This window comes from Hemiscyllium ocellatum, unplaced genomic scaffold (genome assembly GCF_020745735.1).
Source record: "Hemiscyllium ocellatum isolate sHemOce1 unplaced genomic scaffold, sHemOce1.pat.X.cur. scaffold_644_pat_ctg1, whole genome shotgun sequence".
In the NCBI taxonomy this organism is placed as follows: Eukaryota; Metazoa; Chordata; class Chondrichthyes; order Orectolobiformes; family Hemiscylliidae; genus Hemiscyllium; species Hemiscyllium ocellatum.
In genome coordinates this window covers 207,525-279,613 of record NW_026869149.1, presented here as the reverse complement: position 1 = coordinate 279,613, position 72,089 = coordinate 207,525, and the positions used below count along the sequence as shown (strand labels likewise).

The following is a 72,089-nucleotide window of genomic DNA, read 5'->3' as shown; positions in this document are numbered from 1 at the left end:
GTGTGCCCCTGCAGCCAATGGGAGTGAATGAGGGGTGTGGCCAGCAAGACGACACCTGTCCATGAGCTGTACAGATGCAGTGTCACTGGGTGGGGGTGGGAGAGACATCAGAGACTGGGACAGAGGCTGTAGGACCTGAATTACAAACTCCCGGTAAATTAAAACCAAAAGAACTGCGGAAGATGTAAAACAGAAACAACAACCAGGAGGATCTGGAAAAGGTCTGGCAGCATCTGTGAAGAGAAATCAGAGTTAAAGTTTAAGATCTGGTGTCCCTTCCACAGAACAGATGTTACTGAGGGAAAAAAAGTCAGTTTATTTGCAGAAGATAGTGTGGGGGGAGGATATAAGGAGTAAAGGATAGGTGGGGATAGAGTGAGAAGAACGGTTGGATAAAGGAGTGGATAACGATATGGCTGGGGGAGGGTGACTCGCTGTTAATGGAGACTGTTAGTGGCTAACCATAGGTAGTGTGTAATGACAGGCTGTGAGAACAAGGCCTGGTGTGTGGGGTAGGGGGCTTCGACATGGGGTTCTTAACCTATGGTTAGCCACTAACTCTGTCCATTATAAGCTGTTGCCCACCTATATCACTGCACGATTGTGTCCTCGGCAGCTCCAGACATTTGGAATATCCTCCCTCACCCCCACTCTGTCCGCCTTGAAGATGTATCTAAAAATTGTTCTTTAATCAACGTTTCCATCATTCGTGAAGCATTTTAGGAGATTTGTCAATGTGAAAGGCTCCATACAATGCAGGTGGTTGTTGTTATTGTCTGACATCAGGAGAAACAGGGATGAGCCCTCTCTCTCTCATACCTGATGAACAGCAGCAAAAGCAGGAAGCACTGAGCATGCTCCAGCCCACAATGGGCTTCAGATTATTGATGGGGTGGGGGAACGGGGGCTAGAGGTGCTAGTTGTTCCTTCAACCAATCGTAGTGAATGAGGGGCGGGACAATACCCAACCACGTGATAAACTTCACTGACAGCACAGTGTTGTTGTGACCAAGGCATTGGAAATGTGTGAAGGTGCAGGGCAGGGGGAAGGAAAGACATATTGACCAGGAAGAGGAAATTTTTACGGTATGGAATGAGAGGTTTTACAGAACTTAGTGTACATTGTACAACACAAATTTGAAAATCCAAATTCTGCCCCATTTTCCCTCCATTATAATGCATTTTACACTCCCTGAAATATCAACTGTGTGTTTCTCTCTCCACAGATTCCAGTGATTAATGCCAAAGCCCCATTGCCTGTGGAGAAGGTGATGTTTGACTTCCTGTCCAGCTGCAGTTCATGTGGTGAAGGTGCTCCCACAATGTGGTTGGGTAACTGCTGTTATAGATTATTCACTCAGCGACAGTGAAGAGTTGACAATGTATGTGTAAATCAACAACAGTTTGTTTTTTTATCACGTTTACAATTCCACAAAAATACTATTGAGAGCTTCTGACATAAGGCCACAGATGGGGATATAAGGTCAGGTGATCAAAAGAATTGCCAAATAAACAGGTTTTCAGGAATACCTTAAAGGAGGAAAGCAGGTCTGAGAGGGTTAGGGTGGGAATTCCAGACAGTGTTGCCTTGGCAACAGTAGAAACAGCCAGACAGGTGAAGCAATGAATAAACACATCGTTGGGAGTCTGAAAGAAATTGAGTTGTCGGGGCCTCACAGGTTGTGTGGTGCAGGGAGACAGGGATGTTCACAGCCAGGAATTACATCAAGGGTGAGTATTTTAAATTGTTGCTTGTTGGTGGATCAACAAGTTTTGGTGCAAGTGAGCACTTGGACAGTAGGGTTTTAGATACTCTTGAGATTGCATGTACGTTGAATGTGGGAGGCTGGCCAAGAGTGTGTTTTCTAACGAAGTCTGGAGATAACACAGGGATGGACGAGTATTTCAGTAAATGAGCTGAGACTAGGGTGAGTTGGGTGATGTCACTGATGTAGAAATAGTGTTTTTGGAGTTGGGCTGCACTGCCTCCTCACCACTCCCCCTCACCAATTCACAAATATTGTTCCTTGTTCTATCTGTCTGTCTTTTCTCTTTATGTCCTTCTCTCCCATTCTGCTACAAAAAAAATTTGACCCACCATTGGTGCAAACACATACTCCATCCCGACTCTCCCTTTCCTTTCTGAATTCCTTGTATGTGGTGTCCCTTAAGGATCTCTCCTTGGTCCCTCCTGTTTCTCACCTACATACAGCCAGGAGGTGACATCGTCCAAAAGCACCGTGTTCGGTTTCACATGTACACTGACAATGCCCAGCTCTCCCTCCCCATCATCCCTCTCCATTACTCAGTTATCAAACTGCTCATCACATTCCCACTAGGCGATTGGCTGCAGTTTCCTCCAATGAAACATTGTAGTGGTTAATCTCGTTGCCTTCAGTTGCTATTACAAATTCCTTTCCCTGATTGCTGAGCCCCTCCCTCTCCCTGGAAACTGTCTGAGACAGAACCACACTCTTCACAATATTGCTGTCATATCTGTAACCCCAAGGTGACCTTCTGATCAGTCGTCTACACAATCACAAACACCAGGAATTCCAATCTCTAAAACGTTGCTTGTCTCCACTTCACCCCAGCTCCATTGCTACTGAAACCCCTTACCCGTGTCGGTGTTGCCTTAATCTTGACGAATCTAAAACAGAACCCGTGATTCCGTGACTGACCCAGAATCTGGTTCCAGACTCCCTCATGATGGGAAACATCCTCTCAGTATTTACCCTGTCAAACTCCTTAAGAATCCTTCATGTTACAATGAGATCCCTTCTCATTCTTCCCAAATCCAGTGAGTGGAGTCCCAACCACTTCAGCCTTTTCTTAAAAGATAATCCCTGCAAACGATGGATCATCCCAGTCAGGTTTCTGTGAAATGCCTCTGATGAAATGATGTATTTCCTTAACTAAAGGGACCAAAACTTCTGTCATTACTCCCCGATGTGGTCTCACTTCAATTTATAAACTCCATAAAGTTCCTCTCGGGTATATACTCCAAACAACTCCCTTTAAACTTGCACAGATGTTGAAATGCTCAGCAGGTCATGCAGCATCTGTGAGGAAAACTCAGTTAAAGTTTCGGGTCTGGTCACCCTTCCTCAGATACGTTAACTCTAATTTCTTTTCACACCTGCTGCTAGACCTGCTGAGCTTTTCCAGAAACTTCTGATTCTCTTCCTGGTTTACAGCATCTGCAGTTGGTTCGGTTTTCATATCCTTTAAACTTGCCATCTCTCCTCTAGAATATGTCATTCTCACCTTGGAAAAAGATTTACATTATTCGTTTGTTCTCCACTACCCTGGGAAAAAAGAAACCATGACTAGTCACCATATCATAGCTCCTCATAATTTTATAAAGTTCGATAAAGCCACCTAAAGTGTCCAGTGCTGAAGGGAAATAGCCTCAGCCTATTCAGCCGCTCCCTATGGTTCAAATGTTCCAATACTGGCAACACCCTTGTAAATCTTTTCTGAACTCTTGCAAATTTCCCAACATCTTTCCTGTAAGAGGGAGACTGGAATTGAAAGCAGTCTGGGGATTCCAAAGGTGGCCAAGCCAATAAACTGTACAACCGAAACCTGATCTCCCAACTCCTATCCTCAATGCACTGCCCAATAACAGCTAGCATACCGCACACCACCTTCACCGACCTGTCTACCTTCAACCACATTTTCAAGGAACTATCAACCCACACTGCACGGTCTGTTTGTTTGTCAACACTTCCCAGGAACTTGCCATTAAGAGGTTGAGTCCTTTTCTGGTAACATCTTTCTGAAATCAGGGAGACTACAATTGAATGCAGTATTCTAACACTGGCCTGACCAATGCCCTACTCAGCCACAACGTGACCTCCTAACCCCTATACTCAGTGACAGAATCCCCACAGTGTGGAAGAAGGCCTTTCGGCCCATGAGACCATACCAAACATCGGGACAGCATTCCACCCTAACTCTGTAACCTACCATTACCCAAAGCTAATCCAGCTAACCTGCATGTCTTTGGATTTGTGGGAGGAAATTAAGAGCACCCAGAGGAAGCCCACCCAGACACACAGGGAGAATGTGCAAACACCACACAGACAGTGGAGTCGAACCAGAGTCCATTTATTGACCAGCGCATTCCATTAAATGTCACTCTCCCAAATGCCACATTCAGCACCTGATCTCAGTGAAACTCCACTTTCCAGGAACTATGCAGTTGTTCTGAGCCCTTCAGAGGGAAGTAAGGTGAGGAGGAGAAAACACGAACAGGGTTGAGTTGTAGATCTATAAAATAACTCTCCATCTTCCCCCTCTCTGTTTCCCCCGTCTCCCCCCACTCTGTCTGGTTCCCCCCCGCTCTCTGTCGGTCAGTCCTTTGTCGCCCCCCCCACCTCGTCGTTCGCACCCCCCCCCCCGTTGGTCTATCCCACAATCTGTTGGCCTGTCCCCCCCTGTCGGTCGCACACCTGTCTCTTTCTCCCCTCCGTCGGTCGCCCCCGCTGTACACCCCCCGTCTGTTCCCCTCCTCTCTAATCCTGCTTTCTGTCCCCATCCATTTCTGTGCCTCCCCTCTCTATCTCCCCCTCTGCCCCCACCCATTTCTGTCCCAACCCTCTCGATCCACCCACCCTCTGACCCTCCGCCCACCCCCTCTCTGTCTACCCTCCCCTCCCAGTCCCCTAGTTCTGTACTCCCCCCTCCGCAGGGAAAATATCTTGTCTATTTACCCTATCCATGCCCCGCCTGATTTTAAAAATCTCTTTCAGGTCACCGTACAGCCTCTGACGGTCCAGGGAAAACAGCCTATCCAACCCTGGCAACATCCTGGACTTCTTTTCGGACCCCTTTCAAGTTTGAGAACATCCATCTGACAGGAAGGAGACCAGAATTGCATGGAATATTACAAAAGTTGCCGAATCAATGTCCAGTACAGCCGCAATATGACCTCCCAACCCCTACACTCAATGCTCTTACCAATAAAGACAAGCAGACCAACTGCCGCCTTCACTAATCTATCTGCTTGCTTCTCTACCTTCAAGGAACTAGGAAACCTGCACTCCAAGGACTCTTTCTTTAGCAGCACTCCCTAGGAACTTATTATAAACTAAGTCCTGCTAAAGTTTGCTTTTCCAAAATGCAGCAGCTCGCATTCTTCTAACCTGAACTCCTCAGCCCATCACCCATCTGATCCAGATCCTCTTGTACTCTGAGGTAATCTTTTTCCCTGTCTACCACACCTCCCATTTTGGTGTCAGCTGCCTACTTATTTACAATACCTCTTATGTTCACATCCAATTCATGAATGTAAATGGCGAAAAGTAGTGGATCCAGCACCGATCCTTGTGACACTCCACTGGTCACAGGCCTCCAGCCTGAAAAGCACCCTCTGCCTTCTACCTTCGGGCCAGTTCTGTACTCCATGCGATCTAACCTTGCTGACCAGTCTCCCGTGAGGAACCTTGTCAAACACATTACTGAAGTCCATGTAGATCATGTCCATGCTCTGACCTCAGCAATCCTCTTTGTTACTTCTTCAAAAAAACTGAGTCAGATTCATGAGACATGATTTCCCATGCACAAATCTGTTATTAATATCCAGGATTTAACTCTGTATATCGGGTTTTGCGTTACCCAGTTATAGGTGTTAATGTTCTGGATGAAGTTCAAGTACACCAGCATTTTGTCAGTGACTGTGTATTGAGTCTTGTTAATGTCACCAACACAGGCGAGTTCCTTTTTGAAAGGCAGTCCCCGTATCCCTTGCCCACCAGAAAATAGTGGCAGTGTCCTTACCTCTGGACCAGGAGGATCGGGCTCAGAGTTGAGGAACAGCATCTTTGAAGAGGCTGATTAGAAAACCTGCCCAAGCCACCAGGCCATACTGTCTCCCAGCTGTTCCTGCCTCAGCCTCCAAACAGAACCTTCCTGTAGTTTCTCTCCTGTCAGACTCTCCCATTGCTCAGTTTGTCCAGGATCCCCTCCTGCTGCTACACTGCTCCTGTCCCTCACTGACCTGTCCATCCCCCAGTGTCCTCCACATTCATTCATTGTTTACAATCTCATTACCCCAGTTCTCCAGCCTCGCCCCTTCCCGTCCATAGAGACGGCTCAGTGATTAGCATTGCTGCCTCACAGCACCAGGTACCCGGTTTTGATTCCAGCCAAAAATGGAATTTGTGCATTCTCCCTGTGTCTGAGTGGGTTTCCTCCGGGTGCTCCGGTTTCTGCCCACAATCCCAAAGATGTGCAGGACAGGTGAATTGGCCATTTTAAATTGCCCATAATATTAGTTAAATATAGGGTAAATATAGGGTAGGGGAATGGGTCTGTGTAAGTTACTGTTTGGAGGGTCAGTATGGACTTGTTTGGCCGAAGGGCCAGTTTCCATACTGTCGGGATTCTGATATATTGGGGAGCAGCTGCTGTCAATCTCCCGGACTCCTGTATGATCGGGAGCACGTACTGTAGGAGGGGAGGCCAGTGTATGGGCACAGTGCTGGTCAATTGTGGGAATATGCACAGTGCCTGGGAAGGAGGCTGTGTTTGTGAAGGATTAATCTGTCATTGGCATCTTCCTCTCCCTTGGAGCAGGACCCAGGGGAATGGCCCGTTTCCTGGCGCCCCTGAGATGTGATCAGGCTATCAGTGGTGCAGCATTTTGTAGAAAGTTATCAGAACTCTTTTGAGAAGATTCAGGGTTTTAATGGAAAGTGACAAAGATGGGCCTGCATATCGAGTTCTAATTTGGTTCATTTTAGTAAGACAGGTTTTGGCCAGAGTGTGCAGGAAGCAATGTATGCAGGATGGTTGTCATCAGAGGATTCACCAACAACGCCCCCCACCCCCCGCCCCACCCTGCTGGACTCAGAGTCAGACTCATTGATTTGGTTCTTAGTCCGCAGACAAGAGCTAGGAAACTGAATTCAAAGAGAGGAGAGAGAGTGTGAGAACTGGGTGTGGAGGAAGGAGTGAGGAGATTGGTTTGGATTTCAGTTCACAGAAGAAAGAGAAATTGTTAGACTGAGAGTTAAAACTTTGGGAAACATGAAACTACAATTTAATACTATAATTGTCTTATAAAGATCCATCTTGTATTAATATGGTGAGTTGTTTTCTCAGTTGTAGGGTACCGAAAGGGTAGATTTGTGGATGAGAAATTCAAATTGAACCTCATTTTCAGTTTTGATAGTTACTTGATCCGTGCCGATCTGAATATTCATTGGACTCTTCATGTGGAAGGAAAGGTGTGTATTCTGTCCATGGGCGAATATTCCAAATAAGAGTGTCACCGGAAAAACTACTGAGACACAGCCAAGTCCATGTTAGGGTGGTGACTGTGGAGGGAGAGTTTGTTTGTTTTTGAAAGTCTGAAAAATCATGGCATGTTTCCCAGGAACAATTAAGCCACAGCTTTGCTTTGTAGAAGGACAAGTCTTTAATTAACCATACAACCAGAAAGACACAAGGATACCTGCACCATGGGAAATACTATGAAAGCGGGATTATTGTAAAGGAGTTCATTCTCGATCATGGATTGTAATCCATTGGCGTCGTCACGTCGGTTCCAGCGCCGTGGGGAAACACTGGAAATATGATGAATGCAGTGTAGGTTTCAGTTATTAAACCGAAAAAAGTGCACAACAATTTAAAAGAATGTTGTCAGGGCTCAGGGGCCTGAGTTATAGGGAGAGGTTGGACGAGCGAGGATATTTTTGTTTAGAGCAGAGGAAACTGAGTGGGTACTGTTCTAGAAGTGTATAAGACCATGAGGGGCATGGATAAGGTGAATGCATTCAGTCTTTTTCCCAGGGAATCAAGGACTGGAGGGCATCAGTTGAAGGTTAGAGGGGAAAGAATAAAAGGGAAGCTGAGGGGCAACTGTTTTACACAGAGGGTGGTATGTATATGGAATGAGCTGCCAGTGGAAGTGGTTGAGGTGGGTACACTCTCACAACAGGTAAAAGACATTTGGATAAATACATGGATAGGAAAGGGTCAGAAGCAGATGGGCCAAGTGCAGGGAAATGGGGTTAGTGTGGATGGACATTCTGGTCGGCATGGACCAGTTTGGGCCAAAGGCCCTGTCTCTGCTGCAGGGATGCAATGACTCTAAGTGCATCTGCTATTTCTCCCACTAACTCTTGGTATCCTGGGACGTATCCCATCAGGGCAAGGAGACTTGTCTACCTTTAGCTCCATTAGCTTGCCCAGCTCTAATGCTTTCGTGATAATGGTTGTTTCTTGGTCCTCACCTTCCTCAGTCTCCTTATCAATTACTGGCATGTCTTTCGTATCCTCCACTGTGAAGACTGACTGCGGTGTACTCATATTCCTGAACCCTGCTGGATAGGAATAACTAGGCACAGAGCTCTGAGAGGTCCTCTTAGAGTCTTTATTGATGGGACATGGCAGTTACCTGGATAGTGTACATGCAAAACACCTCCAGGCAGCATCAGGTAACTCCCCGCCTGTCCGATGTAAAGCTCCCCTTCTTATACCTTTGTGGTTTGGGACTTTCAACAGAGACTATCTCTCAGTATTATCTCCATGGCAACGGTCAGTTAGAAAGTCTAGTTCAGTTTAGCACTTTGTGGTTAAACCATATACCCCTACCCCACATCCCTGTGGCTCAATCAGGTATCTGACAGGCGCTTCAGTTTCAGTGGGGCTGTCTGTCAGGATTCTGATGTAGAAGAGCCGGTGTTAGGGTGGGGTGGACAAATTTACAAATCACACAATGCCAGGTTATAATCCAACAGAGTATAACCACAAGTTTTTGGAGTGTGCTGTGATTTGTAACTTGATCAGGATTATCTCTATGGTCACAATTAATTGCTTCAACAATTACAGAGGCCATATGTTCCCCACACAATAGGTTCCCCTCTAGCAGTGTAAGCTGCTATTCTGGCCCTGAGGACAGTTACTCATCACTTTTCGCCCCCAATCCCATCTAGCTTTCTGTTGATCTTTAAAGTTTTTCTAATCTCCTAGTTTCTCCTTGGTCTTTGCCAATTTGTATGCTTTCTATTTCAATTTGATAGACTCCCCTTATTTCCTGAGCCATTCGTGCCTTTTTCTACTGTCCTTCCTTTTCCCTGATATATATTTTTGCTGAGCATTTCGAAAAATTGCTTTGGTATTCCCACACAGTCCGTCAGCTTTCCCACGGTAAAGTCTTTGCTTCCAGTCTACATTAGCCAATTTCTGCCTCATCCTATTGTAGTCTCCTTTGTTTAAGCACTGGATCTTGGGATTGGATCTAATCTTCCAGCTTTCCAGCTGTGTTCTAAGTTCAACCAGATTTATCAGAAGTCTTTTATCAGATTACGAGGTGAGGCGAAGTTTCCTGGGTGCTTTGCGTTTCATTGTCAAAGACCTTGGCTTTGTAGTAAAGTATAGGATAGATATTCACAACAGAGTATTCTGGACGGTGTGAATGTACGACACAGTCTAAACCCATAAATCACTGTCTCCCCTCAGTTTAAAGTTGCAAAATCATTATCTCCCACATGCTTCCTCACTATCTAAGTTTGGAACGCGAATCCACCTGACTATCCTGCTTTTTCCAAAATCTCCTTTGGTGAATGTGGTGAGTTTTGGATGCAGCTTTCCAGTTATTACCGTAAGAAGATGAGCACTGGGCACAGGAGAGGCAATGCAGCCCTTCGAACCAGCCCCACCATTTAATACGGTGATGATTGAGCTCACCTTGGTCTCAGCTGGATTTTCCCACCTGCTCTCTCTCACGCTTCAACTCATTGCAAATTCAACATCTGTATCTCTTCATTAAATCTGCTCATTGTCCTGGCATCCACCGCATTTTGAATAGGGAATTCCACAGATTTGCAACACATTGAGCCAATTCATTCTTCTTCATGAGAGTAGAATAGAGACACTATATTGCAGAAACAAGGTACTTATCCATCGAGTCCACACCAGCCCTATGATGAGCATCCCATTCAGACCCACCCTGTCCCTGTAACCCTGCATTTCCCATGGTTAATGGCCTAACCAGCACATACACGGACACTGTGGGTAATTTAGCATAGGCAATCTTCCTAACCTATACATCTTTGCACTGTGGGAGGAAGCTCGAGCACCCTAGGAAACCCATGCAGACATGGTGAGAAAATGTAAACTCCACACAGTCGCCTAAGGCTGAAATCAAACCCGGGTCCCTGACGCTGTGTGGCAGCAGTGCTAACCACTGAGCTACATCTGCTTAAAATCTGCTACCCCTTATTAACCTCCCCACCCAGCAATTGGCTGAATCTATGTTCCTTACGTCAGAAATCAGGTTGTGGAAGCTGATGTCTCAGTAAAACCCAGTAACAGCCCACAAGTCCTGTGTGTCTGAATGGGGATCCTATACACAACACCCTCCAGCCCACTTTTCATTCACTATCCAGAAACTTGTCTCCAGTGGCTTCATGGGGACTAAAACTCCCACAATCCCTGAGGCAGGGAGCACGCGTGTGAGGGGAAGCCCAGAACTGCACATGTACAGAATATGGGCGGATTTTGGAGCATGTGCTTTGGAGGAATTAGCGGAAAGCATTTGACACTGTGATTGGCTGGAGGAGGAACCAATCAGCTTGTAGTATTGATGGGTTGGGGGTTCAAAGTGTCACCACACCCACATGGGCCCAAGTTCATCCCCAACTTGTCATAGTGCTGGGAATTCACCAATGGGAAACAAAGAAGGATCTGACCCATTCTCCCAGACTGAAGGTTCCTCTTCTGTCCAGGATCTGCCACCTCCCTTTCTGTTTCATTCTGCTGTTACATTATTGACTTGCAGCAACTGAAGGGAAAGGAAGTGAACCCAGAAAGGGTGCAGAGTCTAACCAGGGACGGGAAGTGGTGGCATGGATCTGTTTACCAGTAACTCCATGAGAATGGGGGTGGGTACATTAGGGACAGCAGAGTCAGAATGGTGGGAGAGAGTAAGTGGGCTGGAGGGTAACAGCTTTTGGGGAAGAAAGGGGAAAAAAGATATTATAGAGAAACTAGAATTGTCTGCTCTGAATTTCTAATCTGTACATATTCCTTTATACAGGGTGCTAGATGGTGAAGGTTTGCAGACTGAAATCTCAAAGCCATGTGCAGATTGTGATTAAGTTAACCAGCATTTGAAGAACCAAACATGGGGAATCACTTGGCCAAAATCCTGCAACCCTCTCCTCACAGCATTGTCGGTCTCTCTGCGCCAAATGGACTGTGAATGGTTTAAAACAGCAGCTCACAACCATCTTCTCAAGGGTAACTAGAGATGGGGAATAAATGCTGGCTGAGCCAGTGATGCCCATATCCTGGAAACGGTTTCTATCTCTAGTTGCTGAAACCCCGTTGATGTTACTGCAGGATGGTGAGGGACGCTGAGTGCATCCTCCAGGAGGCAGCACCATCACATCACCCCTGCCTACACCCACACAGTAACACCGCAACATCACTGGAACAAAAGGCAGTGAAGCTCAAGGAGGACTCAGATATAGTTCTTCGAGGTAGAGTCATAAAACGGGATTAGAACACAGCAGGAACAGGAGACAGCTGGATGGTCAGCTGTTACCCATTGAACGGTGGAGCAGGATTGAAAGGCCGAATAGCCTCCTGCTGCTATCTCCCAGGTATATATACAGCCATGGAGCCTGGGTAGTGAGAAGTGGGCAGGGCAGGGATTCTGCAGGCGAATGCACTTCCACATCAGTTTTCAGTGAGGGACGGTTTGATGGATTTTATTTAACATTTATCTTTAACACAAGGTTTGTGAATTTGTTTTTAAAATGTTGTAGCTGTTTATTCCACAATAAATAAAACTAAAAGAAATGAATTGAAACTATCTGAATGTAACAGTTTTTTAAAATTTCAATAGCCCTGTAAGATAAATCCTGTCTATCCCCGGACACCATCATTTTCCAGTTACTCAAACTCCAGGGAAATATTGCCTCCCTGTCTGAACCTTTGGTTTGTTTGAGCTGATTTTTAGTTCTCATTCTGTGAGCTGTGAAGCTTTCTTTTTTTTCTCCATTTCTCCTACCCAGAAATGTTATCACACATGGCTGAGCAACCTTCCCACCATCAACATCATCATTACGCCATTTGGGTTTTGGTTAACATATAATCACCAGCAGTAAACCACCCGTGTAACCAATTGAATATTTATAATCAACGCTCCTTACAGGCAAAGCAAACCATTACAAATGACAAAATGGGAAGGGACCAAATCAAAGTAGAGTTGGGGGTGAGGAGGCAGCGATGGTGATAAAGCCCCTGCGGTGCCCACCTCTATCTGAAGGCACCGAGAGCTTTGATGCACACCACATTCACCTCCAAGGGCACCCAGCTGTGTAGCCTTTATCCTCAATCATAGAATAGGATCCCTACAGTGTGGAAGGAGAGCATTGGCCCATCCAACCCCACCAACTATCCAAAGAGCATCCCACCTGGAGCCACTCCATCCCTGTAACACTGCATTTCCCATGGCTGATCCACCGAGTCTGCACAATCCTGGACACTGTGGACAATTTAGCACGACTGATCCACCTAACCCACAAATCTTTGGAGGAAACCAGACCACCTGGAGTGGACCCACACTATGCTGGGAAGAATGTGCAAACACCACACAGACTGTTGACAAAGGCTGGACTTCAACCTTGTACCTGGTGCTGTGAAGCAGCAGTGCTATAGAGCAATTTAAATCAAAATAGATGACCCCTGTTCATTGCTGTTTGTGGAGACTCCTTGCCCAGAGAGACATCCTGAGATTCAGAAAGAGACAATATGAATTCAGTCAACTCCTGCTGAGTTAATGTGATTAACAACAACATCAATACTCCAGCAGTGTCATCAGAACTCGTACCTACTCTAACATTTACGATTTTTACCCCATGGGAAGTTTGTTACCAGCTTCGCTGACAGCCATAATGCTCTGACCACTTTGACAGAGCCAGTGCTAGTCAGTTCTAATAGTTATCAATAGATTGTATCTAAACAGGATGCCACACAACAGGAAGTGCTCTGACACTCAATGCCCGTAAGGCAAGGTCATTTTCCTAAAACCACTCACATCTGGCAATTCCATTGAAGGTATTTCATACAGTAACCTTTCAGTCTCAATTGCCATTTCTAGTCCATGAAGCAGCCAGTTACATGCCCCAGTGAATTGAATTCTAGTAGCAGCATTGCCCTGGTAGGAGAGATTGAGGAGCTTGAAGCTGTCTTCTCTGGAGTATCTAAACATGAAACCCTTCAAATGAACATAAATCTTCAAGAGCTCGATAGGACAGATACAGGAAGGATGTGCTCCTAGGCTGGTGTGCCTGGAATAAAATAAGCACTAACTACAGTATCTTTACCCAGCATCCTCTTTAGCTGCATCAATGTTGAAGATTTATTTGCTGCTCTAATGCCACTCTCTCGATCACTCCCATTTTTCACTGCTGTAATGTTGATGACTGGGCAAATGTATAAAATTTAATTTAATCCATCCCAAAGCCTCTCTGTACCTGTGTCTCACTTGTGTTCACCGAGACACTCGTTCAATCTGACCTCTTTGCAAACCCTGCCCTGATGTTTCCTTAGAGGGCTCAGAATTAATTATTCACAGAATTGTTACTGTACAAAAGGAGGCTGATTTGGCTCATCAGCTCTCCAAAGGATCACCTCACTGAATGCCATTCTTCTCCCTTTACCCCATAAACCTTTCCATTCATCCTCTTCCAATAACACCATGGGATCACAGCATCACTTGCTGGGGCAGCATTTGTCATCCATTCTAACTGCCCAGGAGATGGTTCAGAGTCAACCCCATTATTCAGGGTCTGGATTGACATGTCGGCTGGACCAGGTCAGAATTAACACAGTTTCCCAGGCCCAATGACATGAAGAGTTGATTTCTGGCCTACTAGCTTATTTCTGAAATGATAATGAATAATGTTTGCCTTTGATTAAAAGTGCAAGACCAAAATGGGTTTTATTCTGATTGAGCACATCCTCCTGTTTCTCTCAGTTGTTATTGACAGTCTCATCCCCCTCACACCAGAACCTGTTCCAGAGAGTATTACAGAAAAGGCAGAATGGTCAGCTGCAGCTGGTCACCTGACCGGTCACTGGACCCAAAGGTTCACTCTCCACATGCTGCCTGGTCTGCTGACTTTTTCCAGCAATTTCTGTTTTACTTCCTGATTTCCCAGCATTTGCAGATGTTTCATTTTTGAATATTGATCTTGTCTGTTGCAGAGGAGTTTATTGATGAGTTTGGAGAGTTTCGAACATTGCAACTTAGGCCACAAATTAGCCATTATCTATTGAATGGCAGAGCAAAGTAAAGGGGCTGAATGGCCTCCTCCTGTTCCAATGAAAGTTATCCATCTGCAGCTTGTGGTAACATTTCCCCTCACTGCTCACTTCACCTCCATGTCTAACACACTGTTACTGACTGAACACACCTCCTGTGTTTGAATTAAACCTGCTAATGTTCTGTGGCTCGCTCTACTGCCACCCGGATTTAACTCTGATCATGGAATGCTGTCTCATTTAACTGCGGGAATGCCCACAAGGAATAATCTTGGAGTCTGTATCCCCGGGATCCAAAAATCCCGTTTATTTTCTTCTTCCTATTTCATTCTGGCATTGAACTCTCGGTTTCAATCCATTCTCCTGTCATGCTCTTCAACATGCCCGTGTGGGTGGACTCGAGGCAGCTGGCACCTGAGATTGTGGGGAGAGGCAGATTCAATCAGGGATTCGGGAAAACACTCAGACAATGACATATCCGTCTGATTGTTGACTCAGACAGATAGGCAGAAGGAAAGATGCACATTTAGATAGCAGCTTTGTTGACCTTGGGCAATGAAACATGCTTCCAACCCAATGATTTCAAACTCAAATCACTGAAAATACAGACACAACGCTTCCTACTTGTACCAGGTTGTCTCTGAGCCTCCTCTTTTCTTAAGAAAAGAGGTTTAAGCTGTTAAGCCTTTCCTGGTGATTATAATCTCTGTTTCTGTCAGATTTGTGAGTGAACCTTTATTGTTCTGTTCCTTGTGAGTGATGCTAGTAGCAGAAACAGTTCCTAACTTGTGAGGGGTTTCGGTTGGAGTATTTATATTTACACGTTCATTCCCACCCTCACATACAGTGTGAAATTGATGGAAAACTGAAGTAAAGGATTGAGTGAGCACCCACAGAAACACAAAAGGCAGCATGTGTACTTAAGCTGAATCAACCTGGCCTTAGGAAAATGTGACAACAATCACAACTAGTTAGAATTACAGAATCCCTTAGGCACACAAAGAGACTATTCAGTCCATCGAGTCTGCAATGACCTGCTGTCCCATCCTACCTCCATAACCCCACATTTAGCATGGCTAAACCAACCCACCTAACCTACACACTACAGGCCATGTTAGCACGGCCAATCCATCAAACCTGCACATCTGTGGGAGGGTCACAGATTATGTCTAAATGCTCAGGATTGTGGATGAAGGCTCACAAACACTTGACTCTGACGGAAATCCTCTTTTTTTTCAAAATAAAATCTGGGGGCAACTGCAGCCAGAAAGATTTCCGATTGTCTCATGAGGAAGAGAATTCAAAACTCATGCCACCGACCCAGGGGGTGCAGTGAAGTCTCAGAGGTCTGGGAACCATCAGAAATATAACAAGTTGTGTGAGCAAGGTTGGGGTGAGACAAGGACAAAAAGGCAGTCTGTCACACAGGGGAAGGCAGGAGAGATTAAATTGCAGAAATCGTAGTCCCTCAAGGCCATGAGGAATGGAGTTATGGCTGGGAAAGAAACCAGGAAACAAGGTGAGCAGCTGTCAAAGAAATACATTGAAAAAACATTATAGTAACATAGAGGGCAGAGTACGCAGTCTGAAATTGTTGCTCTCATTGGTGAGTACAGAACGCTGTAAAGCCTGGGTCATTCTATTACAGCCAAGACATGCAGGATAGGCCAAGTGGCCTCGATCTGTGCTGTAACTTTCTGATAAATTTATTCTAACATTTGGAATTCAGGTCAGATGATGTTCATAAATTCTCAAATTGGACTTGTGTTTAATATTCTGGAGAAATGTTAAATAAATCACAATGATCCCATTCTGCAGACTTTAGTCCACAGCCCTGCATGTTCCAGCATCTCAGTTACATCCATGTCCTTTTATTCTAATGTGATGCTGGTTACTGCCTCTGCCACCCCATCAGTGAGTTCCTGTTCCTCACCATCTCCGAGTGAAATGAATTCTCCCCTCCCCTTATTTCTGAGAATTAGTTTCAATCTAAATCCTCCAGTTTCTGACCTCTCTGTTAATGAATAGCTTCTTCCTATCCACTCAATCTCGATTCCTCAGCATTTTATCACTTCAATTAAATCTCAGCTCATCCTCCTCGGAATCATCCCCAACCTATCCAACCTTTCCTCACAGCAGAAATTCTCCAATTGTAGAAACATTCTGATCAATCTCCTCTGTACCCTCTCTGGTGTGAGGGATCCTAGAATGTGGGGATCAGAAGTGTGTGCAGTACTTTAACGAGTGTTCCTGACATTTCCCGTGTCACCTCTGTGTTCTTGCGGTTGTCGCTCAGACAAGAAGTGTCCTGGTTTTCCCACATGGAACTGGATGTGCACTCCATGGGGCTGGGATTCCTTACTATGTGTTTATTTGTTAACAAATCCTAAATTAACTTCAGATTAAAACACGATTATCAGCTACCCACCAACCAATTTCTTCCATTATACTCGTCACCTTACTTTTTTAAAAATCTCTTTAAAATTATTAGTTTCTAAACACAACAGACTTAAATTTGCTGATCAAGTATTCAGATGTCTCCACTGTTACAATCACTTGAAGATTGTCTTTACCTTCAGCTACATTGGTGAATTCAACATTGATTGTAAATATATGAATATCAAACGGACTTGAGTTTTATGATAATTAATCCAGTCTGATGTTCTTGTTGGTTAATATCTTGAAGAGAACTGTCCTCAGAACTTCAGCTGTGCTCTGACTTCATTCACAACAGGGTGTGGCTGGACTGCAGATCTTAGATCTGTTCCGTTGTTTACCAGATTGCTTCGCTGTATCTATCACTTGCCTCTTATGCTGTTTGGCACACAAGCAGTCCTCTTTGGTAACTTCATCAGGTTAACACCTTATTTTTAAGTGTTCATGCTGCTGTTGCTGACATGCCCTCCTGAATTCTCTCAGTTGAACAAGGATTGATCCTCTGATTCGATGGTAAGAGGTAAATTGGGGGATATGCTGGGCTATGATTCTGTAAGTTTTGTTGGAGTACAATTCTACTGCTGTTGTTGGAAGGAAAGAGCTAAACTCTTACACTGTTGGCCCCATATACTACATGCAGTATCATGAACACTGATAGGCCAAGACATGAAATACGAGCAACACTGTACAATGATGCAGGGTCACAACTGCAACAAGGGGAGTTTGAGATCCAACTTGACATAGGAGTAGGGAAAGAAGCAACTGATCAAATTGTCTCATTCATTGTCATAAAGAGGCTCTATGAGATGATTGCACTCTTGGGGGTAAGGATGGACGAGGTTGGGGAGACCGAGAGCCCTTCTAAAGAAACTAATCTGCCTGAGAGTTGTGAAATAGAATTGATTGCCATGCATTTAACAGAAAGCTAATTGAAACTCTTTTTATCCCCAAAAGATAACAAGACTGATGATGCTTCCAATCATCACCAGAAACAAACCCCAGAATACATGGTTTGGAGATGGATGTCAATTGCCAATCAACATCCAACTCCTGCAATCATTGAGCAAACTTACATGTGATTAACCTGTTCTGATGAACCAGAAAACCACTGTTCACTCTGTGCAGATGGACAGCGATGTGGGGAAGTGTTGGCCTAGTGGTATTGTCGCGAGACAGTTAATCTAAAACCCCAGATCGTGTTCTGGAGGCCTGGGTTCAAAGCCTGTTGCAGCAGATGGGGGAATTTGAATTCAATAAAAAAAAACTTGTGAATTGAGAGTCTAATGCTGACCATTAATTGATTGTCAGAAAAGCCCATCTAGTTCACTAATGCCCTTTCAGGAAGGAAGCTGCCATCCTTACCTGGTCTGGCCTACATTGTGACCTTAGACCCACAGCAATGTGGTTGGCTCTTACCTGCCCTCTGGGCAATTAGGGATGGCCAGGAAATGCTGCCAGGCCAGCGACACCCTCATCCTGTGCATGAATAAAGGAAAATAAAAGTCTGTACCTAGTGTGAATCTGTACATGTTCAACACTGCTGTGAACATTTCCAAAGCTAAGTTCTCTGTGTGCAAATCTTTATGAGCTGCCAAAACCATTGTTCATTACTTGGCGTGAGAAAGAGAAAAAAACATCCTCAAACTGTGGCTATCAGTAAATTGACTGGTGTTTCAGCAGGATGGATGCCTGAGTGACTCCCTTCCCCCCACACACGCACAGAGCAGGTGAACAGCTTCTCCCCAGTCTGACTGGTTTGGCCAGTTTCCAGGTGGGAATGGGTAAAGAATTCCCTTCTGGCATTCCTCACATTTCCAGAGTCGGTCCCTAGTGTGGCTGCACTGGTGTTTTGCCATTTCAGATAAATGCTAACAGACTGTTACACACACCGTTAGCCCCCCACCCCCCACCACAACCCCTCCACCCCCCCCTCCCAGAACCCAGTATAAAGCAGTAAATATTATCTCCTGCTGTGGAGGGACAGTCTGTATTGGACTGAGTAGGATCACTGAGCAGATTTCCCTAAATGACAACTTAATCGGTGACCAGAGCAATTTAAGCAAGTCCAAATAAAATGCATTACAGCACAGAGAGAGGCCCATCAAATCCAAGCTGGCTCTCTGTAGCCGAATCCAATATTCTCACTCCCCATACGTCCCCCAAACTCTGCAAGTTTATTTCCCTCTGATCTGATCTAATTGTTTTTATCAATCATTCATCTTCTCTGCTTGCACCACCATAATAGGCAGCATGTTCTGCATATTTCCAGCCAATACAGACAGCAGAAACACTTGCTCATCTCCGGCTGTCTCAAAACCTTACATCTGACCTTAATTCTTGTGCCATCACCTATCGAATACAGATACTTTTGTCTGCTATATCTAGGTCTGTTATAATCTTATACAGCTCTATCAAAAATATATTCAACTTGTTTACTTCAAAGAAAATCACAATTTCTTCAAATCAATCCAGTGACTGCATTGTCTTCATCAGTGAACCACTCCAGTAAGTCTGTACTCCACACCCTGAAGATCACTCATATCCTTCATTGTTGGTGCCTATTTTGTTCCACAAATCCAGACGATGCAAGTTTTCTGCACAACAGCAGTAGCTTTATTATTGGACAGCCGGCGAGAGTTTCAAAGTGTCTCTAAAGTAGCCGAGTGTCTACTTGCAGAGACTGTTCTTCACGAATCTCTGCCTTACCCACAGAGACAGTATATTTAATAGGAATTAGACAAAGGCATATCAGTCACATGGGCGGTTGCCATTACATAGTTTAAAGTAGGTAATTATGACCTTACAAAGCTTGATGAATGACGATGTCCTGTGATAACGTGTGATGGATTACAGAAACTGATTATCACATTGTTCATGATTATGTGTTGATGGGAAGAGATTAAGGCAGAAGGGTTCTTCCTTCAGTAAATGGGGGATTCACTTACCTATGCTAATATGGAGGGGAGGTAAGACAATGGGAGCGGGAGGCAGTTTAACAGGGTTTTGCCCAGGGCACTCAGTCTTGTCTGGAAAGGGCAAATTCCTCTTTCTGGGGTTACGGGGGAATCCACATGTATGGCTGCAAGAGGTTCTATTTTGAGATACTGTCAGCCTCCCCCCTTCTGAGGTGTCCTGTCTGTATTATAAGAGTACAGGCCTTCAGTTGATGCAATAAGGCCTTTGGCAAGGGAATGTTTAACCCTTGAGACCCCACGGTGTCCTGAAAGAGAAGCAAAAGGTATGGAAGTGGCCCCTCTATGGTATTTTAACTTCCCATTCTGACCCGGAATCTGTTGACCAGAATTGGATGCAATGATTGACTGTGACCTAACTAGAGCTTTGTCAAGGGTCAGCATCTTTTCCGTGAGTTTGTTATCATTCTCCCATTAATGAAGCCCAGCATCCCATTTCTTTTACTCAAGACACTATATGTTGCCTCTGTTTTAACGATTGGTGCACATTGTCCCCACTCCCGCTGTCCTGCTCTCTGTGTCTGTGCCATTCAAATATATATTCCCTTTCTGCATTGTTTCTCTCAAAATGCATCAACTTACTGTGTGTTCTAAAGAAGAGACATATTCCACTCAAAATATTATCTCTCGCTCCACATATTGTACCCCCTGGAAAACAGAACAGGACAGCACCGGAATAATCGGCCCACCGTGTCTGTGCAGACCATGATGCCATTCTAAACTACTTCCACCTGCCTGGACATGATCCATATCCCTGCCAACCCCTTGCATGCTTATGTGCCTGCCCAAATTTCTCTTAAGCATGGTGATTGTTTCTGCTTTTACCACCTCCCAGGAGAGTACATTCTAGTCATCTACCACCTTTTGCATTAGAAACTTGCCTGACATAACTCCCTTTAAACTTTCACATGTTGTTGGAAAGGTTCAGCCGGTCTTGCAGCATCTGAGAAAATAAAAATCCGTTAATGTTTCTGGTTCTTCATCTGAAACGTGAACTCTTATTTCTCTTTACAGATGCTTCCAGACTTGTTGAGCATTTCCAGAAGCTTCTGTTTTTATTTCTGATTTACAGCATCTGTTGTTCTCTCGGTTTTTATTTTCTTTAAATTTCCCCCTATCCCCTGAAATCTATGGCCTCTGGAATTTCTCATTTCTGCCTTGGAAAAAGATTCAGATTATAGAACATAGAATATAGAACAATACAGTGCAGAACAGGTCCTTCGGCCCTCAATGTTGCGCCGACCTGTGGAATTTTCTCAACTCGTCCCCCTATATATCCCAAAGTCATCCATGAATTTATCTCAGGATTATGTAAATCACCCTAATGTGGCTGAGTTGACTACCTTAGCTGATAGAGCATTCCACACAGTTCACACTCTCTGTGTGTAAAGAATTTGCCTCTGACATCTGTCTTATATCTATCACCCTTCAATTTGTAGTTGTACCCTCTTGTACAAGCTATCGTCATCATCCTAAGAAAAAGACTTTCACTGTCTACCATATCTAATCCTCTGATCATCTTGCAAGTTTCTTTCAAATCCCCCCCTTAGCCGCCTTCTTTCCAATGAGAACAGATCCAAGTCTCTCAGCCTTTCCTTATAAGACCTTCCCTCCAGACCAGGCACCATCCTGATAAATCTCCTCTGCACCTTTTCCAATGTTCCACATGTTTTTTTGTAATGGGGCGACCAGAACTGTACACAATATTAAACTGTGGCTGCACCAGCATTTTGTATGGTTGCAGCATGATATTGCGGTTCCAGAACTCAATCCCTCTACCAATGAAACCTAACACACCGTATGCCGCCTTAACAGCACTATCCACCTGGGTGGCAACTTTCAGGGATCTATGTACGTGGACTCCAAGATCGCTCTTCACATCCATACTACCAAGAATCTTTCCATTGACCCAGTACTCTGCCTTCCTGTTATTCTTCCCAAAGTGCATCACTTCACATTTAGCTACATTGGACTCCACTTGCACCTCTCAGCCCAATTCTGCAGGTTATCGAAATCCCCCTGCAACTTGTAACATCCTTCCAAACTGTCTACTACTCCACAGACTTTAGTGTCGTCTGCAAATTTCCTAATCCATCCACCTATGCCTGCGTCTAAGTCATTTATAAAAATGACAAACAGCAGTGGTCCCAAAACAGATCCTTGTGGAACACCACTAGTAACTGGGTTCCAGACTGAATATTTTCCATCAACCACCACTCGCTGCCTTCTTTCAGAAAGCCAGGTTCTAATCCAAACTGCTAAATCACCCTCAACTCCATGCCTCTGCATTTTCTCCATCAACCTACCATGTGGAACCTTATTGAAGGCTTTACTGAAGTCCATGTATACCATGTCAACTGCCCTAGTCTCATCTAAATGCTTCGTCACCTTCTCAAAAAACTCAATGAAGTTTATGAGACACGACCTGCCCTTGACCAAACTATATTGACTATCTGAAATCAAATTGTTGCTTGTTAGATGATTATAACTGTTATCTCTTATAATCCTTTCCAAAACCTTTCCTACAATGGAAGGAAGGCTCACTGGTCTATAGTTACCTGGGTCATCTCTGCCGCCCTTCTTGAACAAGGCCACAACATTTGCAATCCTCCAGTCCTCGGGTACTAAACCCATAGACAATGTGACTCAAATATCAAAGCCAAAGGCTCTGCTATCTCCTCCCGAGCTTCCCTGAGAATCCTCGGATAAACCCCATGGGGACTTGTCTACTTTCACTCCTTCTAGAATTGATAACACCTGTGCGTAACTAACCTCAATCCTTTCTCGTCTAATATCTCGTACCAAGTTTTGTCCTCTACAGTATTCCCCTTTTCCTGTGTAAACACCATTGAGAAATGTTCATTTAGCACTTCTCCGATCTCTGCAGGGTGCACACTCGACTTCCCACTTCTGTCTTTGATTAGCCCTATTCCTACCCTAATCATCCTTTTATTCTTCACATACCTATAGAAAATTTCAGGGTTACCCTTTATTCTGTTTGCTAAAGACTGCTCGTGTCCTCCCTTTGTTTATTTTTAACTCTCTCTTTAAATCCTTCCTAGCTGATCTGTAAGTCTCTATTGCTTCATCTGTACCATTTTGCCTCATCAACACATAAGCCTCTTTCTTCTTCTTAACAAGAGATGCAATTTCTGTAGTAAACCATGGTTTACAAACTCTGTCTATGCCAGTTGGGTCACCCCACAGCCATTGATTTTCCAAAGACAACAATCCAAGATTTTCCAACCTATCCCAATCCAGGCAACATTCTGGTAAACCTGTTTCCACCTTCCCAAAAGCCTTCACATTCTACCTATAATGTGGTGATCAAAACGGCACACAATACCCCAAAGGTGGCCTGATTCTAGGTTTATATTCACTCCCCTGACAGAAGAAGGCAAGCCCTGCCATTCACCTCCTTCACCACTTTCAGGGATCTTTCAGCTTGCAACTGAAGATCCATCTGTATACCAATGCTGCTCAGGGCCCTTCCGTTTAGTGTATACATTCCTCTTGCTATGTGTCTTCCAAAACTCATCACCTCACACTTGTCTGAATTAAAATATATCTGCAATTTCTCCACAAAACTTTCTGACTCATCTCTTTCTTGCTGTATCCTTTGACATCATTCTTCATGATTCACAACTTCAACAGTTTGTGCCATCTACAAACTTGCTAATTAAATCATTTACGTTTTCAAACTTTTCATTTATATACATTACAAGCAACAGATGGCCCAGGTCTGATCCTTGTGGAACAGCACTAGCCATAGACCTCCAGCCAGCAACATGCCCCTGCACAATTGTTGCTGGGAGAAATATCAAAGAGGAGCCTTGAGTTCTGTGATGAGCAGCATGACCAACGTTTATTCAGAGCTCCTTACTAATACAAGATGGGAGAGGTCCCTCTCTGGCTCCCCCAGATAACTCCAGCATTTTGATGTGTTTACTTCATATGTTCCAGTAATATTTTCCCCCTGACCTGAACTCCAGGATTTGGAATGTCACTCGGATATTTCCGTGTTCCCTTCCACAGTCTCTGATTCTCTCAGCTCATGCAGCTGCTTTGCCAGTTCTTTCACAAATGGTTTAACCCTATCGTTGTCATTGCACATCTCCAGCCCTCCCACTACCACACATCTCCGGCCCTCCCACTACCACACATCTCCGGCCCTCCCACCACCACACATCTCCGGCCCTCCCACCACCACACATCTCCGGCTCTCCCACTACCACACACCTCCGGCTCTCCCACTACCACACATCTCCGGCCCTCCCACTACCACACACCTCCGGCCCTCCCACTACCACACATCTCCGGCCCTCCCACTACCACACATCTCCGGCCCTCCCACTACCACACACCTCCGGCTGTCCCACTACCACACATCTCCGGCCCTCCCACTACCACACATCTCCGGCCCTCCCACTACCATACCCTGTGGCATCTGCATAGTCCATCCAGTCACTAATTCAAGAGGGGACAGTCCCGTCCCCTTTTGCTGGGGTTGTCCTCAGTTTCATTAGGCTGGTGTGGAGTACTCTAACCCATCGCTGCCTGTCTCTGAGAGAGCCTTAGTCAGATTAGCTTTCAGTGTCTGCGTCATTCCTTCTACTGTCCCAGAGCTCTGGGGGTGGTATGGGGGATGGGATTTCTGTTCAGTACCAAACAGGGCACATAGCTAAAGAGCTATGTTCCCTGTAACATTTGACCCTTGGTCATAATCTGCAGGGGAATGCTTCCACCCACTGAGTAAACCTATTTATTAAAACCCAGTAGGACGTCCTTTCCTGGGATTGGGATGGGTGTGTGTGTGTAAAATCCGTCTGTAATTGTTCCCATGGGCCCCTGGGCTGCCTCCATTTTATCCTGATTGCTTTCCCTGGCTCACACTGTGAACACATTACACACCTTCGACAAAACCTTGCTGTATTTCTCCCTGTTCCAGGCAAGGATTGTAGTGGATCATCTGATATTGCATTTTATCCTGCCCAATATGGACCAGTCCATGATATGATTTTAATACTGTTTGTCTTATACAGTGTGGTGACACTGCTGGATCATCCAGACTTTGTCTTGTCCTATTATTGTCCCACCCTTTTCCCATTCCTGTTTCTCCTGTTGTGGGACTGTTTCTGGGAATATCTTTAAACCTTCCTCTCTCACTTCTGTAGCTACACCCATTGCCATCTCCTCAAATGTCTTCACTGTTTCAGTCAGTATTTCACGTGTAAGATTATTAAAGGATTGGACATTCTAGAGACAGGAAGCATGTTTCCGCTGATGGGTGAGTCCCGAACTAGAGGACACAGTTTAAAAATAAGGAGTAGGCCACTTAGAACAGAGTTGAGGAGAAACTACTTCACCCAGAGAGTAGTGGATGTATGGAATGCTCTGCCCCAGAGGGCTGTGGAGGCCAAATCTCTGGATACTTTCAAGAAAGAGTTGGATAGAGCTGTTAAGGATAGTGGGATAAAGGGTTAAGGGGATGAGGCAGGAGCAGGATACTGATTGAGGATGATCATCCATCATCATAATGAAAGATGGTGCTATCTCGAAGGGCAGAACAGCCTACTCCTGCACCTATTGTCTATTCACCTGCCTTCCCCACATACTCACTGCCCTGTTGGTGTGGGGTTTCTACTTCCCTGTGAGCTCTATTCTTCATTATTGCTGCTTCTCTGGGAAAGGTAGCTGCTTCCACAAACTCTCTGATCTGTCCTTCATGCTCTATATGCCCCCAGACAGGGTGATGTACCCTCACCGAGCCCAGGCCAACACTTGGTCATGAACTATACCAAAGGAATGCTGTCTGTCTGTGTATATGCTGACTCCCTGACCCCTGGCTAATGTCCGTGCTTCTGTCAGGGCTCGTGATGGTTCTGCCATTTCTGGGTAATTCTCCACAAAAGTCCTCCAATAATTAAACAATCCTAAAGTTTGCCTTATCCCCTTCACGGTGTGTGGGTGTATAGTTTTGAAATCATGATCTTTCGTTACACTGGGATTGTCCCCCTCCCTTCCTGATTTGATCTCCCTGATGTGATGTCCCAGGTACATCTCCCCCTACCTTCCCACGTTCTGTGGGTTAATTTTAAGCTCGGCCTGCCTGACCTGACACAATACTCTTGTGATATCTGGATATGTTCTTTCTCTTCAACTGAGGTGATGAGATGTTGGTAAGATTAAATTGACTAACTCCATCAGCCATATATCAGTGGGATATACTGGAATATTACGGGATCCCTGAGGTAACTGGATCCAGGTCTACTGCTTTCCTCAGACAGTAAATATTAGCTTATTCTGCCATTCCAGGTCCACAGGAACCCATTCACAATATCAAGGGCTGAGACTGTATCCTGTTGCAATTTTAATCCATTAACTGAAGTGGTGTGGTTCGCTACTGTAGGATACTGTTTAGTGGCGGATTTACTGAGGGAGGTATAATCAATAGTGAGGTGGGATGAGCCGTTCGGCTTCTGTGAGTTCGTCTGTGATACTGTTGGTCTGACTATTTCCTGCTTCTCTCAATCTGTTACTGTCTCAATTACTGCCTCCTCAGCCCCGGCTTTAATGGGATCCTGTTTATGTGGGGAGTGAGAGGACCCTCGATCTTTACAGGATCTGCAGATAATAACCCACATTCCTGTTTGAGTTCCCCACACTGCTGTTTGGGTCCTAGCTATAACTCCCCAGATTCTCTGACTGCTCCAGTCTCCCTGCAAGGTAACTACTCTGGAGATGTCGCCTCTCCTTTGCTTCCTGTCCCGGGCCTAGCCAGGTTGTTCCCATATTACAGTTTGTGTCTCTACGTCAATAGTTCTTCGGAACTGTTCTAAAATGGCAACTCCCAGAATGGTCCTTTCCTCAGTTTCACACTCCCATATCTGAATATATTTTTCCATATCCATGATCTGCATTGGGACAGGTTTATTTCATCCAGTTTCCTCGATTCCCTCTCCAACTGCTCTCATTTTAGTAATTGAGGGGTAAGGGGCAAATCCGTATCAGTAATTGATACAGGTGTTCCTGTATTAATAATATGTTCTACTAGTTCCCAAACACAGCATCAATGAATATTCATGTGCCTACGTGAACTCATGCACACACACAATGTGAACATCTATCTCCCTCTCTCTGCCTACGTTCCTTGGCTGTGTGCCCTTTCCTGCTTCACTTGTAACATTGTGGGTCTGGTTACCCTCCCTGCACTTCAGCTATTCCCCTTTGTTTCGGAGTTTGCCTCAGCTGTCATGGCCCAATTCAGAATGTGGTTAAAATTATCTCCCACTGGGAGTCCCATATTTATGATTACAGTTAAATGGGGTCCCATGTCATCTTTAAAATACATCAAACCTATTTCATCATCACAGGTTGGGGTTTGGTAAACCCCCATGGTCCTTACACACCTCAGGCTTCCTTTAGGCCTCACGTCTGAGAGGCACCACCTTCACTTGTTCCTGTTTCCCACAATAATGTAACTCATCCTGTCATTCCTGGAATAAAACAGAACAAAATGTAAATTTGGTTTGACTTGAAATATTAGTAATTCGACATTCACTTTACATATCTATAGAGGTGAAAATTCTCCTGTGTTTATTTAAGTAAATTTAATGTGATCATCCAGTGAAAATAACCCTGATAATCAACGACAGTGAATGAACTGAATAATATGTGAATCTTTGCACAAGTTCTTGCAATGAAAATTCAATTTTATTTAATGCTTGTCACCCATTACACCATGGGCATTGTTATTAGGGAATAAAGTAATGGAAGGATATCAGAGAAAATCAATAGACTTTATGTTTAGCTTCACTGCAATAATGAACCAAAACAATATTTGGAAATATGGTTAAACTACATAACAATGTTTCCAGTGTCATTATTAACATGAAAACTATTTTAGTTTGCAAGTTGTTTTATACTAAGAATAATTGGAAATGAATTGAGATTATTAATTGACCATTTAAAATATATTGTGAAGAGAATAATCATATATATTTTTTGGAGGAAATTAGGAAAGTAAATAAATACATATACATTGGTATTAATAGTTTTAAAATGTTTGGAAGTCGACTAGGATTATTTGATTGAGAGATGCTGCATGATTTTAAAGACTATTTCACCTTTTTCATTGCATTGTTGGTTTCACTAGAATCTGTTGTGGTCTAAGCTCTTGTTGTGTGCAATGGGCTGTCACTAATAGCTTCATTAACCTGCGAGTCTCAGATCAGGTTTCCTTTGTCTGTAAGTCAGTCTGTAAGTGCGCGACACACCTGCTTTTCTGAGGGGAAACATATTCTTTTCACTGAGAATGGTTTTTACCGCACACCATAAGCAGGGAAGTGTTTTTCCAAAGAATTCCAATCTTTATCTATAAATCTGATGGTATCTGTGTTTGTCAGTTTGTGGAGGATTCAGCCCCTTTGTTCCAAGCTGTTTTTATACAAGCAGTTGGTTCATTAAGTCTTTGCCAAGAATGTTGTTTACTTTCCCCTTTTACTGTGATTCTGCAGATTAGAATATTCTGAGAGTCAGTAATGGTCAATAACTGAACATTGAATGATTTTGACTCTAACAGAGCAGTTGCCTTGTTTTCAGCTAATTATTCGTTTTTTTATTTCCTGGTTGTGTAGAATGTTACAGAAACAGGCTCTGAGCAATGTTTCCATTCACTTGTGTTGGAGTCACTGACAGCCACGTGGTCAGTCAGTTTGAGGCTGATGGATCAATTTCTCTGACCTTTTACATGACGACACTGTTGGAGTATTGATGTTGTTAACCACATTAACTGGGCTGGAGTTGACTGATCTTACATTGCCACTTTCTGAACCTCAGGCTGTGTCTCTGGGCAGTAAGTCTCTAAAAACAGTAATGTGACAATGCGCAAGGATCATCTGTTTTGATTTAAATTGTGATTGTAGCACTGCTGCTTCACAGCATCAGGTACAAGGTTGGAGTCCAGCCTTGGTCAACGGCCTGTGTGGAGTCCCCACATTCTCCCCATGATAGTGTGGGTCCCCTCCAGGTGCTCTGGTTTCCTCCCACAGTCCAAAGATGTGCAGGTGGATCAGTCATGCTAAATTGTCCACAGTATCCAGGATTGTGCAGACGAGGTGGATCAGCCATGGGTCATGCAGTGTTACAGTGATAGCGTGCTCTGGGTGTGATGTTCTTTGGATGGTCGGCGCGATTTGATGGGCCAGTGCTCTACTTCCACACTGTAGGGACTCTATTCTATGATTGAGGATAAAGGCTACACAGCCGGGTGTCCTTGGAGAAGGACCATGTGGTGTGTATCAATTCTCTCGATGCCTTTAGATAGAGGTGGGCACCGCAGGGGATACAGTGCTTTATCCCCACTGCTGCCCCCTCCCCACAACTCTACTTTGATTTAGTCCCTTCTCACTCTGTCACTTGTAATGGTTTGCTTGGCCCGTAATGGGCTTACTTTGGAAATACTCAATTGGTTACACAAATGGTTTACTGTTGGTGGTGATATGTCTAGATTAGAGTGGTGCTGGAAAAGCACAGCAGGTCAGGCAGGATCCGGGAGCCGGAAAATCAACGTTTTGGCAAAAGCCCTTTTCCAGCACCACTCTAATCTCGGCTCTGGTTTCCAGCATCTGCAGTCCTCACTTTTGCACTGCTGGTGATTATATGTTAACCAAAAGCAAAATGGCATAATGATGATTTTGATGGTGGGAAGGTTGCTGTGATAACATTTCTGTGTCAGGGAAATGGGGAAAAAGAACGCTTCGCAGCTCACAGAAGGAGACCTGAAAAGCAACTACATCAAACCAAAGGTTCAGACAGGGAGGGAATATTTCCCTGGAGCTTGAGTAACTGGAAAGTGATGGTGTCCGTGACAAAAGGGATTTTGTTTTACAGTGGTTGAAAGTTTTAAAACTGTTATATTCAGACAGTTTAATTTATTTTCTTTAATTTTATTTGCTGTGCAAAAAACTTTTACAACATTTTAAAACCAAAATTTACAAACTTTGTGTTAAAGATAAATGTTAAATAAAATCCATCAAACCTTCCCTCACTGAAACCTGTTGTGGAAGTGCAATCTCCTGGAGAATCCCTGCCCACTCCTTCCTACCCGGGCTCCATGGCTATATACATACCTGGGAGATAGCAGCAGGAGGAGACCATTCAGCCTTTCAATCCTGCTCCAACATTCAATGGGGAATAGCTGACCACCCAGCTCAGTCTCCTGTTCCTGCTGTGTTCCAATCCCCTTTCATGACTTTACCCCGAAGAACTATATCTAAGTCCTCCTTTGGTTTCACTGCCTTTTGTTCCAGTGACGTTGCGGTGTTACTGTGTGGGTGTAGGCAGGGGTAATGTGATGGTGCTGCCTCCTGGAGGATGCACTCAGCATCCCTCATCATCCTGCAGTAACATCAACTGGGTTTCAGCAACTAGAGATAGAAACCATTTCCAGGATATGGGCATCACTGGCTCAGCCAGCATTTATTCCCCATCTCTAGTTACCCTTGAGAAGATGGGAGTGAGCTGCTGTCTTGAACCATTCACAGTCCATTTGGTGCAGATAGACCGACAATGCTGTGAGGGAGTGTTGCAGGATTTTGGCCGAGTGATTCTCTATCTTTGGTTCTTCAAATGCTGGTTAACATAATCACAATCTGCACATGATTTTGAGATTTCAGTCTGCAAATCTTCACCATCTAGCACCCTGTATAAAGGAATATGTACAGATTAGAAATTCAGAGCAGACAATTCTAGCTTCTTTGGAATATCTTTTTCCCCTTTCTTCCCCCGAAGCTGTTACCCTCCAGCCCACTTACTCTCTCCCACCATTCTGACTCTGCTACCCCCTAATGTACACCCTCCCCATTGTCATGGAGTTACTGATAAACAGATCCATGCCACCACTTCCCGTCCCTGGTTAGACTCTGCACCCTTTCTGGGTTCACTTCCTTTCCCTTCAGTTGCTGCAAGTCAATAATGTAACAGCAGAATGAAACAAAAGGAAACAGAAAGGGAGGTGGCAGATGCTGGACAGAAGAGGAACCTTCAGTCTGGGAGAATGGGTCAGATCCTTCTTTGTTTCCCATTTGTTGATTCCCCAGCGTTACAATGAATTGGGGATGGAGAGTGGTCCTACATGGGTGTGGTGACCCCCTAACAGATCAATACCAGAAGCAGATGCATCCCTTCCCCAGCCAATCACAGTGTGAAATACTTTCTGCAAAGTATACTTACCTAAAGCACATGCTCCAAAACCCGCCCACATTCTGTACATGTACAGTGCGGGGTTTCCCCGCACACGTGTGGTCCCTGCCACAGGGATTGTGGGTGTTGTAGTCCCCAAGAAGCCACTGGAGCCCTGTCTCTGGAAAGTGTATGAAAAATGTGGACTGGAGGGTGTTGTGTATAGGATCCCCATTCAGACACACAGGACATATGGGCTGTCACTGGGTTTTACTGAGACACCTGCTTCCACAACCTGATTTTCTGATGTAAGGAATATAGATTCAGCCAACTGGGGCGTGGGAAGTGAATAGGAGGAGCAGATTTTAAGCAGAGGTGGCTCAATGGTTAGCACTGCTGACTCACAGTGTCAGGGACCTGGATTTGATTTTAGCCTTAGGTGACTGTGTTGAGTTTACACGTTCTCCCCGTGTCTGAGCGGGTTTCCTCTGGGTGCTCCCGTTTCATCCCACAGTCCAAAGATGTGCAGGTTAGGAGGATTGGATATGCTAAATTGCCCACAGTGTCCATGCCTGTGCAGGTTAAGCCATTAACCATGGGAAATACAGGGAATGGGTGAGTCTGAATGGGATGCTCATTATAGGGTTGGTGTGGACTCCATGGACGAATACCCTGTTTCTGCACTGTAGGGGTTCTATTCTAATTTCATGAAGAAGAATGTACCTATCTCAATGTGCTGTGAATCTGTGGAATTCCCTCTTCAAAATGCAGTGGATGCCAGGACAATGAGCAGATTTAATGAAGAGATACAGATGTTGAATTTGCAATGAGATGAAGGGTGAGAGAGAGCAGGCAGGAAAACCCAGCTGAGACCGAGGTGAGCTCAATCATCACCGTATTAAATGGTGGGGCTGGTTCGAAGGGCTGCATTGCCTCTCCTGTGCCCAGTACTCATCTTCTTATGGTAATAACTGGAAAGCTGAATCCAAAACTCACCACCCTCCCCAAAGGAGTCATGATTTGGAGATGCTGGTGTTGGACTGGGGTGTACAAAGTTAAAAATCACACAACACCAGGCTGTAGTCCAACAGGTTTAATTGGAAGCACACTAGCTTTCGGAGCGACGCTCCTTCATCAGGTGATTGTGGAGGGCTCGATCATAACCCAGAGTTTATAGCAAAAATTTGCAGTGTGATGTAACTGAAATTATACATTGAAAAATTAATTGTCTGTTAAGCCTTTCATCTGTGAGAATACAGTGATAGTTTGACTTCTTTCATGTGTAAATCACAAAACCCTTCTTTTTAAAGTTGCATTCTCAGGTTAGCTGCTAACAATGGTTTATAGTGAGACGATATGTTGAAGGTGTTAGTTCCCTTTGTTCTCTGCCTATGACCTGATGTTTAGATTGATCCTCTCTCCACAGTCACCACGCTAACATGGACTTGGCTGTACCTCAGTAATTTTTCCAGACACACTGACATTTGAAATATTCACCCACGGACAGAATACACACCTTCCCTTCCACATGAAAAAGGCCAATGATATTCAGATTGGCACGGATCAAGTAACTATCAAAACTGAAAATGAAGTTCAATTTAAATTTCTCATCTGCAAATCTGCCCTTTCAGTTCTCTACAACAGAGAAAACAAGTCACCACCGTTAACACAGGATGGAAATTCATAAGACAATTATAGTATTAAATTGCAGTTTCTTTGTTCCCCCAAAGCTTTAAATCTCAGTCTCACAATTTCTCTCTTCTGTGAACTGAAATCCAAAATAATCTCCTCACTCCTTCCCTCCACACCTAGTTCTAACACTCTCCTCTCTTTGAATTCAGCTTCCTAGCTCCTGCCTACAGACTAAAAACCAAAAAAAGGGGTGGCACGATGGCACGGCAGCCCCACAGCACCAGGGTCACAGGTTCGATTCCAGCAATCCAAAGATGCGCAGGTCAGGTGAATCGGCCAGGCTAAATTGCCCATAATATTAGATGCATTAATCAGAGGGAAATGGGTCTGGGTGGGTAACCCGAGGGTCGGTGTAGACTGTTTGGGCCGAAGGGCCTGTTTCCACACTGTAGGAAATCTAATCTAATCAAATCAATGAGTCTGACTCGGAGCCTCCTGGGTGTTGGTGAATCCTCCCCACACCTCCCAGGGCTTCCTTCTGGGACAGAACGGACTGACGTTTTCCCCCCCAATCTGGAACCTCTTATTTATTCCCCTACTCCGATCCTCTGATGAGAACCATCCTGCACACACTGGCCAAATCATATCTGGTTGAATAAAAATGAACTAAAATGAATGTTCCTCTCCGTAACATCCCTGAATCTTCACCCGAGTTCTGATAACTTTCTGCAAAATACTCCCCCACTGATACGCCGACCACTTGTCCCGATACCAGGGGAGGGGCCATTCCCCTGGGACCTGTTCCCAGAGGGAGGAAGGGAGTGAGCTGCCAATGAAAGATCAATCCCACACACCCACAGCCGCTCTCCCTGGCACTGACCCACCTTGCACATACACCAACAATTGCCCAGCACTGCGCCCATGCACCCATGCACTGGTCTCCCCTCCTGCAGAGCATGCTCCAGATCACACAGGAGCCTGAGTGATTGACAGCAGCCACTGCCCAATAGGGTGGAGGGGGCCGGGCTGGAGGACTGGGACAATGGGATTGTAAACAATGAATGAATGTGGAGGACACTGGGGGATGGACAGGTCAGTGAGGGACATGAGCAGTGCAGCAGCAGGAGGGGATCCTGGACAAACTGAGCAACGGGAGAGTCTAACAGGAGAGAAACTACAGGAAGGTTTTGTTTAGAGGCTCAGGCAGGGACAGCTGGGAGACAGTATGGCCTGGTGGCTTGGGCAGGTTTTCCAATCAGCCACTTCAAAGATGCTGTCACTCAACTTTGAACCTGATCCTCCTGGTCCAGAGGTAAGGACACTACCACCATTTCTTGGTGGACTAGAGGAAAGAAGGGAAGATGTTCTCCGTCTCACTCACATGGAAACTCCATGAGCTCCTACCACTTACTGTCTCTGGTGGGGATGGAGGAGACAGAGCAGATGGGAGCAGGGTTAGGGATATAGGGACTGCCTTTGAAAAGGAACTCACTGTGTTGGTGATATTAATAAGACTCGATACACAGTCACTAACACAAAGCTGGTGTACGTGAACTTTATCCAGAATATGAACACCCATAACTGAGTGGCGCAGACTCCAATATACAGAGTTAAGTCCTGTATACTATTAACAGCTGTGTGTGTGAGAAATCACGTCTCATGAACTTAAGTCAGGGCAAAGGGTGGAAATCATCTACATGGTCTTCAGTAAGGCGTTCAAGAAGGTTCCCCATGGGAGATTAGTTAGCAAGGTTAGATCTCACGGAATACAGAGAGAGAACGAGCCGTTTGGATACAAAACTGGCTCAGAGGTAGAAGACAGAGGGTGGTGCCAGAAGGTTACTTTTCAGATTGGAGACCTGTGACCAGTGGGGTGTCACAAAGGATCGGTGCTGGATCCACTAATTTTCATAATTTATATAAATGATTTGGAAGTGAATATAGAAAGTATTGTTAGTAAGATGACATCAAAATTGGAGGTGTAGTGGACAGTGAATAAGATTATCTCAGATTACAACGGGATCTTGGTCAGATGGTTGAGGATTGGCAAATGGAGTTTAATTCAGATAAATGTGAGGTGCTACATTTTGGAAAAGCAAATATTAGCAGGATGTATACACTTAATGGTAAGGTCCTCGGGAGCGCTGCTGAACAAAGAGACCTTGGAGTGCAGGTTCACAGCTCATTGAAAGCAGAATCGTAGGTAGATAGGATAGTGAAGAAGGTGTTTAATATGCTTTCCTTTATTGGTCAGAGCACTGAGTATAGGAGTTGGGAGGTCATGTTGCGGCTATACAGACATTGGTTAGGTCATGCTTGGAATATTGCGTGCAATTCGGGTCTCCTTCCTCTCAAAACAATATTGTGAAACATGAAAGGGGTCAGAAAAGTATTACAAGCATGTTGCCAGGGTTGGAGGATTTGAGCTATAGGGAGAGGATGAATACACCGTTTTCCCTGGAGCGTCAGAGGCTGATGGGTGACCTTATAGAGGTTTATAAAATCAGTAGGGGCATGGATAGGGTAAATACACAAGGTCTTTTCCCTGCGGTGGGGAGGAGGTACGATGGGGGGTGGGAGACAGAGGGGGGAGACTGAGAGGGGAGGGTGACGGTTAGCTTGTAGATCTACAACACAATCCTGTTCCTGTTTTCTCCCCATCCCCTTCAATCCCTATGAAGGGCTCAGAGTAAGTGCACAGACCCTGGAAAATAGAGCTTTAGGGTGACCAAGTGCTGAAGGTTGCATTTGGGACGTTGACCTTTATTAGTCTGTGCACTTTATCAATAAATGGACCTGGGTTCAATTCCACTGTCCTGGATTCATGTCAGTGGCCACAGACACGCCTGTCTCTGACCCTGACTACTGGATCCCCTGTCACTATAGCTCTGCCATTCTCCTTCCTCCCGTTCTGTGCAGCGGAGCTCTCTGTGGGGTCATGAACCTGGCTGTTGCTGATTTCCCCTGAGAGGCAACCCCATCTGTTCCCTCCCTTATAGAATCCCAAGCGGTGCACAATATCTGTATGAGAAGCGGAATGATCATGGGGAGTCCTGCACTCCCTTCCTGAGCCTTTTGCTTGATCTGATGGTCACCCATTCCCTTTCTGCCTGTGTAACCCTCACCTGCAGTGTGACTAACTCACTAAACGTGCCGTCCATAACATTCTCAGTATTGCTCCACAGTGAGTCCACTCTCAGCTCCAGGTCTGAAAAGCAGTTTCCCAGTAGCTGCAGATGGACACCCTTCCTGCACACACAGCCGTCAGGGACACTGGAAGTGTCCCTTATTTCCCACATTGTACAAGAGGAGCGCCCCACGGGTCTGAGGGCTCCTGTAACAATGTGTCTCTAGTTTCAGCTAGTTACTCCCATTAGGAGAATTTAAGTGAGCAAAAACCTTCCTTCTCTTCCAACATTTCCATTATCATCAAAAGCCCCGATCTTTACTTAAGCTGACATTTTACACTTTAAAAACTGTTTTAAAGAAAACACTCAGCAGGTATCGCTTACAACTTGGCTGTTCCCTTTGGGAACATGTGAATTGCTGAATGGCCTGGACTAAAACTGAAGCTGTGGTTCACCTTCTCCCTGTCTCCCCTCGCTCTATTTACACCCAACTCCAAAACACTCTCATTGAACCAAGCAGCCCTCACGGTGCAGCCCTGTCATTTTCATTGTCTGCTCACACCTACACTGCCCTCAGCCTCCTGTCCTGTTCCAATGCATCTCAATGGGAGCTGAAGAACTGCATCTCATCTTTCAGTTCAGCCCTTTGTAACCCCAGAGTCAATACGGACCTCAGCAGTTTCTGAATGAACAGACAGTTGTCAAAACCTGGAACATTCCACCCGAAATGGTGCTGGAATTTGAGTCCATAAGGAATTTTAATCAGAAGCTTGCAGGGAATTGAAAATGAGGAGTTTACAGGTTAACATCAGAAAGTGGGTGATTGGGTCTAAATCTGACAGTTCCTATGTAGAGACGAGGTGTAATTTGGACAAATCTGCGTTCCCTCTCAGGGCCCAGAATTGAGCACAAACCCAAAGGGTGATCCCTTGGAACATCTTTCTGCTTTTTGCTTGAAAAAAAAAAGATACTTTCCCACAGACAGAACAGACACACCTTTCTCCTTCCCCAGTTAAATGTCAATGGTATTCCGATCCTGATGACCCTGCTGACGATAGAAAGTTGATTTTGAGATCCCTGTCTCAATTATTAAATAAAATCCTATAAAATGAATTCACAAAATAAAACTCACAGTCAGTGCAGGCTGAACAGTAAAGACAAATACTTCTCTTGGTATGTGTTTGATGTGTAAATGCTCCTCTTCAAATCACCCCGACCCCACCCAGGAAGAGGATATGCCCATGCGCCTCACTGTACCTTGTCCCCAATAAAGATGGTGGCCATAACCCAGAACCCATCACCGCCTGAGGCCCACAGCCGTTTTCCCATTTGCTGTAAACGTGGGACCAAGAGTTTCTAATTCAGGCCTAACTACCTGTACAGAGTGTAATTAAACCCTTCCAGTCTAAACTGATCCAACTCCCCTTTCCCGTTTCCTCCTTCTGCACACACTAAGGGTCATTCTAGGTCCAGTGACCCTCACTCAGAACTGACTGCAGCTGGGAAAATTAGAATCCCTACAGTGTGGAAACAGGCCATTCGGCCCAACAAGTCCACACTCACCCTCTGAAGAGTTTCTCAACCAAACCCATTCCCCGACCCTATTATTTTACATTTACCCTGACTAATGTACCTAACCTATACATCCCTGAACACTACGGGAAATTTAGCTTGGCCAATTCACCTTACTGCACATCTTTGGACTGCAGGAGATAGGGGGTAAAGAGTAAATAATAGGTGGGGACAGAGCCCAAAAGAAAAAATAACATTTGGAAAGAAAGGAGTAGATAACAATCTGCTGGGAGGGTGAATAGCTGTGAATGGAGGGGACAGGAACCTGTGTCTGGCAGCAGCTCAGTGGAGGTGCTGGAAATGGCAGTTGATGATCTACGTTCTGCTGCAAAACAGACCCTGAGCTTCCAGCTGCCTGCTACTTTAACACACGAACCTGTTCCCTGGCCAACATCTCTGTCTCATGCTTACTGCAGTGTTCCAGTGAAGCTTGATGCAAGCTGGCAGAACATTCCAGAACATTCCAAAACACACCATATTTCAAGGACTGCAATTTCCCCTCCTACGTGGTCAACAATACCCTCCAGTGTATCTCCACCACTTCCCGCACCTCTGCCATTGAACCACACCTCTCCAACTGCAACAAGGATAGAACCCCCCAGTCCTCACCTTCCACCCAGATACAACGCATCATCCTCCGCCATTTTCACCACCTACAATCAGATCCCACCGGAGATATATTTCCCTCTCCATTCCTTTCAGCATTCCACAGAGACCATTCCCTGTGAATCCTAGTCAGATCCATGCTCCCCAACAACCCACCTTCCACTCACAGCACCTTCACTTGTCAATACAAGAGGTGCAAAACCTGTGCCCACACCTCCCCCTCACCTCCAACGGACCATTCCCCATCCAGCAGAGATTTTCCTGCACATCCAAACACCTCACCTATTATGGCCTTTGCTTTCGCTGTTGTCTCCTGGGACACCAACTTGCGGAATGTTTCAGGGAGCATTTCTGGGACACATGCACCAACCAACCCCACCATCCTGTGGCTGACCACTTCAACTTCCCTACCCAATCCTCCAAGGACATGCAAGTCATGGGCCACCTCCACCACCAAATCCCAGCTACCCGACGCCTGGAGGAAGTAATTGGGACCCTTTAACCACAGAATCAAGGTTTCCTCATCTCCCCTCCCCTGCCTTATCCCAGATCCAACCCTCCAACTCGACACCACGCCCTTAAACTGTCCCACCTGTCCACTTTCCTTTCCAATTATCCACTCCACCCTATCTCCATTACCCTCTAACTACATCTACCCATTGCCTTCCTAGCCCACTTCCCACCAACACCACACATCCCTCTTATTTATCTCTCAGCCCTCTTACTTCCCACCCCACTCCCAATCCCGGCATTCCTGATGAATGGAATATGCCCAAAACGTCGATTATCCTTCTCCTGGGATGCTGCCTGACCTGCTGTGCTTTTCCAGCGCCACATGTTAACGCAAGTTGGAAGAACAACACCTTATCTTCTACTTGGGGTCCCTGCACCCCTCTAGCCCCAGTATCAAAATCAATAATTTAGGTCCTGAACTCTCCAGTGTCCTAGCGCCATAGCCTCTTAACCCACACACCAGGCCTTGTTAGTACATAACCTACCATGACACATTAGCTATAGTTAGCCACTAACAGTCCCCATAAACAGCTATTCACCCTCCCCCAGCCAGATCGTTATCCACTCCTTTGTCCAACTGCTCCCATCTCTTTGGACTCTATCACCACCTATCATTTACTCCTTAACCCCGATCTTCTGCATATATACCAACATTTTTTTTCAGTAGCATCAGTTCTGAGGAAGGGTCAGCAGATCCAAAATGTTAACTCTGATTTCTCTTCACAGATGCTGCCAGACCTGCTGAGCTTTTCCAGTATCTTTTGGCTGTTGAGTGAGATTTACAGCATCCGCAGTTCTTTTGGTTCTAATTTACCAGGAATTTCTAATTCAGGTCTAGCAGCCTAAAACTGTGCGTTTATAAACCCTCCGAGTCCACAATAACTCAATTTCTTCCCCAGACTTTGCAGTCTCTCCCACTCCCTTCACACTCACTAGGTCCCCCCCCCCCCTCACCGTGACACTGCGCCTGCACAGCTCATGGCCATGTGTTGGCCTGCTGGACCCACCCCAATTCACTCCCATTGGCCGAAGGATCACGCCAGTTCTCCTATTGGTCTGAAGCTGCTGTCAATCACCTGGGCCCCATTGTGACATGAGTGGGCTCCTCCCAAGAGCATCGGATGATGAGGGGTGACCTCATAGAGCTTTCTAAAATCATGAGGAGTATGGATGGGAAAAATAGACAAGGGCTTTTCCCTGGGGTGGGGGAGTCTAGAACGAGAGGGTGTAGGTTTAAGGTGAGAGGGGAAAGATTTAAAAGGGACCCAAGAGGCAACTTTTTTCACACTGAGATGGGTGCCTGTATGGAATCTTCTGTTTGGGGAAGTGGTGGAGGCTGGTACAGTTACACCATTCGGCATCTGGATGGGCATGTGAATAGGAAGGGTGTAGAGGGATATGTGCCAAATGTTGGGATATCTGGTCGGCATGGACCAGTTCGACCAAAGGGTCTAATTCCATGCTGTATGTCTCTATGACTCTGCCCTGGGATAAGCTTCATCATTCACAGTGAATGGGGCAGTAACACAGAGGACAAGGGTTTGGGGCTATTCAGCTGTACTGGCCGCTCTGGAGATGGTGCCAGTCTATCCCAACTCACCTCCCATTTGTCTGTAGACCTCCAAATCCTTCCTTAAAAAAGTTACATTCTAAATTCGTTTTCTCAATAACTACTGGATCTGCATCCAGCTGGCGGACAAACTGTTCCAGATGCTCAGAACTTAGTGAGTACAATAATCTTCACATTTTTAACCTGTTTTATTAGCCATTTACCTGAAGGTAGTTACTCAAAATTGTGACGTTAATAATTTCTCCCTCTGTCTCTCTGTAAATTAAATATCCTGGAAAGAAATCTGCTCCTGGTCGAAATTCCTGCCTAACCTTCTCAGCTCCAAGAAGAATTAGTTGATCTTCTGCTAACTCTCCATAAAATAGAAACCCATCTTAATTTTAGTAGTGCCATAAAGATGTACAGCAGAGAAACAGACCCTTCGATCCAAAACTTGTCCATGCTGACCAGATATCCTAAATTAATCTCATCCCATCCACCAGCTCTTGGCGTATATCCTTCTAAACTTTTGCTAATCACATACAACATCTCAAAGGCATAATTGGGTAATTGTACCAGCCTCCACACTTTCTCTGGCAGCTCCTTCCACACACGTACCATGTTCAGCTGGAAACATTGCCCCTTAGATCTCTTTTCAATCTTTTCCCTCACACCTGAAGCCTGTGCCCTAAGCTTTGGACTCACATATCCTGGGAATAAGACCCTGGGATTTCACCCTATCCTTGCCCCTCACAACTGTATCCGATGCTCCAGGGGAAACAGCCCCAGCCTATTCACCCTCTACCTATATAGCTCAAACCTGGCAACATCTTTGCACATCTTTTCCGAACCCTTGCAAGTTTCACAATATCATTCCGATAGCAGGGAGACCAGGACTGAAAGCAGAATTCCAGAAATGGCTGAATCAATGTGCTGTGCAGCCGCAAAATGACATCCCAACTCCACTACTCAATGTAGTGACCAGTAAAGGCAAGTACACTAAACACCTTCTTCACTACCCTGCCTATGATTCCACTTTCAAGGAACTATGAACCTGCATTCCAAGGTCTCTTTGTTCAGCAACACTCCCCAGGACCTTCCCATTAAGTGTATAATTCCTGCCCTCATTTGCTTTTCCAAAATGGAGTATCTCACATTTATCTGAAATAAACTCGACCTGACAATCCTCAGCCCATTTGATTGAAGTCCCATTGTACTCCGAGGTAACCTTCTTTACTGTCCAGTGCACTTCCAATTTTGATGCCTACTGTAAACCTACTAACTATACCTCATATAGTCACATCAAAATAATTGATATAAATGATGAAAAGCAGTGGACCCAGCACTGATCCTTACACCATATTGCTCATCACAGGGCTCCAGTCCAAAAAGCACTACCCTCCATTTCCAACCTTCCCGCCAATTTGTATCCAAATAGCTGGTTCTCTCTGTATCCCATGGTGTCTAACTTGCTAACCAGTCTGTTATGTGGAACCTTTTTGAATGTCTTTCTGAAGTCCAAGTTAGTGATGTATGTACAAAGCCATGCTGACTATCCCTAATCACTTCTTGCCTTTCAAATTACATATAAACCTGTCCTTCAGAACTCCTTCCAACACCTTGTCTGCCACTAACTTCAGCTCACCTGTGTATTGTTCCCTGGCCTTTCCTCATCACCTTTCTCAAATAATGATCAGGTCCCATAGATTTACTCGGCTTTATGTATAAGACATCGAGTACAACCTCCTCTGTAATATGGATATTTGTCAAGTCATCGCTATTTATTTCTCCAAAGTCTCTAGCTTGAATTTTCTCTTTCAGTAAAAGCTGACATGAAATCCTCGGGTAGTATCTCTCCCACCTTCTGTGGTTCCACAGACAGCCTTGTTGATCTTTGAGGGTCCCTATTCTCTGCCTGGTTACTCTTTTGTCCTTAGTGTTTTGTAGAATCTCTTTGGATTGTCCTTAAACCTCCTTCCCCCCAAAGCTCTCTCACGTATCCTTTTTGCCTTCCTGTTTTCCCTCACGTGCACTCCTACTGCCCCTATACTCCGAGGGATTCACTCAAACCCAGCTGTCTGTACCTGCCCTATCCCACCTTCATCTTTTTGACCAGACTCTCAATTTCTCTAGACACACAGCATTCTCTACACCTACCAGACTTGGCTTTAACAGGAACATACTGTCCATGTACTCTTGTTGCCTCATTTTCACAGGCCTATGGAGGCAATCGCAGATGAGGACATGGAAACAGTCATTCTCAGTAAATAGGTAGTGTTGGGAAAGATAACAGCCCAAAAGTACATGGGTCTCCTGGCCGTGATGGAATGCATCCCAGGGGACTAAGAGAGATTGTGAAGGGTCTATTGTCCTTCCTTGCTAGAGGGATGGTTATGCTGCAGCTATACAGGATGCTCGAGAGCATAGCGTCAAAGTAAGGTGGTATCAGATTTAGGACAGAGATCAGGCCTGCTCCTGCTCTTATTCCTTCTGTTCTTCTCTTCCCACTTTCCAGCCGTCCCTTTATCTGGGGGTTGCAAAGAAATATTGAAAGTTCTCGTCTTGTACTGTCAAAATTCACCTTTGTCCAATTTTGAACACTAACTTTTAGATCTGATCTATTATTTTCTGGAACTATTTTAAAACTAGTAGAATTATCGTCAGAGAATCCCAAGTGTGGAAGCAGGCTATTCGACCCATCACATCCACACTGACCCTCAGAGTCTCCTACGTTACCCCTGGAACGCTGCATTTCCCAAGGCCAATCCACATAGCCTGCACATCCCTGAACAATATGGGCAATTCAGCCTGGATTATCCACCAAACCTGCAAATCTTTGGACTGCGGGGGGAAACCAGAGCACCCGGACGAAACCCAGACAACCTGAATAAGGTGATCATCCTGTTCTTATTTCCCAGTTCCACCCAAGTAATTTCAATGGGCGAACCCCCATGAATATCCTCCCTAAGTACAACAATGATGTTATCCTGAATCAAACACACCATTCCACCTTCTCTCTTATCCCCCTTTCTATCTTTCCTTTTACATCTATTCCCTGGAACATGAAGCTACCTATCCTTTCCAACCTAAGCCATGTTTCTGTAATACCCACTATATCACAGTACCATGTTCAAAATCCTATCTTAAGCTCAACTGCTTTCCCTGTAAAACCTCTTGCATTGAAATAAATGCAGTGCAGTGCTATCAAAATGACAGACTGATGGGCAGAGGGGGTGGGATGGCCCTATTGGTGAAGGATGACGTTCAGTCCCTTGCGAAGGGGGAGACACGAATCAGGGGATGTAGAGTCAGATTGGAGGGTGACTAATGTTATCCCACATTTCAAAAAAAGTTGGGAGAGATAAAACAAGGAATTATAGACTGGTTAGCTTGATGTCAGTGGTGAGAAAGATGCTGGAGTCAATTATAAAAGATTAAATTATGGCTCATTTGGACAGCAGTAATAGGATTCGTCAGAGTTAGCATGGATTTACAAAGGGGAATATACTGATTGGATTGAAAATTGGCTGGCTGACAGGAAGCAAAGAGCAGTGATAAACGCTTCCTTTCGGAATGGCAGGCAGTGACTAGTGGGGTACCACAAGGTTCGGTGCTGGGACCGCAGCTGATTACAATATACATTAATAATATAGATGAACATACTAAAAGTAATATTAGCAAATTTGCTGATGACACAAAGCTGGGTGGCAGGGTGAAATGTGAGGAGGATGTTATGAGAATACAGGTTAACTTGGACAGGCTAAGTCAGTGGGCAGATGCATAGTAGACTCAGTTTAATGTGGATAAATGTGTGGTTATCCACTTTGGAAGCAAGAACAGGAAGGCAGATTACTATCTAAAAGGAGTCAAGTTTGGTAAAGGTCAAGTACAACGAGATCTAGGTATTCTTGTACATCAGTCAATGAAAGCAAGCATGCAGGTACAGCAGGTAGTGAAGATAGCTCACTGCATGCTGGCCCTCATAACAAGAGGAATTGAGTATAGGAGCAAAGAGGTCCTTTTGCAGCTATTCAGGGCCCTGGTAAGACCGCACCTGGAGTATTGTGTGCAGTTTTGGGCTCCACATTTGAGGAAGAGCATTGTGGCTATTGAGGGAGTGTTGGATAGGGTCACGAGGATAATTCCTGGAATGGCGGAATGATCATATGTTGAAAGATTGGAACGACTGAGCTTGTATACCCTTGAGTTGAGAAGAATGAGGGGGGATCTGATTGAGACCTACAAGATTATTAAAGGGTTGGACACTCTGGAGGCAGGAAGCATGTTTCCATGATGGGTGAGTCCAGAACCAGAGGACACAGGTTAAAAATAAGGGAGAGACCATTTAGAACAGAGGTGAGGAGAAACGTCTTCACCCAGAGAGTAGTGGACACATGGAATGCACTGCCCCAGTAGGCAGTGGAGGCCAAGTCTCTGGATACTTTCATGATTCCACTGATTGTGGATGGTCAGCCATGATCATAATGAATGGTGGTGCTGGCTCAAAGGGCAGAAACGCCTATTCCTGCACCTATTGTCTATTGTACCTTGTCAGTCCGACCTCATTCTGTGCCTTGCCCTTGCCTGTCTAACTTCTCAACTGTACCAGCCTCAGGGTTACCTCCTTTCTCACTATCTCTTTAGGTTTACCCCCACGCCCTCACTGGTTTAATGCCTCCCGAGTAGCACTAGCAAATCTCCCTGCTTGGATATTAGACACCTTCCAATTCAGGTGTAATCCATCCTTCTTATGCACGTCAATTCTACCCCAGCAGAGATTCCAATGATCCAAAAATGGGAATCCTTCTCCCCTGTATCAGATCCTCGGCCACGCATTCATCTGCTCTACCCTGCTATTCCTACTCTCACTAGCATGTGGCACAGAGAGTAATCCAGATATTACTACCCACAAGGACCTGCTTATTATCCTCCAGGCTAGTTTGCAATATTCTCTCATCAGGACTTCATCCTTTTCTCTGATGTCATTGGTATCAATGCACAGCGACCTCCCACTGATCATTCTCCCCTTTCAGAATATTCTGCACTCTCGGAGCCATTCTTCACCCAGGCAGTAGGGAGGCACCACCCCATTCTGATGTCTCACTGTCAGCTACAAAAACTGCAGTCTGTGCTGCAGACTAGACAGCCCCCTATCACCATCGATCGCATGAAAACAGATATACCTCACATTACACTAGATTCATTACACTAGTAACTTGGCTGTCAGTGTGATATTCCCCTGAGAGTGTGACCCCCGACGCTTTCCAAAACAGTATACTTGTTTGAGGTGGAAATAACCACAAGACTCCTGCACTACTTTGCCCTCCACTCCTCCCTTTCCGAGAGGAAACCCATCTACCTGACTGGATCGGCAGTTTTCCTACCTTTCTGAAACTGACACCTATCACACCCCCCGGCTCCTGTAAATTCTTCATTACCTTTAACTATCGCTCCATCTGATCCATGAAACCCTACAGGATTTGCATCCTCACTTCCTGCAGACAATCAGGATCATTGAAACTTTCCTTAATCTCCTACATCCAACAGGAAGAGCACATCACTGTACGAATGGCCATCTCTGCGCCTTAACACAGAAAAAGGTGCACAGTCTTACAGCTTTATAAAACTCTACTCTAGAATAAATTAGTACCAATATTTTATGATACATTGACTAAGTTTTTAAATATAAGATGTGTATTTAAAGAAGTAAACCGTCACCAAACTGAATGTTGTAGCTTTACCTAAATAAAACAAACTAAGATTTATCTTTGAAGAGACCAAAACCTTGTGAGTCACAGATGAACAGCACTAAACAGAACCTTTGGTCAAATTTGTCCATGCCGACCAGATATCTGAACCTAATCTTATCCCTCTTGCCAGCACCTGGGTCATATCCCTCTAAATCATTCCTATTCATGTGAAGTATCCAAATGCCTTTAAAATGCTATAATTGTCAGCCTCCACCACTTCATCTGGCAGCTTATTCCATACACGCACCACACTCTGCGTGAAAAAGTTGCTCCTTAGTTCCCTTTTATATCTTTCCCCTCTCACCCTCAACCTATGCTCTCTATTTCTGGACTCTCCTACTCAGGGAAAAGACCTTGTCTGTTTACCCTATCCATGCTCCCAATGATTTTACAAACCTCTATGAAGGTCACCCCTCACTCTCTGATGCTCCAGGGAAAGAAAGCCCCAGCCTTTTTGCTCTCTTCCTGCAGCACAAACCCTCCAACCCTGGCAGTATCGTTGTAAATCGTTGTTGAACGCTTTCAAGTTTCACAACATCCTTCCGATTGACGGACAACAGAATTGCACACAATATTCCAAAAGAGGCCTAACCAATGTCCTGTACATGACCTTCCAACTTCTATACTCAATGCTCTGATCAATAAAGGAATGTATCCCAAACACTTTCTTCAGTATCCTATCTACCTGCAACTCTACATTCAAGGAAACATGAACCTGCACTGCAAGATATCTTTGTTCATCAACACTATCTAGGAATTTGCCACTAAGTGTATCAGTCCTGTTAAGAATTGCTTTTTTTTTAAAATGCAGCACGTCACATTTATCTGAATTAAACTCTATTTGCCACTTCTCACCCATCTGAACAGCATCCTGTTATAATCTGAGGTAAACCTCTTTGCTGTCCACTATACCTCCAATTTTGGTGTCATCTGCAAACTTACTAACTATACCTCCTATGCACATATCTAAATCATATGTATAAACGACGAAAAGTAGTGGACCCTTATGATCCTTATGGCACTCCACTGGTCACATGCTTCCAATCTGAAAAACAACCCTCCACCACAACCTTGCCTTCTACATTTGAGGCAGTTCTGTATCCAAATGGCTAATTCTCCCTGTATTCCATGAGATCTAACCTTGCTCAACAGTCTTCCATGGGAACCTTGTCGAGTGCCTTACTGAATTCCATAGATCATGTCCACCTCTCTGCCCTCATCAATCCTCTTTGATACATCTTCAAATAACTCAATCAAGTTTGAGAGACATGCACAAATTCTTGCTGACTATCACTAATCAGTCCTTGCTTTTCAGAATACATGCGCATCTTGTTCCTCAGGATTCCCCCCAACAACTTGCCCAGCATCAATGTCAGGCTCACGGGTCAATAGTTCCCTGGCTTGTCCTTACCACCTTTCTTAAATAACGGCACCACATTAACCAACCTCCAGTCTTTCGGCATCTCACCTGTGACAATCGATGATACAAGATATCTCAGCAAGAGGCCCAGCAATCACATTCCCAGCTTCCCAGAGCTCTAGGGTACATCTGATCAGGTGCTGGGGATTAACCAAGCTGTACGGGTTACAAGACACCCAGCACGTCCTCCTCTGTAAGATGGACATACTCAACATCTATTTCCCCACATTCTATATTGCCCATGTCCTTCTCCACAGTAAACACTGATGCAAAATATTCAGTTAGTATCTCTCCCATCTCCTGCGGCTCCACGTGTGGGCTACCTTGCTGATCTTTGAGGAGCCCTATTCTCTCTCGAGTTACCCTTTTGTTCTTAATGTATTTATAAACACCCTTGGGATTATTCATAACTATTTGCCAAAGCTATCTCATGTCCCCTTTTTGCCCTCCTGATTTCCCTCTTAAGTATACTCACACTGTCTTTAATGCTCAGGGTTTTTTTTTGGTATTTTTGGATTGGAATAAATGCAAAATATTACATCTTGATAAAACAAACGAGGGCAGACTTACACTAATTAAAAACAGAGCCTCGAGTAGCGATATGGAACAAAGAGGCTGAGGACTTCGGGTCTTTCAAGTCTGTGCCACATGTAGACAGGGTGGTTAAGAAGGTGCTTAGCACGCTTACCATCATTGCTCAGATCTTTGAGTACAAGAGTTGGGACGTTATTTTGGATATTGGGAAGGCCTTTTCGGGAATTCTGTGTCCAGTTCTGGTCATGCTGATATCGGGAGGACATTATGTAGTTGGAACGGATTCAGAAGCGATTTACCAGGATGTTGATGGGAATGAATAATTTGAATTCTAAGCAGAGGCTGGATAGGCTGCGACTTCTTTCACTGGCGCGCAGGAGGCTGAGGAGTGACCTTATTAGATGTTTCTGAAATCACGGAGGGGTGGTTTCAGTAATGTGAACAGAAGGTGTCCTTTCCAGGAAGGGACACGATTCAAGACTGGGTACATACCTTTGAAGGTGACAGCAGAACGGCTTTAAAAAGTCGTTTGGGATTTTTTTTTTGTTCAGGTAATGGTTTATGTGTGGAATGAACTATCAGAGGAAGTGGTAGCTGTGAATCAAATTACAACTTTAGGGTGGCACGGTGGCTCAGTGATTAGCCCTGCTGCCAGGGCCCCAGGTTCGGTTGCAGCTTTGGACAACTGTCTCTGTGGGAGTTGCACATTCTCCCAGTGTCTGCATGGGTTTCTTCCAGGGGCTCCAGTTTCCTCCCTAATGAGAGAGCAGCCCTATGGTCTGGGAGGACAATGCTGCCTTTACCTTTTACACAGTGATGCCACTGTGTCTCTGGGGTGGGGAGAGGGAATGCTGAAGGTGGGGGATGGGACACCACTCAGGCACAGTGCTTTGTCCTGGAGGATGTTCACTTTCTTTAATATTGTTGGGGGCTGCACTGATGGAGGCAAGTGGAGAATGTTCCAACACAATCCTGATGTGTACCTTATAGAGAGCAAACAGACATTGGGGAATCAGGGGTTTGGGGAAACTGAGGTCGTTCTCCTTGTAGCAAAGGCAATTGAGAGGAGCTGTGACAGAGGGGTTTAGAAAAGTTACACGTTATAATAATCAACCTTACACCCATCAGCTCATTATACAAGGCTTACAAGACACACATTAAATGTTTGGGAAGTTTCAAAGGAGAACTTTTATGTAGCAAATGGGATTCAGATGGAATACAATACTCACACACAATGCGAATATCCAGGTCCTGATGAACTGACTAATTCAATCAGAGTTTGGTGTTACAATGACTGAGATTACCATCTGAATGTCCACCTGTAGTATCCTGTAATACACGTTTATAAAAGCCATCACTGTCAGTTCAGGTTAGAAACTCGCACCATCCCCTCCTCCTGGCCCAGGATGACTGGACACATTACTCCTTGTGGAGGTCAGCAGTCAGTTCAGGTGGAAATCTATGTTGGTTTCTCGGAGTTTCCACCTTGGAATTTCATGTGACTGAACAGGGCAGATCTTTGACACATGGGACCGAATATTCCAAGAATCAGTGAGATGTGGAGAGCAGGATTTGCTTGTTTTATTTCCTTCCGTGCTGCCGCTGTGCCTCATCAATAAGACATGGGGTGTGAAAGGCTCATGCAGTTCGATGGGCAAGTTGTCTCCATTCTGACCAATGGGCAGCAAGCTCCTCCCATAGAGTATCTCTAAAAACAGAGCAACTCTGCATGCTTCACACTGCCCAGTGTTCCCAGTAAATTCTTCGAAGAATGGGGGTAGGGGGGAACTCCTGGAAAAGGCATAACTGTAAAGTTCTAAGAGGATTGTGAAGAGAGAGAGATACATAGGAGAAGGGGGCAACAAGTTGCCAGATGGAGTATAATTTAGGAAAATGCAAAGTCGGTCATTTGGGAGGGGATAATAAGAGAACAGAGTGCTATTTACATGGTGGAAACTGTAGAAAGCTGCACCAAAAAGGGACCGGGGGGTCATTGTGCAGGAAACACTGAAAGGTAGCAGATTCTGGGTCAGTCACGAAATCAAGGGTTCTGTTTCAGATTCACCAAGTTTAAGGCAACGCCGACACGAGTAAGGGGTTTCAGTAGCAATGGAGCTGGGGTGAGGTGGAGACAAGCAACATTTTAGAGATTGGAATTCCTGGTGTTTTTGATTGTGCAGATGTCTGCTCAGAAGGTCACCTTGGGGTTCCAGATATGACAAGAATGTTGTGAAGAGTCTCGTTCTACCTCAGACTGCACCCAGCGAGAGGGAGGGGCTCAGCTGGAAGGGAAAGAAATTTGTATTAGCATCTGAAGGTAATGTGTTTACCCATTACAATGTTTCATTGTAGGAAATTGCAGTTAATCGAGTAGTGGGAATGTGATAAGCAGTTTGGTAACTGAGCAACAGTGGAGCAATGGAGAGGGATGATGGGGAGGGAGAGCTGGGCATCGTCAGTGTACATGTGAAACCTCACACTGTGCTTTTGGACAATTTCACCTCCTGACAGTATGTCGGTGAGATACAGGAGGGACCAAGGATAGATCCTTGAGGGACACCAAATACAAGGAATTCAGAAAGGAAAGGGATTGTGGAGATGGAGCAGAATTTACAAATGATGGTGAGGTCAAATGTTAGTTTTTTTGCAGAATGGATGAGAAGGACATAACCAGGAAAGACAGACAGACAGAACAAGGAACAATACCTGTGATTTGGCGAGGGGGAGTGATGAGGAGGAAACAGAGTTGGAATGTCTGTAGTTTAGTGAGACTAGTAAAAAATCAAGATGAGCTCCGATAAGGCTTGACAAAGAGACTGGAGAAAGATGTAAGTTTGGGACAAAAATCAGGAACACCATGTGAGGCAGTTTGTCTCAGTGGGCTAGTGGGAGGGAGGGAAGCAGCAGAGGCAGCTGGTCGGATTGTCTCAGTCTTAGTGACAGAGAAACTCAGTGTGCTCCTGTTGTTGGAGAGAAGGATGAAGGAGACAGGATGATGGGCAGTGTTTTACAGAGAAACAAAACCGGGGTTAGTGATATTTAAAATGAATGAACAAAACTAATATATTTAACTTTTATCCAGAATATTAAAATGTACAACTGAAGTCATCGTTCGAATCCCAGCTCGGCAGATGGTGGAATCTGAATTCAAGGAAAACATAACTGGAATTAGGAATCTCCTGATCTCCATGGAACCATTGTCAATAGCGAAAAAAATCCTGCCATCCCGACAGTGGCCCAGCCAACTACTCACTGTATTAATCACTGCAAAGTCTCAACAAAGGAATGAAACTGGATGGACCACTTGGCATCGAACAGGGCATTAGGAAATACAACCACAGAATCAGCCCTCTCGACTCTGCAACATCTTGCTCACTAACATCTGTTTTTTTGTGCCAAAACGTGGCGAGCTGTCTCACAGACTAGTCAAGGAACAGCCTGACACAGTCATACTCACAGAGTAATCCCTTACAGATAATGGCCAGACACCAACATCACCATCCCTAGATATCGAGAGTGTGGTGATAGAAAAGCACAACAGGTCAGGCAGCATCCGAGGAGCAAAAGAATCGACATTTCAAGCCTAAGCCTTTCATCAGCCTGACCTGCTGTGCTTTTCCAGCACCACACTCTCGACTCTGATCTCCATCTGCAGTCTTCACTTTCTCCTGAAATTTCTGGATATGTCCTGTCCCACCAGCAGGACAGACCAGGCAGAGGTGATGGCACAGTAGTGTACACACAGGAACCATTTGCCCTGGGAGTACTCAGCATTGACTTTGGACACCAGGAAGTCTCATGGCTCCTGCTGATTACCACGTACCGTGCTCCCACGGCTGATGAATCAGTTCTCCTCCATGTTGAATAACACTTGGAGGAAGCACTGAGACAATAACATAGTGACAAGCCTACTCTGGGTACAGGATTTCAATTTCCTCTACCAAGAGTAGCTCAGCAGCAGGATTACTGACTGAGCTGGTCGGGTCCTCAAGGACATAGCTGCTCAACTGGGTTTGCAGCAGGCGGTAACCGAACCAGCAAGAGGGAAAAACATACTAGATCTTATCAGAATGAATCTACCAGCTGCAAATGTATCTGTCCATGACAGTGTCGGTATGAGCGATAACTGTTGTTATCCCACAGTCTTTTTGGAGACAAAGCTTCACCTTAAAGTTGAGAAAAACCTCCGTTGTGTTGAGTTCTTCTATCATCATGCTAAATGGGACAGATGTAGGAACTCAAGTTGGACATCTCTGAGGCACTGTGGGATTACAACAACAGCAGAACTGTACTCCAGCACAATCTGTAATCTCATGGATTTGTAAATCCCGCACACCCATCACAATGGACAGGTAAGGAGGGCATGCCATGAGCAGCACCAGGCATACCTTAAAATGAAGTGCCAACCTGGTGAAGCTACCAAACAGGACCATCTGCATAATCAAACAGCATCAGCAGCAAGCAACACAGCTAAGTGATCCCACAATCAATGGATCAGATCAGAGCTCTGCAATTGTGCCACACCCAGTTGTGAATGGTAATGGACAATTAAACAACTTGTTGCAGGAAGCACCACAGATATCCCCACCCTTATTGATGGAGGGGTTTCACACATCCATGCAAAAGATAAGATGACAGCATATGCAGCAATCTTCAGCCAGATGTAAAGGGGATGAAACATCTCAGCCTTTTCCAGTGGTTCCTAACATCACAGATGTGAGCTATAAGCCAGTTCAATTTAGTTCGAACAATATCCAGAAATGGTTAAGTAGTGTAAAGGCTATGGGTCCTGCTAACATTCTCGGCAATAATACTGACAGCTTGTGCTCCAGAACTTGCCACCCATCAAGCCACATACTGCTCCAGCACTGGCATCTACCGACAATGTGGAACATTGCCCAGGAATGTTCAACACAAAAACACAGGGCAATCCAACCCCGGCAATTTCCCTCTGTCAGTCCACACTCAATCAGAAGTAAAGTGATGGAAGACGTCATCAACAGGGCTATCCATCAGCAGCTGCTCAGCGACAGCCAGCTGAGTGACACTCATTTTAGGCTCCACCAGGGCCACTCAGCTCCCGATTGTGTTACTGCCTGATTCACAACCTGACCTCCAGCTGAATCCCAGTGGAGCCCAGTCCCACTCCAACACAACTATTTCTAGCTGATTCCAACCTCATCTCAGCTCATATACTGAAACTCTCATTCATCATGTGTTATCTCCAGACTTAATTGTCCAAACACACTCCTGGCCAGCCTCCCAAATTCAACCACCCTGTAATCTCAAGAAAAATTGAAAGCTGTGTTGCCCACGTGCTCACTTCTCCCCAAACATGTTCATCTGTCAATAGGATCCTATTCATAAGGAACAACAATTTAAAATTCTCATTCTGGATTTGATTCCTGGCTGTGATCATCCCTAGCTCCCTGCACCATACATCCTTTGAGGCCTCAACAACCATTTTCTTTGAGACTCCCAACGACTTGTTAATTCATTACTTCAACTATGTGGCTGATTCTACAGTTGCGACAGCACTATGGTCTGGAATTTGCAGAGAAAACCTCACAGGTCTGCTTTCCACCGTTAAGACCTGCTTTTTGGCAATGCTTTTGATCACCTGACCTAATATCTCCATCTCTGGCCTTATATCTAAAGTTCTCAACAGTATTTTTGTGAAATTATAAGCATGATAATAAAATTACAAACTGTTCTTGATTTGGACATTATCTTCAAATCATCACTGTTGCTGTAATGAATAATCTGTAATGTCTCTTACCCAACCACATTGTGGGAGCACCTTCACCACACAAACTGCAGCTGTACAAGAAAGTCAAACATCACCCTCTCCCCAGGCAACAGGGCTTTGGCATTAATCACTGGGATCTGTGGGAGGAGAAACACAGTTGATGTCTCAGGGAGTGCAAAACGGATTACAAGGAATGAAAATGGTTCAGAATTTGATAGTCAGAAATGGAAGGAAAATACACTTGCTTATTGGAAAAAAGAATTCTTGACAGTCAAAAATATTCAAGATAAAAGTAATCTGATAATAGAGCAGCACATGGTCAGGGGCTGGGCCACAGTGAAAAACTCGTTTACAAAGGGTCTATAAAAGTAATAATACAGTATTAAACAGACCAAAAATACCCCCATGGTTGGAGACTGAGGAAGCTAGACATTGACAAAGTGGTCCTGAGGGAGCCCAGAGGTGAATCAGAGCAGGATTGGCTGCTGTCGTCACAATGACACTATACCAGAGAGAGGCTGCACATGCGCCTGGCTGCACCTTGCCCCCTACAAAGATGGCGGCTCCGCACGTGTCCAGGGAATCGTTGTCCCAAATAAAGATGGCGGCCTCACTCAGGCCTGCAGCCGCTGAGGCAATTCCCCATTTACTGCAAATACGGGACTGAGACGTTCACATTTGAGTTTTCCGACATGCACAGTTTGTTTCTAAAACCTCTCCGCTCATAGCAACACAGTTTTTGTCCCGTTTCCCAGTTTATTTCTTGCCTTACCGTCTCCTTTCTCTCCATAACTTCCCGAGCATTCATTACAGCGACTCTGTCGGGCGCGAGGGTGATCACATGGTTTACTTTAGCTCCGCCCTTCATTCCCTGTGATTGGTTGAAGGACTAACCTCCCGCTAGGTCCTCCAGCTCCGCCCACCGTCCTTTCATTGGTCCGGTGCTGACATCAATCACCCGGGATCACTGTTGGCTGGAGCATGCGCAGTGTGTCCTGCTTGTGCTGAGATGTTGGGTCATGTGATGGGAGGTAACAACAATGACTGCAGATGCTGGATCCCAGATTCTGGGTCAGTGGTGCTGGAAGAGCACAGCAGTTCATGCAGCATCCAAAGTGCAGAGAAAAAGCCCTTCATCAGGAATAAAGGCAGTGAGCCTGAAGCGTGGAGAGATAAGCGAGAGGAGGGTGAGGAGAAAGTAGCATAGAGTCCAATGGGTGAGTGGGGGAGAGGATGAAGGTGACAGGTCAGGGAGGAGAGGGTGGAGTGGATAGGTGGGAAAGAACACAGGCAGGTAGGACAAGTACGGACAAGTCATGGGGATAGTGCTAAGCTGGAAGTTTGAACTAGGGTGAGGTGGGGGAAGGGGAAATGAGGAAACTGTTGAAGTCCACATTGATGCCCTGGGGTTGAAGTGTTCTGAGGCGGAAGATGAGGCGTTCTTCCTCCAGGCATCTGGTGGTGAGGGAGCGACGGTGAAGGAGGCCCAGGACCTCCATGTCCTCGGCAGAGTGGGAGGGGGAGTTGAAATGTTGGGCCACAGGGCGGTGTGGTTGATTGGTGTGGGTGTCCTGGAGATGTTCCCTGAAGCGCTCTGCTCGGAGGCGCCCCCTAGTCTCCCCAATGTAGAGGAGACCACATCGGGAGCAACGGATACAATAAATGAAATTAGTGGATGTGCTGGTAAAACTTTGATGGAAGTGGAAGGCTGCTTTCGGACCTTGGTTAGAGGTGAGGGAGGAGGTGAGGGCACAGGTTTTACAGTTCCTGCGGTGGCAGGGGAAAGTGCCAGGATGGGAGGGTGGGTTGTAGAGGGGCGTGGACCTGACTGGGTAGTCACGGAGGGAACGGTCTTTGTGGAAGGTGGGAAGGGGTGTGGAGGGAAATATATCCCTGGTGGTGGGGTCTTTTTGGAGGTGGAAGAAATGTCGGTGGATGATTTGGTTTATGCGAAGGTTTATAGGGTGGAAGGTGAGCCCCAGGGGCGTTCTGTCCTTGTTACGGTTGGAGGGGTGGGGTGTGGAGGGCGGAGGTGAGGAATGTGGACGAGATGTGTTGGAGGGCATTTTTAACCACGTGGGAAGGGAAATTGCGGTCTCTAAAGAAGGAGGCCATCTGGTTTGTTTTCTGGTGGAACTGGTCCTCCTGGGAGCAGATACGTCGGAGGCGGAGGAATTGGAAAACGGGAAGGCATTTTTGCAAGAGGTCGGGTGGGTTGAGAGTTTGCTGAGGGTAAGAATTCCCTTTGCGTGAGCTCTGCAGTAGATTTCCTTTATTCATGGAGGGCATTGCCTTCCTACTCATGACTGTATAGCTGTGACTGATGATTCAATGCTATCTGAATCAGTACATAAACACCCCATTTTCACAACATCTGAGATCTTTAGCACATTGTATTACGCTCTTCTTTGGAAACAACAAAAACATGAATTTAAGCCTCAAGGAATTGGAGCAGGCTTAGGCAATTCATCCCTTTCAGCTTGTTCCCCCATTCTATCAGATCATGGCTGGGCCAACCCAGGCCTCGAAACCTACTTTTATGCTTGATCCGCATAGCCCTCAACTGCTCAATATTTCAAAAATCTATCTGCCCTCTCTTAAAATAATTTGAGATAGAATCATACATTCCCTACTGTGTGGAAACAGGCCTTTCAGCCCAACAAGCCAGAACAACCCTCCGAAGAGTAACCCAACCATTCCCCTCCCACATTTAACTTCCACAAAAGTTTGGGTGAGAAAATTCTAGCCATTCACAGAGAAAAAATTCTTTACTTTTTCTAAAATGAATGTCCCCTTGTTTGAGACTTCATTGGTGCTAGAAGAACTAGTCAACATCTACCCTGTCAAGCTCCTCAGAATCTTGTTTCCATGAGATCACCCCTGCTTATCTATTCTTGATAGGTCAACCCTTTCATCCTCGAAGCAGCTAAGTGAATCTTTTTTGAATGGTCTCCAATGTTGGTTTATCCTTTATTAAATATAGAAGCTAATATTGTATACAGCACTGCAAGTGAGAACTCAGCAACAGCCCCAGTGTGGTTAACCAATCCTCAATCCATGCTAATACATTACCCCAATACCATGAGCTCCTCAATTGTGCAATTAACTTTTATGTAGCACCTTATCATTTGCATTTTTAAATTCCAAATAGAGAATATCATGGGATTGCCCTTTATCAGCCCTGCTTGTTATCTCCTCAATGAACTGTCGCAAATTTGTCAAATATAGTTTCTCTTTCACAAAACCCAGTCTACCATGTTTAATGATAAGCTTTTCTAAATGTCCTGCTATTTCTTACTTTAATATTCGACTCTGTGGATTCTTTCAGTAGATTTGCTAAGTATGATACCCCTCTCTTAAATCCATGCAGACTCTGTCCAATCCTGTCACTGTTCAGTAAGAAACTTGACTGTGCTCCAATATAGTTAGTAAATGTATATGTATTTATTTTTAAAAATTGATTACTTATAAATGCTGAACCCATGCAACATCAATTAATTTATGACTCTGAATTCGGGTTATAATGTTTTTTACTGTTAATTCCTTTTCATATTGTGTTATGCAGACAGCACCAAGTGATCACTCTTAATTGTGAGTAACTTTGAAAATAATATATTTTAAAAATGACACCCCAAAATGCTGCCTCATTATTGTGCAAGGAGGATTTTGCATTTAATAGTTTGCTGATAAAATTGAACAGAATTTTGCTGCAATTTGGTCAGACTGCAGGTTATACCAAAGTATCAGTGCCTCACCTTTAGTGTGTTCCCAGATATCACACAGCTGCAGTATTTTGGTTTGCACTCAGCTATATGTTGTTCTCACTTGTTTCTTTGTGAAAGATTACAAAATTAACTTGGATGAATGAACTTATGACTTCTTTAACAAATTTTGGGAGAAACAAAAGTCAGTATTTCAAGTGCTGATAAAGTAAAATAAACTGATAATCAGTAGAAAGGGTTTAAGATAGATGTGGAACAAATGCTGGCAAATGGGACGAGATTAATTTTGAATATCTGGTCAGCATGGGCAAATTGGACTGAAGGGTCTGATTTATGTATTGTACAACTGTGACTTCATTCTCTCAGTTATTCAAGAAGTTGAATACTTCGAGGAGGAAAAGGAGAATTTATGCAGAGAATGCACTTGAAATGATGACTGAGGTATATCAAACTCACATTGTTTCATCACCTTTTCCTCTGGGTTCTTCAATGAACAAACTTGTTTTGTTCTCTGAATAACTATGGATCATGTGATTTGTTTTACACAAAATATTTTGTTAGGATCGAGTGAACTATTAAGAAGTGTTCATTTTTAAAATTTAGGCAGCTTGATTATTAGGCAAGAAAAGGTTAGTGTTTTACGCCCACTGAATCATTGCTCTATAAAAGATAACAAGCTTTTTATCTGGTCTGGCACAATATATGGAAGTCAGTTCTGAAGGAAAACATCCTCGTAGGTAATGTTCCCACATATGGGGAGTAATTGCTTCTGGTCACTCTTCAGGCTATAGAGGCTAGGAAAGAAATGAATTGGCCAAATTTAGCAACACCATTTGGAAGGACTGTGCTCATTGGGGAAACTTGCAGGATCTGGAGAAGGAACACGTGTTTCAGAGTGTATGCAATAAACCTGAATATGGTTATTGTTTTCACAGAGCTTGGGACCCGACTGGAGCAGCAATGAAGCTCGTACTGTTTTTTAAATTTCCGAGCTTGCCAAATTATTGTTGGTAAATGCAGGTGACTTTGTCAAAGCACATTTCACACTCCCCAGCTAAGAATTTGGTCCCAATTCTGTCAGTCCATCCATTCCCATGGATAACAGGTATTTTAAATGTGAGCACTCCATTTAACTATTTGAATTGAATACTTCAGTGGTTACATCTTCTTGGATTCTTTATTTCAAATTACTCAGTGATTTTTGTCCTCCCTGAATTTGCCAAGCACTGGGCAGTTCGGGAATATTCCAAATATTTACAATAGATACATTCACACTTTTGAAGGCAACCTGGCAGATTTGAATACCATTCAGGTAGTCAACAGCAATACATAAGTAACTTTATGAATTGCTTACTGTACACCAACAACATAAGCCAAGTACTATTGAACCCACAGATCGTCTCCCAAGGATTCCCAGATCTAAACAGTGCATTCCAGGTATGCTCACTCTCACCATCGGGGAGCAGTCTCCCAAAGTGCTCCCAGAATTTAGAAAGCACACACACTGCCCTCCAAAGCTAAATCTGCTGTCACAGGCTTCACTCTTATTGCACACAGTGACATTTATTGTCCAGTTCTTTAATGTGTCAAATGATTTTACAAACAATTTATCAAATTCTTTAAATCCTGAAGAAATGTGATGTCAGCCCTTTGTAGAAGTGAATGGAAGGTGTGATGTTTGCTTGACCTTTGGCTCTATGTATCAGACCGAACTGAACCTTTAGCACGATGTGGGATGTTACCCACAATCTTTGTTTAAAAAAGCAAAGATTATGCTCTGAGATTTAAATGTTCAATCAGGTTTGATCAAAAAGCCTTCCAAAAATTGAGAGTTTGACTTCAGCTCCTTTAAAGAGACATGTTCTCGGCCTTCAATTTTGTGACATGTAATCATTCTTTGGTAAAGGTGGCTGTGTGCAACACTGCAGGATGTTGTGCTGAAGTGCCCCATTGGGTGGATGAGCTTTATTACTGGTGTAACTTGGCTAATTTTGAGATGGAATGTTACTTTGAGTTAAATCTTGTTTTTAAACTGAGGCGTGCTTGTGTAACTTTAGTGTGGAAACTATGCTCATGTTTGCAATGAACCTTTCACCTTTGGAGATTATTTACAAACCAGATCAGAAAAACACTGAAGTTCAATATAGAAAGCACAGTACTGGAGAACTGCAGGTCCAGCAACATCTCTGAGGGGAATAAAACATTGTAAGTTCCAAGTCCAGTGACCTTTTGTCTGTTCAGACGAAGAGTCAGTGAACTTGAAATGTAACATTGTGGGCGGCACGGTGGCATGGTGGCACAGTGGTTAGCACTGCTGACTCACAGCACCAGAGACCCGGGTTCAATTCCCGACTCAGGCGACTGACTGTGTGGAGTTTGCACGTTCTCCCCGTGCTCCAGTTTCCTCCCACAGTCCAAAGATGTGCGGGTCAGGTGAATTGGCCATGCTAAATTGCCCGTAGTGTTAGGTAAGGGGTAAATGTAGGGGTATGGGTGGGTTGCGCTTCGGCGGGTCAGTGTGGACTTGTTGGGCCGAAGGGCCTGTTTCCACACTGTAAGTAATCTAATCTAAGTAACGTTGTTTTCTCTTCACCGTTGCCCTCAGAACTGCTGAGTTTCTACAGCACTTTGTTTCTGAGGTACAGATCTCCAGTTCCTGCAGTTTATTGTTTTGTTATAGATCCTATGATTTGACTTGCGATCAACTGGGATAAAACTCCCCAACCATGGGAAAAAAACATAATTCTTTATACTTTGCAAAACACTTCTGTAAATAAGAAATGCAATTCAGCTAAGAAGATATACCATCTGCCGTGTCTCAAACCTGCTACTCATCTTTGAGAACGAATCTGTCAGAATTGTGTTTGTTCACTTCCTTTGAGATTACAGTCCACAAATGTCCCAGTTCCAGTTCCTGGGCCGGGCCCGGTTACCACATTGCAGTGGGGTGGGGAGCTTTGTGTCAGACTGAAGTTTTTGTTAAGAGCAACATTGCAGGTTGAAGTTGACGCTTTTGACTAATATTGTGTCATCAAACTTGGAGGAAATCCTTCCGAATGTATTGATTAACTGGACTGAGTCTGTTTACATGCAGTCCTGTTAGTAGTGCTGTAATTGTCTAAGTTAAGAATCACACAACACCAGGTTATAGTCCAACAGGTTTAATTGGAAGCACACTAGCTATCGGAGCGCCGCTCCTTCATCAGGTGATTGTGGAGGGCACAATTCTAAGGCACAGAATTTATAGCAAAAATTTACAGTGTAATGTACTGAAATTATACATTGAAAAATACCTTGATTGTCTGTTGAGTCTTTTAGCTGTTCGAATACCATGATTGACACATGAAAGAAATGAAACTATCACAAAACCTGGTTGTAAAAGTTGCATTCCTGACAGGGGCCCGCCCAATCACTCATTTTATTAATCACTGCACAGTCTCAACAAAGGAATGAAACTGGATGGACCACATGACATCTACTAATGCACTGGAAAATACAACCACACAATCAGCCCTCTTGACACTGCAACTTCTGCCTCACTGTGGGCCGACAGCAACAGAACTGTACTCCAGCGCAATCTGAAATCTTATGGCCTGGTATATCCCCCACTCCACCAATAACATCAAGCCAGGGGATCAATCCTTGTTCAATGGAGAATTCAGGTGGGCGTGTCAGGAACAGTGCTGAAAATGTGTTGCTGGTTAAAGCACAGCAGGTTAGGCAGCATCCAAGGAACAGGAAACAAGGAATAGTACCAGGCATAGCTAAAATTGAAGTGCCAACCTTGTGCAGCTTCCAAACCTGCATGCTAAACAGTGCAAGCAACACCAAATAGAACTAAATGATCCAACAACCAATGGATCAGATCTGAGCTCTGCAGTTCTGCCACACCTAGTCAGGAATGGTGATGGAAAATCAAACAACTCACTGCAGGAAGCATCACAGATATCCCCATCCTTACTGATGGAAGGGTCTTACATATTCATGCAACAGACAAGACAACAGCATTTGCAGCAATCTTCAGCCAGCAGTGCCAAATGGATGAGCTTTCTACATTGGTCCCTGACATCACAAATGTGAATCGAATTGTTTGAAAACTTAAATCAGATCAAGAAATGGACAAGTAGTGTAAAAGCTATGGGCCCTGCCAACATCGTGGCAAATAACACTGATGGCTGTGCTACAGAAATTGCTGCCCACCAAGACAAGTACTGCTTCAGCACTGGGATCGATCGACATTGTGGAACATTGCCTATGGATGTTCAACACAAAAAAACAGGGCAGAGCCAACTCAGCCAATTTCCGTCCACGCATTCACACTCGCTCAGCAGTGAAGTGGTGGAAGGTGTCATCAACAATGCTGTCAAGCAGCTGCTCAGCAATAGCCTTCTGTGACGCCCAGTTTGAGTTCTGCCAGGGCCACTCATATCCTGATCTTATTTCAGAGATGATTCACAAACTGACAAACAGATGAATTCCGGAGGTGAGGCTAGGGTGATAGCCCAGTCCCACTCCAAGACCACTATCTGACCTCACCACATTCTCAGCTCATTTGCTGAAACTCTCATTCATTCATTTTGTTAACTCTAGATTTGAATATCTAAACCCATTCCTGACCAGCATCCCACATTCACCGTCCCGTTAATCTCAAGAATATTGAGAACTCTACGGCCCAAGTGCTCACTTGTACCAGAACTTGCTGATCCACCAAAAGGCTCCCATTTATAAGCAACAACCATTTACTTTCACACCCTTGATTTAATTCCTGGCTGTAATCATTCCTATCTCCCTGCACACACACCCCCTTTCATATCTTAATAACTCATTTTAGTTCAGATGTGCAACGATGTTTTTATTTTTGAGTTCACCTGTGTGACTGTTTCTATAGCTTCCAAGGCAGTACGGTCTGGAATTCCCACCCTAACCCTCTAAGATCTACTTTCTCCCTTTAAGATATTCCTGACAAACGGATTATTTGGCAATGGTTGTGATCACCGGACAGAATATTCTCCATCTCTGGTCTTATGTCAAAAGTTCTCAATAATATTTTTGTGAAATTAAAAACATGTTGATTTGTACAGACATTTTCTACTCTTCACTGAGTGAATAAACTGTTATATCTCTTACCCAACCACGTTGTGGGAGCACCTTCATCATACAAACTGCAACAGTACAAGGAAGTCAAACATTACCCTCTCCACAGGCAACATGACTTTGGCATTGATCACTGGTGTCCGTGGAAGGAGAAATACACACAATGTTTCAGGGAGTGCAATATGAATTATAGGGAATGAAAATGGTGCAGAATTTGACTGTCAGAAATAGAAGAAAATACACTCGCTTATTTGGAAAAAAAGAATTCTTGACTGTAAAAGATATTGAGGGGAAAAAAACTTGATAATGAGCAGCATATGGTCACGAGCCGGGCAGCAATGGACAATTCATTTACAAAAGGGTCTGTGAACGTAATAGTAAATTACTAAACAGAGCAAAAATACACTCATGAGAGACTGAGGAAGCTAGATAATGAACAAGTGGAAATCAAGGAGACCAGAGGGGAATCAGAGCCGTGTTCACTTTTATGATCCCACAGTCAGAGATGACTAGCACCGAAACAGACTCTTCGGTCCAACCGTCCATGCCAAGTAGATACTCTTAACTAATCTATTCCCATTTGCCAGCACTTGTCCGACATCCCTCTGAACTCTTCCTATTCAAATCCCGTTTAAATATAACTATTTTAGTTGCCCTTTAGGCCCCTTTTGAATTTTCCCCTCTCACCCTAAACCTGTATCTTCTCGTTCTGGGCTCCACCAACCCAAAGTAAACACCTCGTCTATTTATGCTGTCCATGCCCCTCCTGATTTTATAAACCTCTATAATATCACACTCAGCCTATGACAATCCAGGGAAAATGGCCCCAGCCTATTATGCCTCTCCCTGCAACTCAAATCCTCCAAATCTGGCAACATCCTTGAAAATCTATTCTCAAACCTTTCAAGTTTCAGTGCCTCCTTCTGATACGAGGGAGACCAGAATTGCACACAATAACCAATGTCCTGTCCAGCTCCTTTACTCAACGCTCTGACCAATAAAGGGAAGCATACCAAATGCCTTCTTCACTGTCCTATCTACCTGTGACTCTACTTTCAAGGAACTATAATCCTGCATTCCAAGGTCTCTTTGTTCAGCAAGACTCTCCAAGACCTTACAATTCAGTGTCAGTCCTGCTCTGATTTGCTTTTCGAAAATGCAGCACCTCACATTTATCTCAATTAAACCCTATCTGCCACTCCCTAGCCCATTGGCCCATCTGATCAATATCCCATTGTATGTTGAGACAACCTTTATCACTGACCATAATATCAACAATTTTGGTGTCACCTGCAAACTTACCAACTGTACCGCCTCTATTCACATCCAAATCAATTAAATGAATAACGAAACAAATTCAGAAAAAAAAATCCATTTCTCTGGGTGTGAATGTGCTCTGTGTAAATCCTGCCCTATGACTCTCTACCAGAGAAGGCTCTGCACAGACACCCCTCTGAACCTTGCCCCCTACAAAGCTGGCGGCTGCACGTGCCCAGTGAATCGTTGCCCCGAATAAAGATGGTGTTGCTTACTCAAGTCAATCGCCAGATGAGGCATTTTCCCATTCACTGCAAAAATGGGACTAAGTTTCAAATCTGTATTTTCTGATGTGCACCAAATGTTTGTGAAACCTCTCAGCCCATACCAGCACCATGTCCCCCGCTTCCAGCTGTTTATTTCTTTCCTTACTGACAGCTCTCCGCCCGCACATGCCGCACCGACCTCGAGCATGATCACGTCTTTTTTTTCAAAGATACACCTGTTTTTTTGTATTTCCCCCACACTACCGTCTAACTGCGGTAGTGCTTATTTTTTTCCCCAGCACCCATAGTGTGTGCAGGTGTGAGACACAGTGAGAGACACAAAGTGCACAAATCTTTATTCAATTTCCACCACCAGGAAAAATAGGAAAACACCCAAGTGGCCTGTGACAAGCAGTGCCCTTCACATCAAAGAGGGCAATGCTGTGTGATCAAAACAGTGAAGGGGAGGGCAGCGACTAAATCAAAATAGCGTTGGAGGGGGAAATGATGCACTCCAATCTCTGTGGCGCCCACCTCTCCCTGAACTTCTCCAGGGTGTTGGTGGACACCACGTGCTCCTTCTCCAAGGACACCCGGGCCCTAACGTAACCGCGGAACAGGGGCAGGCAGTCGGCCCTAACGACCCCCTCCACGGCCCGCTGTCTGGACCTGTTTATGGCCAGTTTGGCCAGGCCCAGGAGCAGACCCACGAGGAGGTCTTCAGGCCTGCCCTCCCTCCTCCGCACCGGGTGCTCGAAGATCAGGAGCGTGGGGCTGAAGTGCAACCAAAAACAGAGGAGAAGGTTTTTCAGAAAATCTAAGAGGGAGTGCAAATGCCCACACCCAATATACACATGGTCCACGGACTCCACAGCACCACAGAACAAGCAGTTGGGCTGGGAGTCCATGAACCACCGCAATCTGCGGTTGCAGGGGACTGCTGCGTGCAGCACCCTCCACCCCAGATCCCCGAGAGAAAGGGGGAGGACTCCTGCATAGAGGGCTCTCCACTGGGGATCCCCACCGCCCGGTGGCAATGGGCACGCCAGGGCGTGTTCGGGCGGTGGATGAGGGAGAAGAGGTGGACGGTGTGCAGCAGCAGTCTATACAGGGCACGCCTTTTAATGTCCTTAAATTGGACAAAATTAAAATTTCGGAGGCGGCTCAGGTTGTGGGGCACAGGCTCCCGCGGGAAGTACAGGACCTTGGGGCCAATGTGAAATTCTGTCCAGGCTGGGGTGAGTGCAGACGGGATCCCACCGCACACCTGAGCGTCCTCCAACTGGTGCACTACATCGGGTCCGAGCACTGCCGTTTTAAGGCGTCGGATGGCGGTGGCCACGTACCGGACGTCTACCGCTGCCCTGTTCGCTATGTCTTGCGGCAACATCCAGCCCAGGCCCCCGGCACCCAGCTCGTCCCCGACCCTGGTCGCCCTCGCCGCCATGGCCCTCCCCTCCGACAGCCACTCGAACCCGCGAGCACGGAGGTGCGGATTCCTGAGCAACGGCTCCCTGACGACAGCCGCTACTCCTGCCGGAGGGTAGGCGAGACGTGATTCAACCATGTTCCAGACAGTGATCAGGTCCTGGTAAAAGACAGGCAGCACCTTGATGGCGACCTCCAAACCATCACGGTCGACGAACAGGTGCTGCGTGTCGTAGTTGAGGTTACGCACCTGGCGAAAAAATACGTCGCCAGGGCGCACCACCTAGGAGGAGGCTCGACGTAAAGGTATCGCATGATCACATCTAATCCCGCCCGTCATTCATTCTGATTGGTCAGAGGAATAACTGCCCGGCCAGGTCCTCCAGCTCTGTCCCTGCCTTTCCATTGGTCCACCGCTGACATCAATCCCCGGAGCCCATTGTTGGCTGGAGCATGCACACTGCTTCGCGGCTTTTGTTGCTGTTCATGAGTTACAAGAGTGAGGGACAAAAGTTATAAATGACACGACACCATCTCAAAACCACCTGATGAAGAAACAACAAAGCTAGTGCTCCCAGAAACATCTGTTGACCAATATCGTGGTGTTCTGTGAATTTTAGTTTTGTTCGTCCCAATCCAACACCAACACCTCCAAGTCACGAGTGAGGGAGGAATGTATAACATAAGAACTGGGAACAGGAGAAGGCCATCCTGCCCTTCGAACCTGCTCTACCATTCAATATCATCATGGCTGATCATTTCGTGGATGCAGAACCATTTACCCATGTTCTCACCTTGTCCCTTAATTAATTAATTATTTTAAAAATGTCTAACTTAGCTTTAAAAGCGTTTACTGAACTAGCATCAACTACTTCCCTGGGCAATGAATTCCATAGAGGTCAAGAAGTTCCTTCTCAATTCAGACTTAAGTTTGCTGCCTCTAGTCTTGTGGTGATGCCCTCTTGTCCTAGCTTCACCTGCCAGTAGAAACAACTCTCAACTTCTATTTTATCCATTCCATTCATTATTTTATATGTTTCCATTCTTCTGAATTCCAATGAATATAATCCCAATCTCTGTTAAGCCAACCCCCTCAACTCCGGAATCAACCTTGTTAACTTTCGCTGCACCCCCTCTAGTGCCAGTACATCCTTTCTCAAGTAAGGAGATAACAACTACATGGAGTACTCCAGGTGTGGCCTCACCAGCACCCAATACAGCTGGAACATAACCTCTGCTTTTAAGCATAATCCCTTCAGCAAAGAAGGACAAAATCCATTTGCTTTCTGAATTGATGTTTGTACCTGGTGACCAACCTTCATGCAGAAGGATACTCAGGTCCCTCTGTATAGCAAATGATGTAACTTTTTAACATTCAAGTTTTTTTTTATGTTACTCCAACCAAAGAGTATAACTTTACATTGACAAACTTTCTATTTCATTTAATAGACCATTACCCACTCACCCAATGTTTATATGTTCCTCTGCAAAGTTTCACAGTCCTCTGCACATTTTGTTCCGCTAACCATCTTAATGTCATATGCAAACTTTGACACCCTACGTGTGGTCCCAAATCCAAATCATCTGTATCAATTGTAAATAATTGCAGTCCCAACACCGATCCCTGATGCACACTACTTGTCAATGATTGCCAGCCAGAATAATACACAGTTATCCCCACACATTATTTCCTGTTAGTCAACCAATCTAATATCCATGCTAATACTCTACCCCTAATGCCATGCACCCTTATATCATGCAACAACCTCTTGTGCAGCATTTTGTTGATGGACTTTTGGAAATCCAGGCACACTGCATCCACTGGGTCCCCGTTGTCCACCTTTCTCGAAATGTCTTTATAGAATTCCAAAAGATTTGTCAAGCATGACTTGCCCTTCATGAATCCATGCTATGTCTGTCCAATGGGACAATTTCTAAAGAGATTCCCTTCTATTTCTTCCTTGATAATAGATCCAAGCATCTTTCCCATTCCAGGGAATAAGCCAACTGGTATATAATTCCCCACTTTTTGTCCACCTTTTTAAAACAGTGTTTTGCTGCTTTCCAATCTGCTGGGACTGCCACAGAGTCCAGTGAATTTTGGGAAATTACTGCCAGTGCATTTGCTATTTTTCCTGGCATCTCTTTTAGTACCCTGAGATGCATCCATCAGGGTCAGGAGACTTTTCTATCGTTAGCTCAATTACCTCCCAACAGTCTTAAACTACCCGTTCCATAGTAATGATAGTTTCCAATTCCTCACCTTCCTTTGTCTCTGTTAATTACTGGCAAGATATTAGTATCCTCCACTGTGATATCCCATAATTCAACATATATATATATTTATAACAAACTTTGAATATTTCTATAGACTTTTGCTATCTGTCTTTACAGTCTGTGCTAGATTATTTTTCTCATGTTTATCTTACTTTTCTTTATAGCTCTTTTGTGACTTTCGGTTGACCTTTTAAAGGTTTTTCAGTTCTAGTTTCATGCTGTTTTTGGCCACTTTGTATGCCTTCTCTTTCAATTTGATCACTTTCCTTGGATACCCATCGCTGAGTATGCCTTTTCTTACAGTCCTTCCTTTTCACTGGAATATACCTTTGCTGAGCACTTTATAAAATGTCTTTGAAAATCTTCCACTGCTCATCAACTTCCCACCATAAAGTTTTTGTTTCCAGTCTACTTTATCCAGGTTCTCTCTCATTCTATTATAGTTCCCCGTGTTCAAGCACAGGACCCAGGTATTAGATTTTATCTTCACACTCTCCATATGTATTCTAATTCAACCATACAGTGATCACTTCTTCCAAGAGGATCCCTAACTCTGAGGTGATTAATTATTCCTGTCTCATTGCACAGGGGCCAGATCTTGGATAGCTTGCTCCCTTGTCAGTTCCATTTCATACTGGTCAAATAAAAACTATCATGGATACACGTAATGAACTCCTGAAGGCTACCCTGACTGAGCTGGTTCGACCAAAGTTCATGTAGATTAAAATCACCCATGATAATAAACGTACCATTTTTCCAGGCGTTAGTTATTTCTTTGTTTATTGCCCATCCCAATGTGATGTTATTATTTGGTGGCCTGCACACTGCACCTATCAGTGACTTCCTTGTTAGAATTTTGAATGCATCATTCCTGTTTTTTTTCCCTAATGTACGGCAATAACAACAGCTACTTGCATTGTATGGAATCTTTCACAATGGCAAATCTCCTCAGGTGCTTCATGGATGATCAAAACATTGATTAAAGAGAATGATTTTAAAATACATTTTAAAGGAGGATAGAGAAGATTAGGGAGGCTATTCCACAGACTTCTGCCCTTGGCAGCTCCAATCGTGGAGTGATGCAGGTGGGGTGGGTTGGAAAGGGAACATGGAAAAGGGAAATGGAGGAGTGCAGGCAGTATATAAGGTCTTAAGGACAGAGGAGGTTCCAGACTGAGTCTGTCTGTCATAGAGAGTATGACTGCCTCATGGAGTTTGAAGCACTGCAATGTCATGTTAGTCGAGGATAGTATAATGGTGGCTGAGAGAACTTTTGATGAGGACTCGTCTACTGAGGTAGTGTAGGCTGAGGTTAGAAACAGGAGAGGAGAGGTCACATTGCTTGGAGTTTTTTATAGGCCTCCACAGAGTTGGAGGGAAGTGGAAGAGAGGATTAGCAAAATTATTCTGAGTAGGAGTGAAAGTAACAGTGTGGTCATTATGGTGGACTTTAACTTCCCCAACATTGACTGGAAATGCTATAACTCTAGTACGTCGGATGGATCAGTTTTCGTCCAGTGTGTACAGGAGGGTTTCCGGCCACAGTATGGTGAAGGGCTGACAAGAGGGAAGGCAACATTGGATCTGGTGCTTGGTAATGAACCAAGCCAGGTGTTTGATTTAGTTCTGGGGAGCACTTTGGAGAGAGTGATGCTAATTCACATACGTTTAGTTTAGCGATGGAAAGGGATGGTTAATGCCACAGGGCAAGAGTTATCGATGGGGCAAGGTGAATTATAATGCGATTAGGCAGGAATTAGGATGCATGGAATGGGGTAGCAAAATGCAGGGGATGCAGACAATGGAAATATGGAGCTGGTTTAAGGAACAAATATTGTGTGTCTTTCAAAGGTATGTCCCTGTCAGGCAAGGAGGAAGTGATAAGGTGAGGGACCCGGGGTTTACGACAGAAATTGCATCTCTTGTTACGAAGAAGGAGGAGGCTTATGTGTTGATGAGGCAAGATGGTTCAGATGGGGAGGTGGAGAGTTACAGATCAGCTAGGAAGGATTTAAAGAGAGTTAAGAAGAGCAAAGAGAGGACTCGAGCTGTCTTTAGCAAATAGAATCAAGGAGAACCCTAAAGTTTTCTATAGGTATGTGAGGAATAAAAGGATGATTAGGGTAGGAATAGGTCCAATCAAAGACAGAAGTGGGAAGTTGAGTGTGTACCCTGTGGAGATCAGAGAGGTGCTAAATGAATATTTCTCATCGGTTTTCACTCAGGAAAAGGAGAATATTGTAGAGGAGAAGAGTGAGGTACGAGATATTAGACAAGAAAGGATCGTGATTAGTTCAAAATAGGTGTTATCAATTCGAGAAGGAGTGAAAGTAGACAAGTCTCCTGGGTTGGATGGGATTTTTCAGAGGATTCTCTGGGAAGCTAGGGAAGAGATAGCAGAGCCTTTGGCTTTGATATTTGAGTCGTCATTGTCTACAGGTTTGGTACCAGAGGACTGGTGGATTCCAAATGTTGTGCCTTTGTTTAAGAAGGGCAGTAGAGATTACCCAGGTAATTATACACCAGTGAGCCTGACGTGTGTTATATGAAAAGGTTTTGGAATGGATTATAAGAGATAAGATTTTTAATCATCTTGCAAACAACAGTTTGATTTCAGATAATCAACATGGTTTCGTCAAGGGCAGGTCGTGTCTCGCAAACTTCATTGAGTTTTTTGAGGAGGTAACCAAGCATGTAGATGAGGGTAGGGCGGTTGATGTGGTATACATGGGCTTCAGTAAAGCCTTTGATAAGGTTACATATGGTCGGCTGTTGGAGAAAATGCAGAGGCATGGAATTGAGGGCGATTTCGCAGTTTGGATTAGAAACTGGCTTTGTAAAAGAAGGCAGCGAGTGGTGATTGATGGAAAATATTTAACTGGAGTCCAGTTACTAGTGGTGTGCCACAAAGATCTGTTTTGGGACCACTGCTGTTTGTCATTTTTATAAATGACTTAGATGCATGCATAGGTGGATGGATTAGTAAATTTGCTGATGACACTAAAGTTGGTGGAGTAGTGGGCAGTGTGGAAGAATGTTACAGGTTTACAGGGGGATTTGGATAAATTGCAAAATTGGGCTGAGAGATGGCAAATGGAGTTCAATGCAGTTAAATGTGAGGTGATGCACTTTGAGAAGAATAACAGAAAGGCAGAGTACTGGGTCAATGGAAAGATTCTCGGTAGTGTGGATGTGCAGAAGGATGTTGGAGTCCATGTACATAGATCCCTGAAAGTTGCCACCCAGGTGGATACTACTGTTGAGAAGGCATACGGCGTGTTAGGTTTTATTCGTAGAGGAATTGAGTTCCGGAGCCACAATATCATGCTGCAACTACACAAAACGCTGGTGCAGCCATACTTGGAATATTGTGTGCAGTTCTGGTGCCCATATTTCGGGAAGGTCATGGAAGAATTGGAAAAGGTGAAGAGGAGATTAACCAGGATGGTGCCTAGTCTGGAGGGAAGGTCTTATGAAGAAAGGCTGAGAGACTTGAACCTGTTCTACTTGGCAAGAAGGCGGCTAAGAGGGTATTTGATAGAAACATACAAGATGATCAGAGGCTTAGATAGGGTAGACAGTGGAAGGGTTTTTCTAGGATGATGACGTCAGAGTGCATGAGGGGGCAAAACTACAAATGTGGAGTGATAGATTCAAGACAGAGGTCAGAGGCAGGTTCTTTACTCAGAGAGTGGTAAGGGTGTGGAATGTACTACCTGCTAATGTAGACAACTCTGCCACATCAGTAAGATTAAAGCAATCCTCAGATAAGCACATGGGTGATTTTAGGATAGTGTAGGGTGACGAGCTGAGAACAGTTCACAGGTCGGTGCGACATCAAGGACTGAAGGGCCTGTTCTGCTCTATATTGTTCTATGACTATTGTGCTACAAGAGATTTCTGCTGTCTTAAACAGAGTGACAGATCTTGTATCGTGGGCATGCGAAATGTCACTGATCTCTACCAAACATGTACAATGTTGAGTCAGGGCAATAATAAGATAATGCAACTGGAGGGGAACAGGTAACTCCATACAAAACCCTGCTCCTTCTCACCTATTTTCACCTCCAAAACCGAGGGAGTTCCAGAAAAACACCTCTGTATCCTACCACAACACTTTGCCCCACAATTGTGGTATCTGGCTGTTCACAATTAGAGTGGAACGGTCTGTACTGGGACCCATTGGGGCCCTGAAACACTTGGTAAAAACCAAAATCATCTGAGCATTGAGAGCCCCACCACATTGTATGCATTTTCTATTGTTTTTACTCTGTTTCTGACTCCCCTTGTTTTTCCAAAGTTGTTATTTGACACACCTGCACTAGCTGTGAATTGAACCCAAGCCTCCTGCTCCAAGATTCGGGATATTTTCATCGCATCACAAAACATCGACTCTAACTTCCCTTGTCCCTGAATATTTCTGGTGCTTAGCTGCTGAGTCACGCCCGAATCAACTCTGCAAATGGGAGGGGCGGAACTGGAGGATCAAGCAGCAGCGGGTCCTCAAACCAGTGAGTGAGGAGCGGGGCCAAAACTTTCTCGGGAGGGAACGCTTCAGGATTGGTCAGAAAGCAAACTGTTTTGCAGGATTGATCGTTCTCACTACATCGTGGAGGATTAAACCTCTCTCATAAATCAATGTGAGATTTTAAGGAATAGTTGAGAAGTAAATCTGATAACGTACATATTTTCAATCGATTTGCACAACTCGAGTAAG

At 44.7% G+C, this 72,089-nt stretch overlaps 2 long non-coding RNA genes across 2 annotated transcripts in view; one reads left to right on the top strand and one right to left on the bottom strand.

Annotated features, from left to right (window-relative positions):
- LOC132814057 (uncharacterized) overlaps window positions 1-11,827 on the top strand; it is a 27,235-nt gene extending 15,408 nt beyond the window's left edge. The window contains exons 3-5 of the long non-coding RNA XR_009644273.1: window positions 1,227-1,382; window positions 4,758-5,202; window positions 11,051-11,827. This is a non-coding gene — a long non-coding RNA (uncharacterized LOC132814057). The remainder of the gene's footprint in view (window positions 1-1,226; window positions 1,383-4,757; window positions 5,203-11,050) is intronic.
- Window positions 11,828-29,629: 17,802 nt separating this feature from the next.
- LOC132814058 (uncharacterized) lies at window positions 29,630-54,185 on the bottom strand. The gene is made up of 4 exons (XR_009644274.1): window positions 54,101-54,185; window positions 53,359-53,465; window positions 48,809-49,861; window positions 29,630-30,396 (listed from the first exon to the last, which is right to left on the bottom strand). It is a non-coding gene; the product is annotated as an uncharacterized LOC132814058 (long non-coding RNA).
- Between the last annotated feature and the right edge of the window lie 17,904 nt (window positions 54,186-72,089).